The sequence below is a fragment of the Xenopus laevis genome, chromosome 9_10S, assembly GCF_017654675.1.
Source record: "Xenopus laevis strain J_2021 chromosome 9_10S, Xenopus_laevis_v10.1, whole genome shotgun sequence".
Lineage (NCBI taxonomy): Eukaryota > Metazoa > Chordata > Amphibia > Anura > Pipidae > Xenopus > Xenopus laevis.
The window spans coordinates 4,962,308-5,030,026 of record NC_054388.1 but is presented as its reverse complement, the minus strand read 5'-3'; the positions used below and the strand labels follow the sequence as shown (position 1 = coordinate 5,030,026).

General features: G+C 41.9%; 3 protein-coding genes across 3 annotated transcripts; 2 read left to right on the top strand and 1 right to left on the bottom strand.

The window, feature by feature from the left end:
• Positions 1-28,185: 28,185 nt before the first annotated feature.
• Positions 28,186-44,634, top strand: ppp1r9b.S (protein phosphatase 1 regulatory subunit 9B S homeolog). The gene is made up of 10 exons (XM_018238072.2): positions 28,186-29,628; positions 36,898-37,030; positions 37,945-38,065; positions 38,356-38,460; positions 38,699-38,834; positions 39,226-39,381; positions 39,468-39,521; positions 39,756-39,985; positions 41,875-41,971; positions 42,582-44,634. Exons 1-10 carry the CDS (start codon positions 28,468-28,470, stop codon positions 42,633-42,635), a joined length of 2,247 nt encoding a protein of 748 aa, XP_018093561.1. The 5' UTR covers positions 28,186-28,467; the 3' UTR covers positions 42,636-44,634.
• A 4,645-nt stretch (positions 44,635-49,279) lies between these two features.
• On the top strand, positions 49,280-50,341 carry XB6050834.S (provisional ortholog of insulin like growth factor binding protein acid labile subunit S homeolog). Its single transcript, XM_018238071.2, has one exon. It carries the CDS (start codon positions 49,280-49,282, stop codon positions 50,339-50,341), a length of 1,062 nt encoding a protein of 353 aa, XP_018093560.1.
• A 2,931-nt stretch (positions 50,342-53,272) lies between these two features.
• lsm12.L (LSM12 homolog L homeolog) lies at positions 53,273-62,841 on the bottom strand. Its single transcript, NM_001092255.1, is given in 5 exon segments — positions 53,273-53,890; positions 55,709-55,835; positions 58,068-58,177; positions 59,714-59,847; positions 62,632-62,841. Coding segments are annotated over 5 exon segments (585 nt in total). The 5' UTR covers positions 62,753-62,841; the 3' UTR covers positions 53,273-53,797.
• Positions 62,842-67,719: the final 4,878 nt, after the last annotated feature.

The following is a 67,719-nucleotide window of genomic DNA, read 5'->3' as shown; positions in this document are numbered from 1 at the left end:
GATTTTTGCAACGTTAGACAGATTTTACAATTCTGGCCCATTTATGATGACCAAGGAATCCATTGTAGGGAGAAGATTGCATTCTGAGCCCTGAGTTCTCCAGGTGCAGATATGTGCCACACACAAACTTATCTCCTTTGTTGGAGGTGAAAAGTAATCTCAGCTGAGCGGGCAGCAGCAAACTATAGAATCCTCACACTCTGCAGTGGGTCCCAGGAGTATATAGGGCCCAGTGGGGTCCTGGCTCAATTGTAATTTTCAAAAAAAGATCACACGGTTTAGAGAAATGAAGGTCCCTGAAAAGATTTGCAGATTTTGCTTCCAGTACTATGGAAGGGGCTGACATTAAAATGAATAGGATGGTCAAAATCCAACCAACTAATCTCTGGTCAAGAATCTGCTGAAGTCCATAGCATAAGTAGGATCCAGTTCCTTTTCCTAAAGCCATTGTTTTTAATCTTTCAGAAAGAGGCAGTGTGCAAGACCTTTATTCCTTCTGGTGGGAGCCTAAATAATCTCATCTTTGTCAAGCAAAGTGTTCTGTGAAGCTGAACCCTGATTACCATTCTCCGTCTGCTCCATAACCTCCTTCTCTCCTAGTTCCTTTTACCAGACTGGGACAAATTGCAGAATGAATTTATCAGGCTACGACATTGGGTTGAGTTCACAAGTGTAAGTTACTACCAAATAGGGCAGAATGTGCTGACAACTCTTCTTTGAAATCATTTTGTAGCCTGTAAATGTTTCGAGACGGGCTGTTATGGGTTAAGCCTGTGACCTATGAACTTACCCATACGGAGAGAACAATGTAGGCTCTGTGTGTGCAGTTTCTAGATCAGAAGAGAGTATAGAGGAGACCCATAGATTACCAGTCATAATATATACAGTGTCAATACACAAACACACATGGACATGTTATAATGGGGGCTTTGTGGCCTGGACTCCACCCCTCGTCATGACATCAGAAGAAGGTGAAAAATGCTCACATTGAGCACATCTGAGAAGCCAGTGCCAGCATGGGAGTGTGAGGAGAGAAGGAGAGACGGTTCTTTCTGTACTTGAAGAGTAACCCACAGCAATGGAACAGTAGGTGAAATTCTGCTGGATAAAGAACTCAGGGTCCGTCACGTCCCACAGCACAAATTCAAGATGGAATAAAAAGGCTGAACAGAACCACTCTACACATCTAGGAGTCCGGCCATGAACAGTCAAAGGGCCCTACGTTGAGGAACAACAACTGTATGGAGCAAAACCCCAACAGGACCATTTGATGCTGGTGAATGGAGAAAGGCACCCATGGGGAACCATATTGGAACAACTACAGCACTCAGAAAATGGACAAAGGCAACAGAGTCCTGCTCCCAGGCACCCACCCACATTACATAACAAAGGGAAAGGTACTGCAGGGCCCACTCCATTGAGGCAAGGCACCCACTCACATTACACAATAAAGGGAAAGGTACTCCCAGTACCCACTGTAGGGAAGGAAGGCACAACACATAACAGAGGAAAAGGAACCAGGTGAGATGAGTGACTTTTGTGTTTGGGGAGCCTACCCATCAGAAGCAGAAGGTTTTCCAATGGAATTTAATTCTCCCTAAATCTTCAGGTAAAGGTGCTTCATTGCAGAGTAAGGTCCTACCTTATGACAATCAAAGAGGAGTTTTTCACAATGTTCATTGCATGGAGCAAGGAAAGAGGAAGAGGGGCTCAGCCATAATGCACAGAATAGGGAAAGGTGCTCATAGCCCCTACGTCAGGTTCCAGGGGTTACTATATACAAACAGCATAGAGATACAATGCACAGGACAGCCAAAGGCTTCCATAGCATGTAGTGAATGTTGTTGGGGTTCAGCAGGGTGCAATATATATATAGGCACACACAGTACCTATTATGGGAGCTGGTCACAAGATTGTCCTGAGACAGTAAATGATGATTAACCCATTCTACTGTATACTGGATTGATGGCATTTTGGCATTGGTTGGCTGTTGTATGTTCATTTTCCAGACTGGATAAAATGATGGAGATCACACCCCTCTGCTCTGCTTTTGGCAGCTCCAATGAGCACTGCTCTTACAGACTGTATCCATCCCACAGTGCTTTGCGTCGGTGCTACATGGTTGTATTCAGCAGTTCCTATGGAATATACCACCTACAGGACTACAGACAGGGATGCAAAATTGGAGTGAGCTTCTGGTGGAATCTCTGGGGATTATATATTTTTTTTTAATTTTAGTCCCAAACTTAATGGAACTGAAGAAAACGTCATTGGTACGTCAATTGCATAGGTTGTTTTAGTAAGAGTCACTAGTATTATGTCTGTGCACTGAACAATCTCCTGGTATTGTACCAAGAGGATGGAGAGAGATCTACAAATTTCATATGAGCACTGGGCAGAACAATGTAGGGGTTAACCCAGATATCAATTATCTGCTGCCTTCATGGATGTTTCATATGTGTATGTGAGTATATGTGTGTGCCAGGGTGGTTGCAGTGTGTAACGGTGAAGCTGTCAGTGTCTCAATGGGGCAACATAGCAGTGCCAGTAGCAGTGCCCTGTATCCTTTCTTTTATCTGTGAGTGTATGAGTGTGTATGTGAGTGTGCCTGTGCATAAGTCTATCTGTGAGTGTGTAAGTCTATCTGCGAGTGTGTAATTCTACCTGTGAGTGTGTAAGTCTACATGTGAGTGTGTAAGTCTACATGTGAGTGTGTAAGTCTATCTGTGAGTGTGTAAGTCTACCTGTGAGTGTGTAAGTATACCTCTGAGTGTGTAAGTGTATTTGTGAGTGTGTAAGTCTACCTGTGCGAGTGTAAGTCTATCTGTGTGTGTGTAAGTCTATCTGTGAGTGTGTAAGTCTACCTGTGAGTGTGTATGTCTACATGTGAGTCTGAAAGTCTATCTGTGAGTGTGTAAGTCTACCTGTGAGTGTGTAACTCTACCTCTGAGTGTGTAAGTGTATGTGTGAATGTGTAAGTCTACATGTGAGTCTGTAAGTCTATCTGTGTGTGTGTAAGTCTATCTGTGAGTGTGTAAGTCTACCTGTGAGTGTGTAAGTATATCAATGGGGCAACATAGCAGTGCCAGTAGCAGTGCCCTTTATCATTTCTTTCATCTGTGAGTGTATGAGTGTGTATGTGAGTGTGCCTGTGCATAAGTCTATCTTTGAGTGTGTAAGTCTACCTGTGAGTCTGTAAGTCTAGCTACGAGTGTGTAAGTCTACCTGTGAGTGTGCAAGTCTATCTGTGAGTGTGTAAGTTTACCTGTGAGTGTGTAAGTCTACCTGTGAGTGTGCAAGTCTATCTGTGAGTGTGTAAGTTTACCTGTGAGTGTGTAAGTCTACCTGTGAGTGTGTAAGTCTACATGTGAGTCTGTAAGTCTATCTGTGAGTGTGTAAATCTACCTGTGAGTGTGTAAGTCTACCTGTGAGTGTGTAAGTCTACATGTGAGTCTGTAAGTCTATCTGTGAGTGTGTAAGTCTATCTGTGAGTGTGTAAGTCTACCTCTGAGTGTGTAAGTCTACCTGTGAGTGTTTAAGTATATATGTGAGTGTGTAAGTCTACCTATGAGTGTGTAAGTCTACATGTGTGTCTGTAAGTCTATCTGTGAGTCTGTAAGTCTGTATGTGACTGTGTAAGTCTACCTGTGAGTGTGTAATTCTACCTGTGAGTGTGTAAGTCTACAAGTGAGTATGTAAGTCTATTTGTGAGTGTGTAAGTCTTCCAGCGAGTGTATAAGTCTATCTGTAAGTGTGTAAGTCTACATGTGAGTCTGTAAGTCTATCTGTGAGTGTGTAAATCTACCTGTGAGTGTGCAAGTCTACCTGTGAGTGTGTAAGTCTACATGTGAGTCTGTAAGTCTATCTGTGAGTGTGTAAGTCTATCTTTGAGTGTGTAAGTCTACCTCTGAGTGTGTAAGTCTACCTGTGAGTGTTTAAGTATATCTGTGAGTGTGTAAGTCTACCTGTGAGTGTTTAAGTCTACCTGTGAGTGTGTAAGTCTACATGTGTGTCTGTAAGTCTATCTGTGAGTCTGTAAGTCTATATGTGAGTGTGTAAGTCTACTAGTGAGTATGTAAGTCTATTTGTGAGTGTGTAAGTCTACCTGTGAGTGTATAAGTCTACCTGTGAGTGTGTAAGTCTACCTGTGAGTGTACAGTATGAGTGTACTGTATCTGTGAGTGTGTATGTCTTTAAGAATATCAGCAAGTGTATAATTTTATCTGTGAGTGTATCAATGTATCAGTGAGTGTGTAAGTGTGTGATCTATTTGTGTAAGTGTATCTGTGAGTGTGTACATCTATCAAAATGCAAATGTCATTGCTTATAAATGTGTTGTGGGCATGTGTATATGAATATGATTAGAATAACGTAACTGTAGATGTTAGTGTATGTGTATTAGGTTTATATGTGAGTCTGCAAATCTTGTATGTAAGTGTATCATAGAGTGTATCAATGTATTAGTGAGTGTGTACGTGTATCTGTGAGTCTATTTGTGAGTGTGTCAGCATATTATTGAGAGTTTATATCTGTGAGTGTATCAGTGTGTCAATCTATTTGTGAGTGTGTCAGTGTATTAGTGATCAAGTAAGTGTATCTGGAGTGTGTGTTTATCTAAGTGTGAACATGTGCATATTTCCCAGTATCCATGTGTTAGTGAGAGAATGCTTTGTATGCAGTTCAGAGGCTGAGTGTGACATGTTAGCTGTATACAAGGGACACTTATTCTTGGTTTGAAAATGAATCGGTTTATATTTAACTGCATCAGAGTAACTAATATGGCAGCTCCCATAACACAGAAATGAATCCGGCTATACAAGCTGGAGTGACTGCTCCATATCCAGACGCTTTCATGTCTAATCTAAACCTGCTTATAAAGAAAAGAGTCGCTTTCCCTTTAAAATGTTTATTTGCACACTGGATCTGCTGTTGCCTTTGGCTGAGGAAAGATGAAGGGAATAGGGGGCTTCTGACCCCGCGCTCTGTATTCAGGATTTGAGTTTACAGCCTCACTATGTCGCCTTCTGATTTCTCTCGCAGCAAATAAAATGGGCTTTTTGTGTATAAAACAGAGAGTGTCTTGTGTCTCAGGGAGAGTGCGGGCCCTTTAAATAAACAGGAAACAAGAGAGAAGAACAGAATTGAGACAAAGGGGGACACTGAGACTGATTGAATGAGAATCATTGGCATAACCAGTCTGTGGCTCAGCGGATACTACAAATCCCAGAATCCTCAGCTGGGCCAATGTTAGACATGTGAGACCCCAATCTCAGGGATGTTAAGAATGTGACCCTCCTCCGTTAAATGATTAGAATATACAACCCCTATATTGTGATCATCATATAGGGGTATATTTATCAAAGAGTGAAGTTAATAGTGAAGTTCCGCCACTAGAGTGAAATTCCGCCACTCTCCATTCATTTCTATGGGATTTTTATAGGCGTATTTATCAAAGGGTGAACTTTCACTTCACCCATTGATAAATATGCCTTTCAAAATCCCATAGAAAGGAATTGAGAGCTGCGGAATTTCACTCTAGTGGCGGAACTTCACTCTTTGATAAATTTACCCCATAGACTTTGTGTTATTGATAAGCATTTACCCTATGGGCCCTGTGATCCAGAAGGACCCCCAAAACCCTTCTCTGTCCTTTTCAGGGTGTTAGAAGTGTCATTGTATATGTTTGTAAAACAGTTCCTGAGATTTTGGATTTTAGTTATGTTTCTGTGGGGCTGCTGGGTGGTTCAAAGTGCTAAGCAAGGTGTTACCCCTTTAAGACGGTATTGGATCCCTGAAATTCACCTTGAAAGACCCAGTAACACCAGAACCATCACAATTGTCTCCGCCATGTTATTGTGCTTCTTCTGCTTCTTTTTAAAATGTATATTTTGCATTTGATTGACATTTTACCTGTTGTCTGTACCTCAATATATTTATTAATGGGCATATTATAACTCAAAGCATAAATTATAATGCTCGATTTATACGTCGATCCTGCATTCTGCTGTCTACAGTGAAAAGTGCAGTAAAAATTGGTATTATGTATGTATTTCTATTATATCATCCTTATTTGTATCAAAAATGGCTGCATTCTTTAGCAATCACTTGCTGGCTAGGTATGCTGGGAGTTGTAGTTCTTCAAGAGCATGGCCTTCGTGTCTAGTTTTTAATATAACTTAATCTTAACTACTTAATTATAATAAAGTCATTTTTAAGCCTTTGCCCAAGCTGGAGGGGGGTTTACAGGGGCAAGGGGAAAGGTGAGGGAGCTATGAGAGCGGGATTAGGGGAGAGAGAGGGGAAAAGAGAAAAATATTATAAGGATTAAAAGGAATAGAGGGAAATATGAGATGCGGAGGGGAAATTAAAGAGACATTTACAGGCAAGAGACAGCAATAACATAAGAACTAGAGGGCAAATTTACTAACTGGCAAAAATTCGCCATGGCTTCGAAGCCATCGCAACACTTCGCCAGGCGAAAATTTACTAACTAACAATGCTAATTTACTGGAATGCGCTCAGGCTAATTTGCATACGGCGGGAAATTTAAAGTGGAATGGACGTCTTTATGTTACATGCTGCATCTAATACATTACATTTACACTGATAACTTCACTTGCCAAGGGAACCCTAATAAAGTCGTTATACAAAAGCCCAGTGTAAAATAATGTTCCCGTATGTATGGGGGAAACCGGTTACACAAAAAAAAAATTCTAAACACTTTTGCAGCCTGTCACCCTGAATAAAAGGAAAAGTCGCCAGCGTTTTTTGGATTTAGAAGTTTTTCCACTTGATGCGAGTAACTGGAGACTGAGAAGGATCTATGCGCTCCAATGCATTTCACCTGGTCTGAGCTGGAGAAGGCAAGTCTGGCAAAAGAGCTAACGTTCAGTAACGTTCATTGCTTGAGAACATTGTACTGTCTCAACACTATTTCCTTGTCTCTGTTCCTTCTTGGGTCCCATTATCCTTTTCTTATGTCCACCATAAACCCATGTATCCCCAATAGTCTGCACTGAGAACAGTGTGAATAACAGAATCTTTTGCAGCCAAAATATTAATGGGAGGGGGGAACTGTACAACTGAATCTAAAGGAAACACTTACAAGCAACAATACTATACAAGGCAGGGATCTCTGTCTGGGCCACGTGTCCCCTGGTTGATGTCTCTTGGCTTCCTTGAAGCTTTCGATTACCTGGAAGAGAAAAAAGAAGTCGCGTCTGAAAGAAGAAGGTAAGTGACATGGAGGTTCCCCTTTAATCCACCAATACCAAAGCAAAGAATGGAGATTCCCTTATTGCACTGTTTGACTCCTCAGTGGAAGAATGACCCCCTCCTCCCGTGACTCTCTGCCCCATTTAATACAAGTCAAGACCTTATTTGCCCTTGATGCTGCTGACTGGCATTACTTGCTACAGACAAGTTTATTATCTACAAGGACTCCAAGCTCCGTCTCCATAATGGATTTGCCTAGTGCAGTCCCATTAAGGGTATAAGTGGATATTGTTACATCCCAGGTGCAGGACTTTACATTTATCAACATTGAATCTCATTTGCCACTTAGCTACCCAGATTGCCAGTTAGTCAAGATCCTGTTGCAAGTGCCACATCCTGGATGGAATTAATTGGGCTGATACTTTTGTGTCATCTGCAAACACTGATACATTACTTACAATCCCCTCCCCTAAGTCATTAATGAACAAGTTAAATAAAAGTGGACCTAATACCGAGCCCTGGGGGACCCCACTAAGAACCAAATCACCAATGACGATCAAATTACAGAAAGATCCATTATTCCGGAAAACCCCAGGTCCGGCGCATTCTGGATAACTGGTCCCATACCCGTATTAACATTGTAAAAAAATGGCTAATATCTTGAAAACTGGGGATAAATAATATAAAGAGCATAAGGGCTCAGAGAAATGATTCATTAATTTGTTTTAAGGGTTACAGTTTCTTGTGCCAGTCCCACCTAGACCAGCGGTTCTCCGAGACTTCCCCTCCTGAGGACCCCAAAGTAGTGGATATCTGATGGCCAGAGGTAGGCTAAGACTTGAGGTGAATTCTACCTATTGTAGGATGTAGGGGCGATCCTGGACCCTCCGCCGCCTGAGGCAGCAGCAGTTGCTGCTGCCCCCCTCCCCCAGAAATTCGCTCTTAAAGTACCAGGAGCAGCATTTTTGCCGCCCCTGGTACCTAGTGGGGCGCTGCCGTCTGAGGTGACAGCCTCAACTTGCCTCATTGGCGAAGCACCCCTGGTAGGATGATGCTTCCAATCCAACTCCCAGGTCAACCTCTCCTCTCCTGCCCAACTGCCTGTCCATTTGGCCTGGATCTGCCGCCATCATATCACCAACCCACCCCCATTATCACCATGACTCTCATGGTCTTGCCCTCCTCCCCTATTGATTAGTTATGGACCAATAAATTCGCCAGGTAAATATTCTCGTAGAATGTCCACCTTTCGCTGAATACGTTTGCAAAACTGTTGCGAAAATTCCCCAGTGTCAAAAAAATTTGGACATGCGTTGGAATAGTCACTCGCATCAAAACCATCGAGATTCACCATTATTCGGATGTTCACTGACTTAAATGCCAGTGTCAAAATTGACGCAAGCGGCAAAGTTGACGCCAATTGACACGGGCGTCAATTTATGCATTTCGCTAATTTTTTGCAGCTTAACGGGAAATTTGCAGATTTTTCAGCGAAGCAAAATGGGACAAATTTGCCCATCACTGCTACTGATACAACTAGAATTGTGTCAAGAAAGGAGTCAACCCTAATGGAACCCTAAATCTAAAACAGGGCCACCTCTTATTGATATGGTCCTCCACTTGCCCAAGGGTTCAACTCAACCCATGCAATGTATATGCAGCCACCAACAGGTGATACACGGTACTGCAAGTAATTCCTTTTCCGCTGTAACAACATAAATATGAGAAACAGTAGAGTCTTGTTTTCAATCAGACACGTTCTCCAACCTGTGTATATTCATAACAAGGGAATTGTCCCCTTTGCTATGTTAAAGTACTTTATTATATGTTTAAGAGAATGTTAGGTCATATTTTCTGGGTGCCTTGTCTACTCCATTCCCATAACTGGCCTCCCTCCTGCATGTTGTTTATTTAACTGAATTACAGTGTTCCACCATGAGGTTTATAGCCCTGTAATTTAGTCCTTTTGATGGTTCACTAATGATCACTCACACGACCTGCAGCTTCCATGTCCTTTCCTTATACACTGGTGGTTGAATGACTACAAACAAAAGTCTTTTTAGACTCCCCTCTCTCTCTCTTTTTCTCTAGTTCTTGGGTTTCTACCAGCGCTGCATCTATAGAGGAAGGAGACCCTGAAACTGCTTGGGGGCCCAAAAGTTATAAGGATCACAGTGGGACTTTTTCATGAAGTTTATTGATATGGGCCCCAAAATGAATTTGCTGCGGGACCCAGCAATTTTTAGTTGCACCCCTCTTGAGGGTATGAACCTCATTCCAACTGTGTAGTGAAAGTGCCAGTATGTATTTATTCCCCTTGCAAATTTTTATATACTGTACCCCGTTTGTGTTAATATAAAAATATAATATTAAATAATAATATAATAATCTGTAAATGTATTTCCACTTCCAATATTTGTATTTCAATATTCAACACACATTTTAAGCAAAACTACCATTACAAATAGATCTCTAGTCTATATTCTGGACTGTAGTACAACATGGGCTTCAGGTTCCCTCTAGTGGATAAATAAAGACCAGCAATAGGCTGACCTTACACCAGTCGATCTGAAAGTCTCTCATGCGACTGTTGCATAGGATGAGCGGCCTCTGTCCTTCCCTGCAATGTTGTCTGATCTGGGGGCTCTGGGAATGCAGCAAGCACTGTGGAAACGGGACATCCGAGCCCCCCTTAATGTACACCCTATAGGGTCACCAAGAGAAACAGGGAGAGAACTCTGAGTATGGAAGGAAAAGCTGGTGTAGGATTTTAGGGCTGGGTGGGTTGAGATATATAGGAGAATATATAGGAGAATATATAGGAGAATATATAGGAGAATAGATAGGAGAATAGATAGGAAAATATATAGGAGTGTATAGGAGAATATATAAGAGAATATATAGGAGAATATAGGAGAATATATGAGAATATATAGTAGAATATATGAGAATATATAGGAGACTATATAGGAGAATATAGGAGAATATATAGGAGAATATATGAGAATATATAGGAGAATATAGGAGAATATATGAGAATATATAGGAGAATATATAAGAGAATATATAGGAGAATATAGGAGAATATATGAGAATATATAGGAGAATATATAGTAGAATATATGAGAATATATAGGAGACTATATAGGAGAATATAGGAGAATATATAGGAGAATATATGAGAATATATAGGAGAATATAGAAGAATATATAGGAGAATTTAGGAGAATACTGTATATTGGAGAATATATAGGAATTTGGGAATGATTGTTAATACTGATTCTGATGTTCTGAGCCTGTTCTGCCCAATCTATTATTCAAGCTGCTGTCTGGTTGTTAGAGTAAGTGAAACACTATTGGGGTTATGGGATAAGGTGCAAGCATTTCGTACCGGTCTATTAGATTGCAGCAAGGTAGCATTTACTGGTCCCCTGCTTAAAGGATAAGTAAACCTTTCAAATAAGTGAATGTAAAATTGATGAGGGGTCTTTTCTAAGTACTTTTGTAATTTACATTCATTATTTATTTTCTTTTGATTCCAAGATATTAAGGGATACATGTACTGTTAATATGAATGAAGTTTGTTCCAACAGCGCCACCTGCTGGTCAGTTTCCCACCAGTCTGACCAGCAAGTAGTCAAGGAAGTTGTCAGGAGAAAGAAAGAGGCTGATGTTCTTCTGCTTAGGAATAAAATTAGAAACCTTTCTCACATCTTTCCTAAGTAGAAGAACATCAGAACAGCCTCTTCCTGTAAGCTCTACGGGGTAGGGTCCTCTAGCCTTTTGTTTCCTTAACACTGAGCACTTAATCTGTATTGTAATTATATTTTATATTTATGTGAATTGTATTCTAATAATGCACTTATTGTTACTTTTTATTCCAATGACCCCTTGTTTGTTACTACTAATTTATTGTTTTGCTGTACAGTGCTTTGCCTTTAAGGAGCGCTTTACAAATAAAAATATACATACAAATATACATACATACATATATACATACAGTGTCTCCCAATATATTATGGCACAGTGTCTCCCAGCGTATTTTGGCACAGTCTCCCAGTATATTAGGACATAGTGACCCCATGTTATGGATTAATGAGCCCCACCAGCGTATTACGGCACTGTTACCCCAGATATACTATGGCACTGTATACTACACCATACTGTAGGCCTGGGTCTCACTGTTCTGGAGAAATTCTGGGCACTGTACAGTTGATACATGAGAATTAGTGAAGGAAAAGCCAAATGCTGCTGTGGCCGATAGCTAGAGGGTAGAATATGTTCTAATTGAATTGTTAGAAGCTCAGCGGGGGACAATTGAGTCAGCGCTTAGGTATCTGCTGCGGTTAACTAATGGGGGGGATACAACAAACATTAAAAGGAGCATGACTGTGTATTATTTGCAACATTTCCCATGATTTCCACTTTAGCAGATTAGAACGTATAATCTTAATAGAGTCAGCTCCTCACAGATCATATCTGGAGGGAGAGAGAGACATTGCCGTTCAGTTCTGAACCTTTCTTGATGCAAAGGGCAAAATGTCCAAATTGTTTTGTGTCTACAATCTACGTCATTCCTTTACCCGTGTCCCGGATAATTCTGTCTTTCCCTCTCCTGTCTCTTTCTATAGGAGTTTATGATAATGGTGCTGCAATGAACCGACCCAGCAAATAGGAGAGGAAGCATTTTGCTGCCGTCCTTTCATTGACACCAGTCTTGGCCGACTAATCAGCAAAGATAAAAAGAACACAATAATCTAGTTTCTATAACTAAAACCAAACCCTTATTAATTGGAAAGTAATACTTGATTGATACTTGAGAGATTGATCACATATTGTTATGGAGCACTCGCCCTTCTTTGTGCCCAGGCAGTGGAAGTGGCACTCGGCCCCCTTTATCCAGCGCTGATGTGATGTTAATGACAGTCAGTCTCTTGGAACCCCACTCGTCCTGCAGCGGAGCCTTCACATCAAACTGAGCTTTGGAGAATAAGAGCGCTTCCACGTCCCAATCCAGGATCAGGAGTTCTGCCTGATATCTGGGCTGGAAATCTTCATAGTGGAGAGATTCTTTTCAATATACATTCATTATTGGTTGTCCCCAGCCCTGGTCCAATTAAGTCCTGTTGACCCTCCAGGAGTAATTTACCTGTTCCAAGGTGAATAATAAAGATGATCCTCTCCTTCACAGTCTCAAATGTGTATCTATTGTAGGCTGTCACCTGAGAAAACAAAATGGTGCTCCAGTTGATGCCAGTCAAAGAGACACATGGCTGTCTCATTACCTCTATAACCTGTCTGCCAGGCTCCATTGGGCATCCATAGAGATAAGCCGCGTGCCAGGGAGTTGGCTGAGTGTAACACAACCATCCTGGCAGGTCCGGGAACCCTTCTAAATTTGCCCCAAAGGTGATAGGATCAATGCGATTAACATCTGGCTAAAGAGACAAGTAGATAGAGAGACTGGAGCTAGACTGGGGAGTTGAAGTTATGAGCAATATATTTAGAATACACTGCAGAGTATCAGGCATGGGGTCCCTGAATCAGTCATAGGAAACAAAGGTCACTTGCTTATTTCCACTGGTAATAAAATATTATTACTATTATTATTATTATAATTATTGTCATTAACATGTATTTGGAAAGTGCCAACAATTTCCACAGAGCCTTACAGTAGAAGTGTGTAGGAGAGATCTACATCTCTCTGGCAGTTGGAGGGTCACTTGTAAATGTCTTTTGAGTCAGCTCTTTTTTTCAGCTTTTATAAATGTTGGTGGACGTATCATCAGTGGTCCATCCTCCACCAGTTTGGAGGGTCACAACAAAAGAGCCCTAGTGCCCCTTCGTATTTCATCTTTCATTGAATGTGGATGTCCTCTACTTTGTCCCTCAACTGGCAATATCTTTCATGTTTACTACAATGTAGGTCAGCAAAGATGGGCCACGATCTTTATCTGTGCTTCCAGGATAGCTGCTTAAACCTGTATAAGAAGCACTTCGAGAAATGGCTTATGGTATCATAAAAAGGCACAAAGGAAACGATAACTACTGATGACAGAGGGTCAAACGCTGATGACAGTTGAGGGAGGTCAGAATATCTCCAGGCAATTCCAAAACCAGGGTCTTACATACCATTCTTACAATCTGCCCCAGCCATTTCCAGTTATACCCTGGAATGTCTTGGTATTGCCTAGATTGAGACTGCCCTGCCTATTGCCTAAACATACAGTTGTGAGAATGAGGGTTAAAGGGAACATTGAAAAAAAATGTTGCATCCAGAGGTAAAAAGAGGACACCAACAGGCACTTTCACAAATGCTGACAAGAAGACTGAACATCTTAAAATGGAAATAATTGTGATCATCTGCATCAATTTTCAACCTAACAGGGCCAACATCTGCTCATAGAATACCTGTAGCTACTCCCCAAGTGATTCCTTTTTCCTGGCACCCAAGGCTCCTTCCATATTTTTTAATGGATGCACAACAAACACCCTAATTTGAGAATTCAGATTTGAGATTTCAGAAAGTAAAGGGTTGGCCAATGCCAACTGCATACCAACTTACTTACATCAGGAAAGCCAAAAGCTGGTTAGAATGGAAAGTTGGCCGTCCCTGATTTACGTTACTTAATATAACCAAAAATGGGATTTGGGACTAGAAATAAACTCAGTCGTCCTTAATTGTCTACAGACGCTTCTTAAAACCCTGTGGACTTTGTGGGCTCCTTTGACACATATTGAGAAGGTCTTAGTGCATAGAGATCAAAGCATCCCACCTTCAAATTAATTACAAAAAAAACTTCATCCAACCTATTCCTAGTGAATTAAAGGGATACTGTCATGGGAAAACATGTTTTTTTCAATACACATCAGTTAATAGTTCTGCTCCAGCAGAATTCTGCACTGAAATCCATTTTTCAAAAGAGCAAATGGATTTTTTTTTATATTTAATTATGAAATCTGACATGGGGCTAGACATATTATCAGTTTCAAGCTGCCCCCAGTCACGTGACCTGTGCTCTGATAAACTTCAATCACTCTTTACTGCTGTACTGCAAGTTAAAGTGACATCACCCCTCATTCCCCCAGCAGCCTAACAACAGAACAATGGGAAGGTAACCAAGATAACAGCTGCCTGGTAGATCTAAGAACAACACTCAATAGTAAAATCCAGGTCCCACTGAGACACATTCAGTTACATTGAGTAGGAGAAACAACAGCCTGCCAGAAAGCAGTTTCATCCTAAAGTGCTGGCTTTTTCTGAAAGCACATGACCAGGCAAAATAATCTGAGATGCTTCTACACGCCAATATTACAACACTTGTTGGATTAGGAATTCAATTTTACATGGTAGAGTGAATTATTTGCAGTGTAAAAAATAAATATTACACCATAAAAATCATGACAGAATCCCTTTAAATACACACACGTCCCGGCTACAATAAAGTCTTCCAACTCCATCGACTGTAAACAGGATAAATCTCCCCTTGGGTAGGATTGAATACATCACTAGTATGGTCTAATTGATTTATATCTCCAGGCTTTCAAGGGTAGGAAAACATTGCAATATGCCCATCTCTGTGAATTTCACAGTCAGTTTGTTCTTTTTTTTATCAGTAAGGGGCCTAAAAGTGTCCTTAAAAACATCACTGCCGTTAGTAAAGTAGCCTTTTGTATAAAGAGCGGCTTTAGATACAGCCCTTTCAGCCCAGGACCCCCTAAGGAGCTAAGTTAAACGGTTGAGATCACTTCTCCTCTCGGGAAAAGATATCTGTGGCTGAAAATCATGGGATGCCTTTCCCGGTTTCCTTGAGGATGAATTCTTTGTCATATCAAGCTGAAAATATTTCAACAAAGCGCTGGGTATTTTGAGGTTGGAGCAGCGTCTATAAACTTGTGTGTTTTACTTGAATCTGAGCATAGAAGATGCTGCCACCATTGTTTTCCTTGATAAAAGGTCTCTTGTGTTTCTGGGTAACAATAAATGTTTAAAGGTTCAACTTTTTGGCCAATAACGAAGTTGAGATTTTGGCCGTCCGGAATCAGTGTTTCCGTAATCATATCGTATGTGAATCCGATAGGATCTTTAAAATGATACTGTCATGATTTTTATGGTGTCGTTTTTATTTCTAAAAAACACTGTTTCCACTGCAGATAATTCACTCTACCATATAAAGTTTTATTCCTAATGCTATGACCACCAGAGGGCGCTGGTTCCTTAAAGTCTTTGGATGATGTTTCCTTGCTGGATTAATCATGGCTGCTCCCTGCAACATAAGGAGACCATAATCTGCAGATATATAATGCTCCTTGTGCAGATTATACAATGACAATATTTTTAAATTAACATTAAACTAAATCTTATCCCTTCCTGCAACGAAGATACAGTTTCCCTTTAAGCGTTTCCATTCATTTGTCCGTGATTGTATTTTCAATTTCAAGACCAAAAATAGCTTTGAAATCCATTAAAAAAACAATATATATATATACATGAGCCAATCTGTTGTTATCAGCTGTGAACTTCAGTTTCCGTGTGAATGGAACGAGGCTACAGCAAACGTCACATCAGGAAAGAGAATGAAGGAAAAGGCCTGCTATTAATAAATCCGTGACAATTACACACTGGAGCACTTGTACAGAAATCTAGACACAGCGGGTTACAATTATTTATAAACGGGAGGTGTATATATATATATACATATATATATATATATATATATATATATATATATATATATATATATATATATATATATATATATATGTATGTATATATATATATATATATATATATATATATATATATACAATATCAAAACAGGGGGGTTGTGGGAGCACTCTAAAGGCTTTAAAGTATATATAAGTATAATAAATGCTATTGCATATGTACCCAAAACAGGGGTTATTTTGTTACAAAGTTATGATCATAAAATTGATAAGCCACCATACCACGTCAAGGTAAACCCCGAATTATTTTTTATGTGCATTTTAGCATTACCTGTAATCAATGTCCATTGAACGCTGTTTTTTCACTGAGGGCTAAATCCTCCCCAGCCAGCAATCAGGCTTTTAAAGGACAGATATTCCCAAAACAAACGCCCAATTTTAAAAGCATAGGATCACCACTAGTTTAAAGGGGGAGGTATGGGGTGCTACAACCACTGAAGCTATGCCACAGCTCCTGGCTAAATATAAAATATCAAAACAGGGGGGTTGTGGGAGCACTCTAAAGGCTTTAAAGTATATATAAAAGTATAATAAATGCTATTGCATATGTACCCAAAACAGGGGTTATTTTGTTACAAAGTTATGATCATAAAATTGATAAGCCACCATACCACGTCAAGGTAAATATCTCTCCTTTAAAAGCCTGATTGCTGGCTGGGGAGGATTTAGCCCTTAGTGAAAAAACAGTGTTCAACGGACATTGATTACAGGTAATGCTAAAATGCACATAAAATATAAAACAAGTTAGGGACCGCCATTCGGGGTTTACCTTGACGTGGTATGGTGGCTTATCAATTTTATGATCATAACTTTGTAATAAAATAACCCCTGTTTTGGGTACATATGCAATAGCATTTATTATACTTATATATATACTTTAAAGCCTTTAGAGTGCTCCCACAACCCCCCTGTTTTGATATTATATATATATATATATATAGCACTGTCACAGTGAGAAGGAAATAGATAAACGGGGTGGAAATGTCTCTTAATAAGGATCCACGGACATGGGGAGATTTAACAGAGGTGACAGAGTCTATTCATAATCAATGGCTCACTAAGCATTACAGATATTCCCAGCCGGTGATTCCATAAGAGGCCGTTGGACTCCCAGCTGCCTGTGATAGTCAGCAAGTGCTGCTGCGAGTGCTGCTGGGAGTTGTAATTTCTAAACCAGAAAGTGCACAGCAGTAGTGTAACTAGATGTTACTGGGCCTCACAGCAAATTAATTTTAGGGTCCTCAACATATCCAGAGCTTGTCCTGTTTTACCAGTTGAGATTGCTCAATAATTGGGGGCCTCCTATAACTCCAGGCCCCCCTGCAGCCGCAGGGTCTGCTCCCTCTGTAGTTACGCCCCCTCATTAAAAGTCGTTTTGTCCTGACGCGTTTCGTATCAATAGACACGTAATCATAGGCAAACATTCTGCAGAATAAATACAGTGTTATAACTTGCACTGTTGTGGCTAATCTATTGGCAATAAAATGCCTCCATAGCTTTCCTTCTCCTTTAATGAGAAATTTCAGTATCCATTAATAAAACAGGACAATCGCTGGATATGTTGAGGGCTCTAAAAATAATTTATTTTGTGGGACCCAGTTACAGATCTAGTTAGATCACTGGGAGAGAGACAGCAACAAACACACTGAGACTGAGGAACAGGGAGAGACTGCAGTGTAACAGATAAACAGAATGTGTGGGAGAAAGGAAGAGGGGGCTGCTAGAGAAAGAAAGAGTAAAGGAGAGGGATATAAAGAGAAGGGAATGGAAGAGAAAACCTGGGAAAGAAGTGGGAAGGGATAGTGACCAGTGTCGGACTGGCCCATCAGGATACCAGGAAAACTCCCGGTGGGCCCAGGTGTCAGTGGCCCCTCATGCTGCTAAATATTTGACCTATTTCATGGTCATTCCCTATTTCTATGAGAACAAAGAGGCTAAATAGATGGAATAATAGATTATAGGAGACTAATATAAACAGACTAGGAGAATAGAGATTGAATGAGGAGAAGAGGAATAATAGTGTCCCTGGTCTAAGGTTTTTGGGTGGGCCCCTAGTCTAAGGTTTTGGGTGGGCCCCAGGTCTAAAGTTTTTGGATGGGCCCCTGGTCTAAGGTTTTGGGTGGGCCCCTGGTCTAAAGTTTTTGGGTGGACCCCTGGTCTATGGTTTTGGGTGGGCCCCTGGTCTATAGTTTTTGGGTGGGCCCCTGGTCTAAGGTTCTGGGTGGGCCCCTAGTCTAAGGTTTTGGGTGGGCCCCTAGTCTATGGTTTTGGGTGGGCCCCTGGTCTAAAGTTTTTGGGTGGGCCCCTGGTCTAAAGTTTTTGTGTGGGCCCCTGGTCTAAGGTTTTGTGTGGGCCCCTGGTCTAAGGTTTTTGGTGGGCCCCTGGTGTTCCAGTCCAACACTGATAGTGGCAGCGGGATATGTAGGGGGAGAGTGCTGGTGAGAGAACAGTTGTATTCATGCAGAATACAAACAGGGTATAGGTAGGACCTGCCCGTAAGAAGAGTCACCCTCTGAGGTGCCATATCTCGTGTGCTTGATGGAGCGGGTGGGACAGGACAGACTGACAGGGGCAGCTGAGAGGGACGGACTGGAACACAGGGGACACTGGGACAGACACACAAAACACTCTCTGAGCAGCTCAATATAGACCTTTGTGCCAAAGCTTATTCACAGGCTCCAACCTGTAGATCAGGCGCCGTGTTTAATATATACTTAATATATTACAGACTTTCTGTGGGAGCATTAGGCCACATCCAGGCGGAGATCTGTCCAGAAGACTCAAAGACTTACATTGTATTCAAAGTCCAAATCAGAGGAATAGGGAAATGTACCGGGGGTTCCCAAATCAGTGAGGGCCATTTCCGAATCAGCACAGAGAGTTATCAGGTAATGTAGCACTTGCCTTGATATTGGGACATATACAGAATAAATATATATATATATACAGTATATACTGAAATGAGACTGCAATGGGCCAAAACGGACTCACACAACCTGTGCTGCTGCACAATGGATCCGTTGCTACAGGTAGTTTCTTTGATTTTGCTCAAATAGGAATTTGCTGAGTATTAGACAAATCCAACACTGATGGTATTGACTGGGGACTGGGCTTATTCAGTTAACACAAAACCCCAATCACGTGCTGATTTGAGTACTGGCACATCTGTGTTCCTAATCCAGCTTGCCATCTGTGCAGCATTGCCCTTCATTCTCTTTTATATTGAAAGTGAAATGCTTCATATGATATCACTTAGCTTGTGAATAACAATCATTGGCACAGTAACCTTGGTTCTTAGAATGATTATATTGGATCACTCGGGCCGCTCCAGGTGGGATCTCTGGGTCCCCTCATCTCTCAATTAGCACTGATATGTACTGTAGCACCAAGAGGAAGAAATTAAACCATCCAGTGACTTCTAATATCCTTATCATTTACAGTAGGGGGTACATTATCCCTTATAATACATGAGTGATACTCAGAGTTCCCTGTATAACTCAGCCTGCAGCCTTATGCCTTTATATGGTCACAGAACAACCCCTCAGTGACTTCTAATATCCTTATCATTTACAGTAGGGGGTACATTATCCCTTATAATACATGAGTGATACTCAGTGTTCCCTGTATAACTCAGCCTGCAGCCTTGTGCCTTTATATGGTCACAGAACAACCCCTCAGTGACTTCTAATATCCTTATCATTTACAGTAGGGGGTACATTATCCCTTATAATACATGAGTGATACTCAGAGTTCCCTGTATAACTCAGCCTGCAGCCTTGTGCCTTTATATGGTCACAGAACAACCCCTCAGTGACTTCTAATATCCTTATCATTTACAGTAGGGGGTACATTATCCATTATAATACATGAATGATACTCAGAGTTCCCTCAGTGACTTCTAATATCCTTATAATTAGAGTCTCAGTCCATAGACATTTGGGGTGACGTAAGCAAGAGCAGCGTGTTGGTGACTATTCCATAGGAGAACAATTTACAGTTGAGGCCACTATAGGTGAAGAACTTTAGGAAGCGCCAGGAAGGTGTAAATGGTGGAGTCTGAAGAAAGGAAAGAAGGAAGAAGTGGAGCAGATGGAGGGGCAGTGATTCCATGGCCGGAATAGATAGAGACTGCGGGGACATGATTAGTTCAGCAATAGAGAGCAGTGACTGAGATGTTATTGGGTCCTACAGAAAAATCCTTTGGGAGGCCAGTACTGGGGACGGTGATCTGTTTCTCGCATACAGTAGGGGCCCTCGATGGGCCCTCAATTTCCCTACTGTCCTTGGACCAGAGTGTGGATACCCTTGACATGAATACTAAACATATCCAAATATGAATTCAGTGAGTAACAATATTTATAATAACCAAGGATATTTTCTAGGAAAGGGGCCCCTCTGAAAACAATCCTTCCCTAAAACAAGTCCCCTAATGCCGCCACTCGCAAACTTTTCCCACAATTCCCTGTTAAACGTTTTGCTTCTGTCCAAATCCACTGGCCGCCCCTTTTATACACTGTCCCTGTACATTCCCGTCAACACAAACCACTTCTTGTGCCTTCTCCCCCCGACCTCCCTCCTCATCCTCCCTGTGCTCTGATTATCATCACCCCCCGGGGCGGAGGCTACACAGAAATCACTTGACACTGACAATGTCCCCAGGCAAAGTGACATTAGCCTGCGTGTGACCTGGGAGAGACGGACAGGGTGGGGGACACCATTGCAGTTATAGGAGAGGGGGGGGGGAGAAGTTCATCAGAAAAATGTGTCCGACTGTAGAGCCTGGCAGAGCCCAGCCACACACGTGCCCCCGTGACTACCCACTGGATTTCACTGATCTCATTTACTCGTATATATAATAAATATCTGTACAGTGTAATATTGACTTGGGAAAATGTATAAGGGCTTTGCCACCAACAGAAAGTGCCCTAAAACTGACCCTGGAGCATTTTAGGGGCTGACATATATGACAATATCATATACTATATGTCACTGCTTACAAACATGGGGTATATTATATGATATTGGCTGGTGGCAAGCCCGGACTGGAAATCTGTGGATTGTATATTCTACTGTACATGTCCTTGTATATCCTACTGTATATTTCCTTGTATATCCTACTATACTGTACATTTCCTTGTATATCCTACTGTACATTTCCTTGTATATCCTACTGTACATTTCCTTGTATATCCTACTGTACATTTCCTTGTATATCCTACTGTATATTTCCTTGTATATCCTACTATACTGTACATTTCCTTGTATATCCTACTGTACATTTCCTTGTATATCCTACTGTACATTTCCTTGTATATCCTACAGTATATTTCCTTGTATATCCTACTGTACATATCCTTGTATATCCTACTGTACATTTCCTTGGAAATCCTACTGTATATTTTCCTTGTATATCCTACTGTACATTTCCTTGTATATCCTACTGTATATTTCCTTGTATATCCTACTGTATATTTCCTTGTATATCCTACTGTACATTTCCTTGGAAATCCTACTGTACATTTCCTTGTATATCCTACTGTACATTTCCTTGTATATCCTACTGTATATTTCCTTGTATATCCTACTGTACATTTCCTTGTATATCCTACTGTATATTTCCTTGTATATCCTACTGTACATTTCCTTGTATATCCTACTGTACATTTCCTTGTATATCCTACTGTACATTTCCTTGTATATCCTACTGTATATTTCCTTGTATATCCTACTATACTGTACATTTCCTTGTATATCCTACTGTACATTTCCTTGTATATCCTACTGTACATTTCCTTGTATATCCTACAGTATATTTCCTTGTATATCCTACTGTACATGTCCTTGTATATCCTACTGTACATGTCCTTGTATATCCTACTGTACATATCCTTGTATATCCTACTGTATATTTCCTTGTATATCCTACTGTACATGTCCTTGTATATCCTACTGTACATTTCCTTGGAAATCCTACTGTATATTTTCCTTGTATATCCTACTGTACATGTCCTTGTATTTACCACTGTACATTTACTTGTGTATCCAACTGTACGTTTCCTACTGTATCAACTAATAGTAGCATTCGGTATTCTGCATAGTGAGCCTTATTTACATGAATATTTATTACTATTTACCCCTATAAGGGTTGCCCTAAGAAACTGATTGCCCCACAGTTTTGATATAAATAATAGTTGAATGCTTGTTTTTTTTAATCCTTTACATAGGGCTTTACAGATATTATACAACATTGGCGTCAGTCCCTGCCCCAGTGGAGCTTACAATCTAAGGTCCCTATCACATTCACACACCCCAGAGGCAATTTTATCAGGAGCCAATGAACTTGCCTGTGTGTTTTGGGAGTAGGGGAGAAAATCAGTAGAAACTGGAGGAAACACAGGCAAGAACAGGCTCCAGGTCTCTCAGGCACAGGGAAACCCTTTTTTAATTCAGCAAGAGAAGATCCATCAAAGACGGCACTTGGTTTCTGAACTCATAAATGATTAGTATACGGTTCTATTAAATTTTTATTACCCACAGGCCAGCAGTGAATGTAATGCCTGTTGCCATTTATAAGGGAACCAGGGAATTCCATACTAATACAGAAGCTGTAGGTTTGCCGTCCTTTCATAAAGGAAACTGTCAGTTGACATACTACATGTATATATTCTCCAATACAATTTTGCACAGCATAGCTAATATAACAGGGATTTTCTATGGTAAGAGCAGTAGTTGTTGAATTGTCTCCCTGAAGCCTGTGTATTGGCAGAAACATTTCAAGAAAGGACCTTTTAAGTAAACGTAAAAAATATAAGGCTACCAATACAGTGAACTGATGATCCAGACCAGTAAGAGTTAACGGCTCTTCTAGGAAAGACCTCCAGGCATATCGTGGGAACGGTGGTCTTTCAGCAGATGCCATTGATGAGATGCTACAAACCAGAGTGACCATCATTATCACTGATACAATGACAACAGAAAGAGCAGCTGCACATGTCAGCACTTCAATAATTTAAACTTAGATGATAGAATTTTGCATAAGAGTATAATGTGAATGCTGCTTTATCTATATATATATATATATATATATATATATATATATATATATATATATATATATCTAACGGTTCCTATATGTTTAGTGTTTTTCTTTTTATCTATTATCTATCAATATTGTCTATCAATACATTCATCATCTAGTTTTTGTCTTTGTTTGTTGCTGTATAATCACCTGGCTATCTAATGTCTTTTTTTCCTTTTTTTCCTTCCTTCCTTCCTTCCTTCCTTCCTTCCTTCCTTCCTTCCTTCCTTCCTTCCTTCCTTCCACCCTTCCTTCCTTCCTTCCTTCCTTCCTTCCATTCTTAATTCCATCCATCCGTCTATCCTTCCTTCCTTCCATTCCATTCCATCCATCCATCCATCCATCCATCCATCCTTCCTTCCTTCCTTCCATTCCTTCCTTCCATCCTTCCATCCTTCCTTCCTTCCTTCCTTCCTTCCTTCCTTCTTTCCTTCCTTCCACCCTTCCTTCCTTCCTTCCTTCCATTCTTAATTCCATCCATCGGTCTATCCTTCCTTCCTTCCATTCCATTCCATTCCATCCATCCATCCATCCTTCCTTCCTTCCATTCCTTCCTTCCATCCTTCCTTCCTTCCTTCCTTCCTTCCTTCCTTCCATCCTTCCTTCCTTCCTTCCTTCCATCCATCCATCCTTCCTTCCTTTCTTCCTTCCTTCCTTCCTTCCTTCCTTCCTTCCTTCCTTCCTTCCTTCCTTCCTTCCACCCTTCCTTCCTTCCTTCCTTCCTTCCTTCCTTCAATTCTTAATTCCATCCATCCGTCTATCCTTCCTTCCTTCCATTCCATTCCATCCATCCATCCATCCATCCTTCCTTCCATCCTTCCATCCTTCCTTCCTTCCTTCCTTCCTTCCTTCCTTCCTTCTTTCCTTCCTTCCACCCTTCCTTCCTTCCTTCCTTCCATTCTTAATTCCATCCATCGGTCTATCCTTCCTTCCTTCCATTCCATTCCATTCCATTCCATCCATCCATCCATCCTTCCTTCCTTCCATTCCTTCCTTCCTTCCTTCCTTCCTTCCTTCCTTCCTTCCTTCCTTCCTTCCTTCCTTCCATCCTTCCTTCCTTCCTTCCATCCATCCTTCCTTCCTTCCTTTCTTCCTTCCTTCCTTCCTTCCATCCTTCCTTCCTTCCTTCCTTCCTTCCTTCCTTCCATCCTTCCTTCCTTCCTTCCTTCCTTCCTTCCATCTATCCGTCTATCCTTCCTTCCTTCCATTCCTTAGTTCCATCCTTCCTTACTTCCTTCCATCCTTCCTTACTTCCTTCCATCCTTCCTTCCTTCCTTCCTTCCTTCCATCCTTCCTTTTTTCTTTCTTTCTATCTTTAGTTCACATGAGTGCAGTACAATGCAGCTCATACAGAAATATTAAGGAGAAAGGCAATTGCTAGGCCTGTCTATGGCAAGTGGAATGTATAGAGGATGCCATTACTAAATGCCCACGTGGCACGCAGACACGAGTGTGTGACTGCATATAGAGATGTAGCTCGTGTTAGCACATTGACAGCTCTACAAACCTGTTACCATGCAACCCTCCTCTCTCCTCCCTCACTGCTCTCCTCTCCCGACTCCCCCCCCTCATACCGTCTGTCACAAGCCCCTCACCCACCCTCACCAATATAGAAGCTCTCTGCTCGCTGAGCATTCTGGGTTTGGTAGTTTTTTACTACATTACTGGGATTTTTTATTAAGGGCTTCCACCATTCTTCTAACCATACTGTCCAATATTTCCCATGCAGCGGTCCTGGGAGCTGACATAGCACCTGTTTGTGGGCTGCATTATATCACGATGGTGATGATGTCATACAGAGCAGTGTATGGAGGCCATCAGCCGGCAGGGGGCTGTAAATATAACCTTTGAAGTATGCTAATTGTTATGTATTCAGTGATTATTTGTATGTGAAACTACATATGTGAACAGATTTGTTCTATGGCACATGGAATGGATTTTCTATTGTGGTAAACGAGCAGCGCTGCTGCTATTGAGACGACTATAGCCTAAAATCACTTTGGTTTTTCCTATTTAATACACTGCATTCACCCTAATCTTAGATCTATATGGGACTGAAGTTATGCCATGAGCCATCCAGACAAAAATAAAAGCTAGTGAGCTCCACTGTGCAGGGGCGTAAGTACAGAGGAAGCAGACCCTGCGGCTGCAGGGGGACCCAGGAGGTATAGGGGGCCCACAAGGCCCTAATTATTCAGCAATTTTAATATATATTGGCAAAACAGGACATACTCTGTATATGTTGGGGCCCTAAAACTAATTTGCTGTGGGGCCCAGTGTATACTTTTATATATATATTGTACTTTTATGTACTGTACAGCGCTGAGGCTCCTTAACAGTGTTATACAAGTTATACGTGCATACATACACTCCCTTTTGGGTCTGTAGTTCAAAACTGCCCACAGATTCTGGATTATTGGGGAGGTATGACATCGAGAGGTGCCAACAATTGATTTGGGATCACTTTGAGCATGTAACTGGCAAAATGCCTGACATCTGTCTTGCTACCATAGGCATTAAGCTTTAAACTGGCCCTAGAAACTGCCCCTGTTACACAATGTGCATCCGCATGCAGTCTCATCTAATAATCTATTAATAATTATTTATAAGTTGAAAAATCTGACCAAGTGCATTAACCCATACTAACCAAACGGAGATTGGCTTCTGTTATTTTATCTGCTTTAGACTGATCCCAGTTAATTGTTGATTGATTGCTTCTGTGTTACTGCATTTGGACATATTGGTTCATTGTGAATAAAACGACTTGTAGCCTCTGACTGATGACATGTAGAGTTCCACCTTAATGCAACTGTCAAGCACTTACTGGCGGTTGGATGGTCATCCATGCTGCCGCTCCCATATTCCCATATTAGATTTGTTGTTTCTGGTGCTACTAACCTGTAAAGCTAAGATAGATAGATAGATAGATAGATAGATAGATAGATAGATAGATAGATGATAGATAGATAGATAGATAGATAGATAGATAGATAGATAGATAGATAGATAGATAGATAGATAGATAGATGATAGATAGATAGATAGATAGATAGATAGATAGATAGATAGATAGATAGATAGATAGATAGATAGTGATAGATAGATAGATAGATAGATAGATAGATAGATAGATAGATAGATAGATAGATAGATAGATAGATAGATAGATAGATAGTGATTGATAGATAGATAGATAGATAGATAGATAGATAGATAGATAGATAGATGATAGATAGATAGATAGATAGATAGATAGATAGATAGATAGATAGATAGATAGATAGATAGATGATAGATAGATAGATAGATAGATAGATAGATAGTGATAGATAGATAGATAGATAGATAGATAGATAGATAGATAGATAGATAGATAGATAGATAGATAGATAGATGATAGATAGATAGATAGATGATAGATAGATAGATAGATAGATAGATAGATAGATAAATAGATAGATAGATAGATAGATAGATAGATAGATAGATAGATAGATAATAGATAGATGATAGATAGATAGATAGATAGATAGATAGATAGAAGATAATAGATAGATGGATAGATGGATAGATAGATAGATAGATAGATAGATAGATAGATAGTGATTGATAGATAGATGATAGTGAGAGAGACAGAGAGAGAGAGAGAGAGAGAGAGAGAGAGAGAGAGAGAGAGGGGGGCCTTGGTTGGGCTCAACACAGAACCAAATGCAGAACCAAAGCAGTTAGAAGCAATAGAACTACCCTGCTGTGGTCCTATCTTCCATGACCGGATCTGGACTGTGTTGAGGCCCTGTGCTCACAAACATTTCAAGAGAAAACTCACTGCGCATGCTGGCTTACATCAGTCAATGACTACTTACTTCCCAGTTATCCTGAAAGCTTTCATATCGCATTCATAATAAATATTCTTCAGTGCTCCATCTTGGTTTCAGGTTGACCATGTTGGATTAAGTGATTTCTTGGGAGCTAAATTTCTGCTCGATTATCCCAGGGGTGTCCAAAAGGTAGATCGGAATCTACCAGTAGACCTTTAGCTGGTGATCAGTAGATCTCAAGCAGGGTTGGACTGGACATGGAGGGGCCCCTGGGTTACTATACTCTGGGCCCCCCTGTGCGCATGCTTAAACGTCTTGGCACACGCTAGTGCGCATGCGTAAACAACTGGGTGCATGCCGCACATGCAAACGTGCAAACGCTGGTGCGCATGCGCAAATGCCGACGTGCATGCGCTACCGGTGCATCAAATTAATTTTTATTGGAGATTGGGGAGGGGGGCTGGGCTCACCGAGTTTTTTCCCATCAACCCGCCGGCCCAGTCCGATGCTGATCTCAAGACACTGTCAACAAAAAAGTTTGTCTATATCACCTCCTATTTCATGCTTTTCCTTCACATATTCATTATGCTAAGGTTACATAAGAAATAGTTGTCTGTTAAATATATAAATTTTCTCATAAATCAATATTCAAGTAATATTTTCCATGGAACAGAAGACTAACAATGCTTTTACGGATGTAGATCATAATGGAACATCGTCATTAAAAGTAGACCTCGCATTAGTAAAGTAAGGACACTCCTGCCTTATCCTATTAATAAAAAGATTCTCATCTGGCCGGTTTCCTAGGCCTCCTGGCGATCCTGTTAGCATACAAATGTAAATGAGAAAGTTGCCTGCTGGATCCATAGTGGAGCATGGAATAAACAGCAAGAGCAAGAATTGCCATGCTTCTAAATTGCCGCACACCCTGGGGGGGTATTGATTTGCACAGGCATCTGCTGACGAATGGGAGGCTGAAGTTGTCGAAATGCAAAAACCCCTTATTTCCCAAATTTCAGCCATCTCCTTCCAATCTGTGTGCATGCTAATATGTGGAACAAGTGTAGTAATATTACACAGATATTAAAATATATATATATATATATATATATAATATACACACAAACAAATATATGTGCATTCTGGAAATGAATACAAATCCTGCTTTGATCTAGTATTTCATTATCACAGAACGATTCTGGTTTTTCCTTTAAAATCCCTTTCTCAGTGTGTGTGTGTGCGATTTATTCAGATCTGCCAACCCTTCTCTCTTTAGGACCCTGCGGGAGACCCTCCACATCACAGAAGGCAGGAAAAAAGGGAGAGAGCAGTGAGAGGGGGAGTGATAGAAAGGGAGGGGGGTCAGTGAGAGAAAGGAGGAAGGAGGATGTTGCTTTTCGTGATGCTAGCTTAGGCCAGGATGCATCAGCTACAGTGATATGGTGGGTGACTTTGCTCCATCGCTCCGCTACATTGTTCCGTTGTTCCATTAAAGAGAACAGAAGATGTTCCTGGCAGAGACAGCGGCTTGATGTGAGAGGAGCAAAGAAAGAGGAGTAGCGGTATTGGTGGTGGAGGAGGAGGAGGAGGAAAGAAGAGGACTATGAGATCTGGGTATCCACATCCTATATGTTCAAAATGATGAAGACGGAGGGTAAGAACCCAGGTGGTGGGCCCAGGAGTTCATCCCCTCATCGGAATGCTTATGAAGTTGGGGTGCAGACATTGTGCTCTGGCCAAGATGGGTTCTCAGAGTCAGAATCTGAGGAGAACCGCAAATTGCGATGCAAATACGGGTCCAATGTTCACCGAATCAAGAACATGTTTCTACAAATGGGGACAACCCCAGGGGGGGCAGAGGTGGACAGTGCAAAGGCCAAGGAAAAGCCATCAAAACTGACATTGCCGCGGGCCGGCAGCCTAAACGAGAATGTCAACCACAGCGCCCTTTTGAAGCTGGGTACCAGTGTTTCAGAGAGGGTGAGCCACTTTGATACCCCTGCGGACAGGCCACCTTCCAAACTGCAGGAGGCCCGCCGGGTCTTCGAGAGAAACCTCCAAGAGAAGGAGACCACCAATCGTATCTTCCTGCGCAAAGAGAGAGGAGGGTTCCAGGATCGAAAACTGGACGTAGTAGTAAGGTTTGGAGGGAGCACAGAGTCGCTTGATAGGCTGGACACGGACGCCGTGTCGCCAACAGTAAGCCAGTTAAGTGCTGTCTTTGAGAACGCAGACCTCCGCAACAACCTTCACAAAATTCCTACCAAGGGTCCAACCAGCCGGCGTACCAGACTCTTCCAGCCTGAGGTAACCAAGGACGTTGACACTGACAAGAAAACCACCGTAAAGGCGGCTGATGGGCCCCAAAGGCCTGGCACGGTTCAGGAAATCTGTAAAATCAAGCCGGTGGAGGTGGAAGAAAGTGGGGAGTCAGAAACAGATGCATTAAATGAAACTGTGGCAGCAAAAGAGGAGAAACCGATCAAAACTGGAACTGAAAATGGGGGTTCAGAGGTCAAGGGGGTGACAGCGCGGGAGGGTGACTTGGAGGAAGATGCTGAAGCAGAAACCGTTGAAGAAGACTATAAAAGGGAAGACTGGTCTGAGGTTGAAGTCATAGAGCTCAGCGCTTACAGTGGACTTGGGGAGGACTCTGGGGGCAGTGGCTTGGAGGAAGATGAGGATGGGTTTTATGAGGCCGTAACAAGCTGCCAGGAGATTGAGGGTCTGTCTGAAGAAGAGGAGCCAGTGCAAACGAGGAAAATACGCTTTAGTACAGCCCCTATTAAGGTAAGTCCGACCCATATAGGCCCAGGTGCCATTTTCTTGTTTAGATAGGACTACAGTGGACGCCTACTATTCTAGCCGATCCTTCTTTCCTTAGTCTGATATTTGTTGAGCCCAGCCATGAAAGGTAGGCTACTAAAAAAAATCCCAGAATCCTTTAAGCGTGGCCTGGCGCTACCTCACGGGGTGGGACGAGACACGAATGCAGAGAGGGATAATCCTCCATTTGCAGATATTGTTTATCTTTATCACATTGTTGCCATGTTGGTAAGTGTAAATGCCTCCCCCACCCACTGCTGCTCAGACACACTCAGCTGACAGAACGAAGGAAGTGTGTGACAATGTGACACTTCCTGCTGCTGCTGCTGTGGGGACAGTGACAGAGTGTGTGTGGGGGAAGGGAATCCCCCTTCACTTCCTGTTATGAGAGATCTATACTGATCCCTCTGTCATGATCACCCCACTGCACTGTCACAGCTGAGCCATATATATATATATATATACACACACACACACACATATATACGTCAGAGATTCTATAACATTAAATCCATGTGGAATTTGCAGGTGTATCCTGCCCAGTGGAGCGTACCATTAGATGTGCCTCAGAGGGGACCATTTCTGTCATGAACAATGCAAAGCAATGCCCGGCGGTTACATTCTGTATTCTGTAATCCCCGTAATCTATACAAGGCTACAGTGCAGCGAGCAGGAATCACACCACGTCAGTAATACAATAGAAGAAATGCTACAGGGGGGCCCCTCTGACAACTGTCTTTGAACGGTGGGGTGCAAATAGGGCCCTTTATGTAGCGAGGCCCTGTTGGGAGTAGGAAGAGTGGGGGACAGACGAGCAGGATAATGACAGAAATAAAAGATGGCGACACAATGTCAGTGTGGCCCTTCAGTTCGGAAAGTCTTAGTGTATATATTAACGGGATACTGTCATGGGAAAACATGTCACAATGCATTGGTTAAAGGAAAACTACACCCCTCTAACAGGGTTAGACTGGGGGGCCCGGGGCCCACCGGGACTCCTGCCCAGAGCCCCCCTCCGGATCCTCTACTGCAACGCTGCGCATGCGCAAAAGGATCCACGCACATGCACAAAGATCGAGAGAGGGGGTCTGGGCCAGCAGGGGCCCACCGGGTTTTTTCCTGTTGTCCCGCTGGGCCAATCCAACCCTGCCCTCAAACAATGTAGGTCTCTATAAAAATATACTGCATAAACAGCTCCTGTGTAAAACCCTGCAGCATGTAAAAAAACATTTTCATAATAATATACTTTTTTAGTAGTATGTGCCACTGGGTAATCATCAATAGAAAACTGCCATTTAATAAAAAATAAAGGCGGCCCTTGGGATCGTAGGATTCACGGTGCACTCGCACATACCAAAGAAACCGTGCATGTTAGGTCACATGAGCCAATGAACAGACAGAGTTCTGACTTTTGCTTCCACACTTCCTGTGACAGTGAAGAGTTTTAGTATTTCTGGTCAGGTGGTCTCTTCCTGTTACAGTTAGAGCTGCAGGATTGTCTGGTCAGGTGATCTCTTCCTGTTACAGTTAGAGCTACAGTATTTCTGGTCAGGTGATCTCTTCCTGTTACAGTTAGAGCTGCAGTATTGTCTGGTCAGGTGATCTCTTCCTGTTACAGTTAGAGCTGCAGTATTTCTGGTCAGGTGATCTCTTCCTGTTACAGTTAGAGCTGCAGTATTTCTGGTCAGGTGATCTCTTCCTGTTACAGTTAGAGCTGCAGGATTGTCTGGTCAGGTGATCTCTTCCTGTTACAGTTAGAGCTGCAGGATTGTCTGGTCAGGTGATCTCTTCCTGTTACAGTTAGAGCTGCAGTATTTCTGCTCAGGTGATCTCTTCCTGTTACAGTTAGAGCTGCAGTATTTCTGGTCAGGTGATCTCTTCCTGTTACAGTTAGAGACGCAGTATTTCTGGTCAGGTGATCTCTTCCTGTTACAGTTAGAGCTGCAGTATTTCTGGTCAGGTGATCTCTGAGGCAGCACAAAGACCATCACGAAATGGTGGTTCAAGGCAAGAGATGTAAAAGGGCAATATTTACTTAAATATATACACCAGTTTGGTAAGATTTTTTAATATGTCACTTAATATGATGTAAACTATCTGTTGCTCAAGTATTTATTTTGGGGGTATAGTTTTACTTTAATAGTGCTGTCCAGCAGAATTCTGCACTGAAATCCGTTTATCAAAAGAGCAAACAGATTTTTTTTATATTTCATTTTGAAATCTGACATGGGGCTGGACATATTGTCAGTTTCCCAGCTGCCCCCAGTCATGTGACTTGTGCTCTGATAAACTTCAATCACTTTTTACTGCTGGGCTGCAAGTTGGAGTGATATCACCCCCTCATCCCTCCCTCCAGCAGCCGAACAACAGAACAATGGGAAGGTAACCAGATAACAGCTCCCTAACACAAGATAACAGCTGTCTGGTAGATCTAAAATCAGCACCCAATAGTAAAAATCCAGGTCCCACTGAGACACATTCAGTTACATTGAGTAGGAGAAACAACAGCCTGCCAGAAAGCAGTTCCATCCTAAAGTGCTGGCTCTTTCTGAAATCACATGACCAGGCAAAATTACCTGAGATGCACCTACACACCAATATTACAACTAAAAAAATACACTTTTTGTGTTAGGAATAAAATTTTATATGGTAGAGCGAATTATTTGCAGTGTGAACAGTGTAATTTAGAAATAAAAACGACACCATGACAGAATCCCTTTAATAATAGGGTGCCACAAAGTTTAGGTACACCACATGGGCGATTTTGTGTGGTCTGTACAGGGGTGCTGATCTCTAAAGCTCTGAATACATTGATATCTATTCTGTAGTGCCTGTGATATTCAGAAGGTCTGCAGCGAGGACTGTATTGCGCAGACATTATCTAACCCCAGAGTCATCAATGAAATATCGATCCAGTCTTGGCTTTGCAAAGCCATAAAACTGGCATCAAGCAGCGGGAGGACTGGGTCGGTATGAGTGTCTGTACCTAAGAGAGAGAGGCCAACAAGCACCTTTCATTTTGCTGTTGGGCCCTTTACATAAGAGTTACCACCGTTAAATGGGAAACACATGGACTTCACATCCTGGATGATGAATTAGCAGTTTATTTAGATGAATGCAGCAGACTGCTTCAGTCTCAGTGCAGCCATGCAGGACGCATTGATAAACCAGCTGCTGTCAAGGGAAGGTTTTTGGGGGATGCTGGGAATTGTAGTTCCATAACAGGCCAGTTTTTTTCCAACTCATTCAGCAGAACGGCAAAACGTGTCAAATTTACCAATCCAATAGCCTTCTCATCTTTCCCTGGGGACATGCTGGAACGGAGCACCGTTAGCGGCTCCCAAGGGAAGGCTTAAGAACCAGAGCATTAGCGGTTTCTCTCAAGGACGTTAAACAAAGAAGTCCAATCTGCGGACCAATAGATGTAGAATTTGGCAAAGATTTGAGCCAGGGCAAATTCTTTCTATGACATGCATTAAAAGTGCTCTCCCTCCCATTGTAAACCATGTCCGCAGACTGTGCCGTTGATATCAATAAAACATATACAGACCCAGGCTACAGTAGGGTCCCAATGTGATCTAAATATGTCCACTTTCCATTATTCACCTATGAAAAATTCAATATTTCTATGTATTGGACCTGCTTTCTGGGTAACCACATGGTGGCACTATACTAAGCCACCCTTGCAACTGAGTAGCCCATGGGGATCTTGTCACTAGCATGTGACACCGACGCTGACGTTGAACATAAAAACCTCTCTTTTCTTCACCCATGTGACCATGGTGAAATCATCTCTGTGATAAATGCAATACATTTACTGAATTTGATTGACAGGTCAGCCGGCCAGTGGTATGACAGATGTTTCATGATTCTACTGGTTATCATGATACTGGAGAGATATAGATATATAGAGATAGGCATAGTGATTCCATTCCCACATAGCTTAGGCCAGGGGTCCCCAACCTTTTATACCCATGAGCCACATTCAAATGTAAAAAGAGCTACACAGACACAAAAAGTTCATGGGGTGCCAAATAAGAGATGTGATTGGCTATTTGATAGGCCCTATATTGACTGGAATCCTACAGCTGTTTTTTATGCAACCAAAACTTGCCTTCAAGTCAGAAATTCAAAAATAAAAAATTGCTTTGAGGCCACTAGGAGCAACATCCAAGGGGTTTGGTGGTTAGCCAGTGGTTGGGGATCATTGGCTTAGGCTAATAATAATAATAATAATTGTGTTATAGAAAAGTGTAACTTTGCAGAAGAGCTGCTGTATGAAAAGAAAAAGTTGAGGCCCTTGAGATGAGCCCCACGTTCCTCTGTTGTTCTAGCTTCTTGTCTCAGTTGAGTATCCATTGTCCAGATGTTGTTATCGTGGGCTGAGCTTGAGAGTTCCACAGTGTCGGACGGAATGCCAGGGGCCCACCAGAAAACCTTGGATCGTAGTCTCGTGTTCTCACTCAGCCTCTATTCTTTTCATATTATCATCTATCCTTCCCTCTTGTCCTTGTCAGTCTGGCCCTGCTAAGCTGAGCAGACTCTGTGTTGCACTGAAGCTTTATGGAACTAGCCTGCTAGAGCACCAGGTGATCTACTGGTGGGCGTAGGCACTACTGGGCACAACTAAGGAAAAAATCTGTCCTTTTTTATATTCATCATAGGTAAGGCCCATAACATTTAGCATTTTTGTAAGGGTAGGTCTGGATCTTAGGTTTTCTGGTAGACAGAAGGCCCTATCGATCACTACACTATCTAAGAAAAAATCCACTGGAGAAAATTCTGTATAAAATTAAAATGATTCCACTGCACATTCATGTTGACAACACTGTATATTTCAGAGATGTCAAATCAACATGGGGTTGGTTGACGTCTCTGCTGCTGCCAAGTAGATATAGTTGAATTTCCTACATTTCTAACATTTTCTTTGCCCTGATTCACAGCTCACAGTATATTTTAAGGAGAAAAGCAATCACACCCACAACCTTGCTCTCACCACCAGCCGCCCCTCCAGCTCTGCACACCCCACACTCTTTCTTTTTTCCTCTTTGCTGAAGAAGATGCCTTCCTCTTTTTAAGTACATTTCTTTGCTGCTTGATCAAGTGACACTACAATTTCTACAATCTACTATGTTTAAATAACCGTGCCGAAGGGCAAAGCTACATTTTAAACCTTCTCGATTTCTTTGCTGCCTTGGATCCTGTAGACCACTACCATGTTCAGTATAGCACCCCTCAGTTATCCTCCTGCTGTCAAGGCCAGAAATCGTTTGTCCCATCTGGGTGACTGGGTCACAGATACCAGAAGGTATACTGAAGGGCTAGAAGGCCTTCAACCAAAAGAACAATGTACTTCTACAGTATTTTTGCGGGTGAAAGCTGCTCTTCAACCCTCGGGCTCTCTAGAAGGGGTCCCACTAGGCTAAGACTTTGTTCTTCTTACTGTACTCAGCTCACAGTCAGTAACATCTAATAATTCACAAATGTAACAACACCATTATATTATATCCACTACACATAGACATTTTGAGTGACCTTTTTACCCAACACTATTGTTCATTAGCCATGGGAAATTACTTTTTATTATTATTTTAAAAATATTGCTAGAGAAATTCCCCTCCTTAATCCAGATACCTGCCAAATCCAATCTACGATTCTGCAACCTCCCCATTCCCCCACGTGTTTACTCACCTAATTGTATATATGTGATCATCACATTTCCAGTCAATTCACAATGCTTTTGCCGCAATATTCTGCTTAACCTGTTGACTCCACTCAGCAGATTGATGGAAAATTAAGCTCCTTTTGGTTATCTGATACAATTAAATTCACATGGTAATGTCTTTGTGTTGCCTTCACTCAAGTAGCACATTACCACTAATACATCACCTTACAACAGTAGACTTCTTCTTTGCCTGGTGAGGCCTCCAAATCCCACAGTTAGTTTCAGATTGAATCTCTGACCACCTTTGGTCAGAGTGGACACAGTGGAACTTACTGGTTGCTGGTTTGGGTGAAATGAATGACCTGTGAGTGGATCAGGTGTGTAGCCTAATATATTCTCGGGATAATTCTAGGGCACTTTTCCCAAACCCCACTAAGAGGTTCAACATTTGGCCAAGGTCTCTTTTACCCCAATACTTGGTTATGAATAAATTAAGTTATTGTTTTAATGTTCTTATTAGATCTATTCGATTTTTTAAAGGCGCTCTTTAAAATGGTTCAGAATCCCTATATAATAGATAAGTGGTTTCTAGGCATTTTCAGCTCAAGGTCTCCAGGGAGGTTCAGCCTTCGGTCAGGCCCTTAGCTTATCACACAAATAAAGAGAACCATTGGTGTTTTGGCCATCCAACCAGATTTCATGAACATCTAGGACGTCAGATATGCATATAACCTATATCTCACCCTTACTGACCTTCAAGCTGGTCCTTCAGACAATAAACCTGAGGTCACCAAGGGAAATCATCATTCCTTGGGGTAACAAAGCACCTAAAAATACCTTCCCCTCTGTATGCATTCTACCTGGTCTTCCATTTGGGTGGGACACTTTTAGAAATGTATTCCTTGGTGGGCTGCCCTGTGTCATATTATTTTTAAAAATTGCCATGCATATAAAAGGTAAGGTCTATCCTCCATAAGCTGGAGAACTGGGTACGTGGGTGGATTTCTATATGCATAAATGAACATTTGTACGTCTTTTTCTGGATACATTACTAGGCATGTTTCCAGAGGAAAAATGCTCATTTAATTTGCTAGATTTGATCATTTTTATTTTGTTTCTATAAAGTCTTTTCATTTTTCCACAACATCAACTGAACAATGACTATACATTTTCCCGTTGACCATTTGTTACGTTATTCTGAATAGGAATCATTTGTTTTCATAGGTTCCTTCACTTTTGGCCAATCCCGCTAGTATAAGATCTCCTGAAGCCACTTGTGTACATGTATTTGAGTCATGCCGGATAAGTAATTAGCATCTCATTAAAATTGATTTAATTGTTTCCTATTAGGCAAACCCCATTGCTGAATGCTCTCATACCAACAATGGAACTTATTTTACCCTGTTGTCAATAGGCAACTATACGTACTTCACTCATATGGATTGTCCCTAATAGACAGGAGAAGGCCATGAAGAAATATTAACATGGTCACAGTTTTCAATCTCTAATGTATAATGGAAGATGGAACTATCTTTGGACAATCTTTTTTCTGTTGCGTTCTTTTTAAGGTGTATAGCACGTATTCCAATGAGGATTATGACCGGCGTAACGAGGATGTGGACCCCATGGCGGCCTCGGCTGAGTATGAGCTGGAGAAGCGGGTGGAGAGGCTGGAACTGTTCCCCGTGGAGTTAGAGAAAGGTAAAGCAAAAGATTAATGGGAAAGAATCATGCATCTACATTTAGATTTCCACCAGCTCAATTCTAAGGCGTTTCTTGGTTGTCAACTGGACCCTAAATGTCTCAGTACACTTCCCTACTGTTCAAATCTCTTTTTGCCCTGATATAAAGCACAGGGTAGAAGATAACCTAGGCAAAAGGACCATTCTCCGTTGGTTGGCCTTAAACAGTCGCTATTAAAAAGCATTGTGAGCATTCCCCTGCCAGCCTGTTTGCTGTTCTTGCAGAGTCTGATGTTGCTGTTAGGAAAAGGAAAAGCTGATCTGATGATGGGAAGTAGATAAATTCTAATATCCGCTTATTCAAGCACAAGTCAGTTCCCCAGGTTTGTTGCTTGGCTGGTTTCTGCTGCTTTGCTTCCAGAACCAGAATTGCAGAGAACAGCAACAGTCAGACACTGCTTTCTATCCCAATTATATTTATATGGGGTGTTTTTTGATGATAGTTCCCCTTTAAGGCACACAACTGACACACAGAGTCTGCTTCATATCTAACAAAGTATTTAAATACATATCTGACCCTCATTATATAAACATTACGTTCTCTGGGCCTGTTTAGCTTCATACCCCACTCATTCCCTACAGACTCCCAGCATATGAAGTCCCTCTTCTCTTCTTCTTACTCTTAATACGGCACCAACACATGCACAAAGTACTTCTCGGCACCAGTAGAGCTCACAATCTAAGGTCCCTGTAACACTTACATGACAGACAAAGTTTAACTCCATCAGGAGCCAATTAACCTGCCTGTATGTACTCAATGCACATGTTAAAATTAATTTATTCCCTTATAGTTATTGTGCATAAACTCTTCTGTTTATATACCCGGTCCACAAGTACAATCCATTGATACCCAATCATTGTGTATCTCTGTAGACTCTGAGGGTCTTGGAATAAGTATCATCGGGATGGGAGCCGGAGCTGACATGGGACTGGAGAAGTTGGGGATATTTGTCAAGACGGTGACAGAAGGTGGAGCAGCCCACAGAGATGGCAGGTACAGTGTTCAATTGTGTTACTATTAATATCTGAAAACTACACTTCTGCTTGTTAATTTGGAGGACTTAATCACTCAGAGGGGTGTTAGAACTCAACACTGCTGCTGAGCTCTAACACCCAATATCATAGAATGGATTTTGACTTCTCATGCTTCTTCTCTAGAGCAATTGGCTGCCAAGGGATAACTGAAAGCTGAATATATCTCACTATTCCACCACTAGGCAATTTCCATACCAATAACATCCACGCATAATTGACTTCTAGTTTCTCTTTACTTTTATCCTCCAGGATCCAAGTGAATGATCTTTTAGTCGAAGTCGATGGGACCAGTTTAGTTGGTGTCACTCAATCATTTGCTGCTTCTGTCTTGAGGAACACAAAGGGACGTGTAAGGTGAGGTTTGGCGTAATTCCATATAGTATCTAATAACCACTGGTTACTACACAATGGAATAGGCTGGTCCCACCATGAGTTCATAGTTTGCTATCTTGGCTCTTATTACAAATAATAACAACCCTGTCTAAGAAAATAAAGAACAGGATTGTTTGCAGCAATAGCCATTCAGTCATGTTCACAACTGAATGAAAGATATCAGCCATGTATTTATTAACAGTGCGAAAAATTGTATTAGGTTTCTAATTGGTCGGGAAAAGCCTGGAGAACAAAGTGAGGTGGCCCAGCTGATTCAACAGACTTTGGATCAAGAAAGGTGGCAGAGGGAGAATATGGAACAGCGATATAATCAGTGCAATGAGGATGATGAAGAGGTGAGTATGGTAAACTAGAAGGCAGTGAAAAGTGAGTAGGAGTTATAGACCCATGGGCGAACTTCTTACATTGAAATGTAAATAGGACAACTGAGATACTAAATAGAACTCCATCCAGCTTAATGGAAGCAACAAGTAGCAGGGAAATGTTTGGGTTGGAAGTAATGATATACAATCATCCTAAGAGATGCCTGAATATCACTGGTACAATAACGGTGGGATTATTACAAAAATGCAGTAACCAGAGGCAAAGGTATAGTGGTACTAAATAGGAAACTCTTGAAGACAGAAGTGGAAGTTGGTGGAAGGTTCTTCTTTGAAGCAAGTTATTTGCTGCTTTTAATATGAAGGTCGAGTTGAGTTAGAAAAGATTGTGTTCTTAATATTTCAGACTGGGGAGTATGCAACTGATGAAGAAGATGAAGAGATGAGCCCTATGTTCCCAGGCGGGGAATTGGCTATTGAAGTGTTTGAACTTCCAGAAGGTGAGGATGCACTGTCCCCAGTGGAGATGGATCCTGAGAAGCTGGTGCACAAATTTAAAGAGGTAACTGTCTCTGGCATCCAAAAGAAGGCCATTAACTAGGTGGAATTCCAGACTAGATATCAAGTAATTTGTGTTCCCTTCCACAGTTGCAGATCAAACATGCAGTGACTGAGGCTGAAATTAAACAACTAAAAAGAAAGGTGAGAGAACAATATCTCCATGGACAAAATTGTGTCATTTCTACCAGCATCTTCCATGTTGCAACTACTTTCTACCCACTTTTTCAACCAGCATTCCCAAACAAACATATAGTTCCCAAGATCTGACTTGTTCCTGGTCCATTTTCAAGATCTATGACTGCCCTGCCAACTGAAACTCCTTATTGTTTGTATGTCCTATCATGTACAGCTATCTAATAGACTTTCTCCTTGCAGCTGGCAGGTCTTGAGCAGGAACGTTCTCGTTGGAGGGTGGAAAAGGCTCAGTTGCAGCAAAGTGTTCAGGAGAACAGGGAACGTGTGGAGAAACTGCAGGGGTATTGGATGGAGGCTCAGAATTTGTGCCAAGCGGTGGATGAACACTTAAAGGAGACACAAGCCCAGCACCAGGGACTGGAGCGCAAGTATGGCAAAGCAAAAAGACTCATCAAGGACTATCAGCAAAAGTAAGGAGTCCATAAACCCAGAAGAAACCTTCCAATGTACTTGTTTTTTTTAGTATCATTTTCATTTCTCATTTTCCCTTATACCTTAACCTTTATTTCATATTTTAATACTTGGTGGTTAATCTATTAGAAAGTGGTGTCCTGAGACAGCCTGCAGCTGGTCTTTACTTCCCTCTCACCATGCTAAAATTTAAAATGCAATTTGGTCATGAGAGGTCATCAACTAGACACAGATAAGGTTCCTACAGACTTTAACAGAACAGCATCATGTACTGTAGGCAATGCCATTAGATGGCTAATATAATAAGGATACTACGGTTTTTGGTTGAAACCAAAAATGAGTTTCTCCTGTTAGGCTGGATCTCCATGGTGCTTCATAATGCAGTTATATTTCCTGTTAAAAGGCATTACTATTACATTGAGAAGCTTCCAGTAGGACCATGCAATTATATTTGAGATGAAAATGTGTAATTAATATCTGGGAAGAACCAAACTTAGCATGGCAGCCCACCAGACATAGCTCCTTATATGTTAGGGCCCCTAAACAGTGGCATAGACTGAGTATGTTATAGATGAGGACAAGAATGAAGGGCGTCAAGAATGGCTAAGGGTCTTCTCATATGGAAGACTGGGTGAATATCAGGCACCTTTAAGAAAAGCAGATGGCTTCTGTTCGTACTGTGGGATCAGGTCTAACATGGGGGGCCCAAGAGTTTCTGTAACAAATACCCAGCCTGCTACTGATGAGTCAGCCAGGAAATCCAGAATATCCCCACTCACTAAAATAACCCGGCTTCTGCTATCTGTTTAAAAAAAGAAAGATGGGTGGATAGGAGCGGCAGGGAAGGAGAGCAAAATGTACAATGTTGGCTCAATGCAAATGACAACAGAGTGGGTGTTTCCTGCAGGAATGGCAAGGACCTCAGTCACATATATTATCCACAGTACCGCCATTTCCGATCCTCGTTATTCAAATGCTTCTTTCTTAATTATCAATAACTGGAATAGGAAGATGGACTTTCTAGGACAAGGACTAAAATACCAAGTGAATTCAACGATCCGACACATGGAAAATGATGAGGCCGGTTTGAATAGCCCCTTATCTGGGTAATGGCCTGAAACTGGGACAAATGAGTTTGCAGGTGTAAGAAAAGGGAAAGTAAAGGCAGAAGAAATGAAGCCTTCTATGGCTCAACCTAACATAACATCCTTTAGACAGGTCCTCACCATCATTCTATTTTTGATACCTTTCCATCTTTCTCAACCATCGCGTTAAAGTCTATACACTCCATACAATTAGGTCTCTAAACTATGACTCCAAATCCCAACCAAATTGTCTCTCTAATATATCCATCTCTATCCTTTATCACTTAGTTCTCAAAGCATATGTACATTCTTGTCTTTGTCTCCCAAAATTATCACCATTGTCTGGCCACTACAAGCTCCCAATACATTGTCAACCAGCTTCTCCTTGTAGTCACCACCTTTCCACGTCAGGTGTGTGCCTTCCATTATTTATTTGATTTGTTTTATGTAGCCAATCTTTATTCCTCATGCTAACAATTGTTTTCTATCTCAACCATCTGCATAAATCCTCTCTGCCTACTCTCTACTACTGTATAATTACCACCACCCTCTCACTCAGGTTCCTTTACTAGATTGTTTCTACTTTTTATTGTTCTTCTTATTGACAGTCCTTCCCAGCAACCACTCCAGCTCTTTTCTATCTACCCACATACTAACATGAAAGCATCGCATAAACCAATTATTTGCCACTCCTTCTAGCTCATTGTCTTCCCACTGCACCTGCCAAGTGTATCGGCTCTGCATCTCACATTTATTATCTAATCCATTCTATCTATAAACGTTGTCACCTTTTTTGCCCACAGGGAGCTGGACTTCGTGAAGAAAGAAGAGATGCAGAAACAAACACTGGAGGAGGTTGAGACTGTGCATGCTTCCGAGATCCAGAGGCTACAAGAGAAGGTGATTCTTTGGCTTCATTTATCTATATCCTCTTGTTTAGAATTATCTGTCCTTCAGTATCTGTACATCTTGCCTCTTTTTCACTCTATTTAGTATCTCATTGTAGAACAACACAATCCCTAAAGCTTTCCATACACTGCCAGCTTGCCCAAGTTAGCTCCCATGGAATAGGATGGCCAGAAATTGCCTGGTTTCACCAATCATATTGGACATACTGATTTTAGATCATTTGGAGACCCATACAGAGATTGCTTTCCTTAACATTTTAAGTAGAGTAACCTAAAGGATTTCCAGTAGGTCATATTTTAGCACATTTACAAAACAACTTGAAGATATGCAGGGATCAGTTCACTCCAGGAACACCAAGGACTTCAGGAAGGTTTCAACTCTTGACTGAAATACTTATATGCCTTTCATAATATCTAATACAAGTAATTCAAAAATAAACAACTGGACTTGCTTATTGAAGACGTTTCACTTCTCTTCCGAGCAGCTTCTTCTTCTTGTTTATTTTTGAATTACTTGTATTAGATATACCATGACCTGGATGAATGAAAATCTGCATAGTCATATTGCCTTTCATAATGTGTCTTCTTTTCTATCCCATTAGGTTTCTGAATTAGAGAAGAAGCTTATGACTCTCCAGTCAAACACCACCGCCTAGATTCTGTATTATAAGGGTAGGGGCACAATTGTTGGTGGTGCTTGTTCCACCTGCAGGATCTCAACTTTCCTCTTCTCCTTGCCCGTCGAGAGAACTAAGGACAATCTCTGCCTTCCATTGCTCATTTACTTTCCCTGTTATTAAAGTGTGGAACGAGGCAGCTTTCTATTGGGACCTGGACTCCTGGTTCTTCATGATCTTCTTACTGGACAAACAAGGAGTCCCAGTGGGCTGCGCAGTTCATTTGACAGCGCCACTTTGGCCTGCCTCTTCTTGTGGCCATAGGAATGTTTTACACAGTTGTTTTGTGGTCCTTGTCAATTGACAGCTTTGTGGCCTATATCTTATGGTGGCCTTGCAATGACTTTGGGACCCTTGTATTGCTTGGATATTTAAGGCCCCCATAGAGGCCTAAGCAATGAACTGTGGCCCTTTACCTGGGACTTTGCGTGTCTCTGTGCTGTGTCTGTGCTGGTGGCCTGTGCCTCTTACTTGCCTTGGTATCAAATGCAAGGTTTGTTTGGCACTTACCATCCTCTTCCTCTCTCTATCTCTATACTGTAGCGCCTCCCTTTCCTACCCTTGCACTCACAGAGTGAGTGAGCCGAGCATTGCCAGAATGACAGGTAGTGTGTAAGGCTGGGCGCGTGTAACTTAAAAACGTGTGTCTGACATGTGTGTAGAAATGTAGTTAGCTGTGGCTGTGCTGTATTGTGTGTTAAAATGAATATAGGATATGCCAACACACATGCAGACCTATAGGTACACATCTAATACATATGAATACACACTCACACATACCGGACAGACCACCGCAAGGGTAAGTCCCTTAAAAGATACACAAGTTATGTTGTGTGTGTGTCATCAAATATATACACATGGACACACAACCCCATTTCGGGGGAACTCAGATACGTCGATGACAGCTGTATATAACTCTGTAGAAATGTGAGCCAGTATCTACCTATGACTTTGCCACCTGCATGAAAAGTATGCCAACCACAATGCAGGTGCGGGTATTCTGAATTGAATGCGTCCCGCAAATGGTATTGCTGGCATCCATCTTTACTGCTGGATAGATAAAGGGAAACCTACACCAAATATGAAAAAAAAGACCGTTCAGACCGATTTCCCTCTTGCCACCTATAAAGGTGTTTTTTTTTTCAATATAACCTTGGAACTGGGTCATAAAATCTAGAAGAATTCCTTGATTTGATCAGTTTTATGAACACTGCTTTGTTCTCCTTTGAATTCAAGTTTTGGATGATGTATACATTGTCTAAAGCAATTTGCATATGATGGGTTTTTTTTCTTTAATTCATTGGGAATCTAAACTTTTGGTATCCGGCTGCCCCAGATATCCTAGCACCTCTCATGACCCTCCCGTTGTGTTAAAATTCCACTGTAAGAATGCAGAGGAGGTTCGCTGTTTGGGGGTGACATGACATCCTATGGAGCGAATCCAAGGAAATAAATGGAATTTTTCATACTTTCTAGGTTTTCACATGTAAAGAGAGAAACCATATTTCTAGACTAGCTTGGTATTCCTTAGTTCTAGGCACCCTTCTCTAGGACAATATGAGAATAGGGGGTGCCCTGAAAACCAGATTTTAGGACTCCAGTTCCAACGTTTATGTGACAAGATCCCATTTTCATTTCATCCCATTTTCATTATTTTTTTGCCATTTAAAGAAAATGGGGGGTGGGGTTGTGGAAAATCAGATAGGCGAGCCACTAGAATATTTTGGGCCAAGAATGGATGGGGTTGTGAGGGTGCGCTGCTAGTGATGTGAATGGTCGATAGGGAGGGGGCTGAATGACATTGTGCCAAATTATTATCTGTCTATTTATTGGTCTGTTACAGAAAAAAAAACAATATTGAAAGGCTGTATAAATGTGAAGTTTTATGAGTCCATTATTGGGAACAAGGATCAAAGTGTTGGGGGGTTATGGGTCATGACAAAAATAGAAATTTGGCATTAAACCAACTCTAATTGTTCTACTTTGGCCCTTATTTATATAGCGGATATTAACACGGGTTATTCATATATTAATAATGATACATTGGGGGGGCAATGATAAGTAGGAGAAATTATATGGGGCAATAGCAGATTACGGGGGGGGCTATTGGAACGAACTTTAGAAGTTATGGAAACAAATTATATAAATAAATAGGATTTATGTTGGGTAATAAGGACATTAGGAGGAGGAACTGCAAGGGAAAATCAAGCAATGGGTTATAGGGAGGGGGATATGGAGCAGTAGGAGGAGTTATAGGGAGGGGTATATGGAGCAATGGGAGGAGTTATAGGGAGGGGTATATGGAGCAATGGGAGGAGTCATAGGGAGGGGTATATGGAGCAATAGGAGGAGTTATAGGGAGGGGTATATGGAGCAATAGGAGAAGTTATAGGGAGGGGTATATGGAGCAGTAGGAGGAGTTATAGGGAGCGGTATATGGAGCAATAGGAGGAGTTATAGGGAGGGTTATATGGAGCAGTAGGAGGAGTTATAGGGAGGGGTATATGGAGCAATAGGAGGAGTTATAGGGAGGGGTATATGGAGCAATAGGAGGAGTTATAGGGAGGGGTATATGGAGCAATAGGAGTTATATGGAGCAATGGGAGGAGTTATAGGGAGGGGTATATGGAGCAATGGGAGGAGTTATAGGGAGGGGCATTTGGAGCAATAGGAAGAGTTATAGGGAGGGGTTATATGGAGCAATGGGAGGAGTTATAGGGAGGGGTATATGGAGCAATAGGAGGAGTTATAGGGAGGGTTATATGGAGCAATAGGAGGAGTTATAGGGAGGGTATATGGAGCAATAGGAGGAGTTATAGGGAGGGGTATATGGAGCAATGGGAGGAGTTATAGGGAGGGTTATATTGAGCAATAGGAGGAGTTATAGGGAGGGTTATATGGAGCAATAGGAGGAGTTATAGGGAGGGGTATATGGAGGAATAGGAGGAGTTATAGGGAGGGTTATATGGAGCAATAGGAGGAGTTATAGGGAGGGGTATATGGAGGAGTTATAGGGAGGAGTATATGGAGCAATAGGAGGAGTTATAGGGAGGGTTATATGGAGCAATAGGAGGAGTTATAGGGAGGGGTATATGGAGCAATAGGAGGAGTTGCAGGGAGGGTTATATGGAGCAATTTGAGGAGTTCTAGGGAGGGTATATGGAGCAATAGGAGGAGTTCTAGGGAGGAGTATATGGAGCAATAGGAGGAGTTATAGGGAGGGTTATATGAAGCAATAGGAAGAGTTATAGGGAGGGGTATATGGAGCAATAGGAGGAGTTATAGGGAGGGTTATATGGAGCAATAGGAGGAGTTATAGGGAGGGTAATATTGAGCAATAGGAAGAGTTATAGGGAGGGGTATATGGAGCAATAGGAGGAGTTATAGGGAGGGGTATATGGAGCAATAGGAGGAGTTATAGGGAGGAGTATATGGAGCAATAGGAGGAGTTATAGGGAGGGTTATATGGAGCAATAGGAGGAGTTATAGGGAGGGTTATATTGAGCAATAGGAAGAGTTATAGGGAGGGGTATATGGAGCAATAGGAGGAGTTATAGGGAGGGGTATATGGAGCAATAGGAGGAGTTATAAGGAGGGGTATATGGAGCAATAGGAGGAGTTATAGGGAGGGTTATATGGAGCATTAGGAGGAGTTATAGGGAGGGGTATATGGAGCAATAGGAGGAGTTATAGGGAGGGTTATATGGAGCAATAGGAGGAGTTATAGGGAGGGGTATATGGAGCAATAGGAGGAGTTATAGGGAGGGGTATATGGAGCAATAGGAGGAGTTATAGGGAGGGGTATATGGGGCAATAGGAGGAGTTATAGGGAGGGGTATATGGAGCAATAGGAGGAGTTATAGGGAGGGTTATATGGAGCAATAGGAGGAGTTTAAGAGAGGGTTATATGGAGCAATATGAGGAGTTATAGAGAGGGACATAAGGAGCAATAGGAGGAGTTATAGGGAGGATTATATGGAGCAATAGGAGGAGTTATAGGGAGGGGTATATGGAGCAATAGGAGGAGTTATAGGGAGGGGCATAAGGAGCAATAGGAGGAGTTATAGGGAGGATTATATGGAGCAATAGGAGGAGTTATAGGGAGGGGTATATGGAGCAATAGGAGGAGTTATAGGGAAGGGTATATGGAGCAATAGGAGGAGTTATAGGGAGGGTTATATGGAGCAATAGGAGGAGTTATAGGGAGGGGTATAAGGAGCAATAGGAGGAGTTATATGGAGCAATGTGAGGAGTTAAAGGGAGGGTTATATGGAGCAATAGGAGGAGTTATAGGGAGGGGTATATGGAGCAATAGGAGGAGTTCCAGGGAGGGTTATATGGAGCAATGTGAGGAGTTAAAGGGAGGGTTATATGGAGCAATGGGAGGAGTTACAGGATTCAATAAGAGCAAAACTCTGCATCATTTATATTGAATAGAATATTATAATTCAAATTATCATTCAAAAGATTTTATTTCATTAACTAAAAACTCAGTAATGTTTAATTAGGATACTAATGAAAGGAAAAACAACACTTTTCACAAACCAAATATGAAAATACATACATCCTATAGAATTCACCCGAGGGGGATCTCCATTCGTTTGTATAGAATGGTTTAGGTTTATAGTTTTGAAAGGGTGGGCTCTGTTTTCATCCTCCATTGCCCTGAATGGTCGTTGCCTGGACAAGACAAATGAGGTGCAAACATGGGCCCCGTTTAAATATTTGCAGCATTAATGGGAGATACGTTCCATAACTAATGATACTGAATGGACACCATAGTGTAGGAGGCAGCTTTCCAGCAATAAGTAGAATTTATTTTGATCCAGGCTATGGAAATAAGCCGGGGTTGGCGTTTCTAACTCCCTGTACAGGTGGGAGTGTTTAATAATAGAGTGAGTGCATGAATATTTTATTGCCTGGCCGCTATTATAGTGCTGAGTGACAAGCTGGAGTCCCCTGCACTACATCACAAACACAGAGAGATGCGCCAGGCTTCCCGCACACAACAACAAAACACTGGATTATGAAGGTAAGAATCACGTCAGTAGCTCATGAGTAACATGTTGCTCCCCAACCCCTTGGTTGTTGCTCCCAGTGGCCTCAAAGCAGGAGCTTATTTTTCAATTCCAGGTTTGAAGGCAAGTTTTGGTTGTATAAAAACCAGGTGAACTGCTAAACAGAGTCTCCTGTAGTCAGTCCACATAGGGGCTACTAAATGGCCAATCACGGCACCTATCTTGTCCCACCCAGGAACATTTTTTATGCTTGTGATGCTCCCCAACTCTTTTGTGAACCTGACTAAAAAAGGTTGGAGACCCCTGATTTATGGTGTTTCCTGTTTTCTTGCTTTTGAGCAGGTGAAACGGTTATCTGCTACTCATTCATAACTCCTTGGTACTGGGTCAAATCAGGCTGATCCAACACTGGGAAGAGGATTGCTCATCAATGGTCTGATATGGTCCAAGACATTTCCAAGCTTGTCCTTTTGATATCTGACTGTCTATGGACAAATTTCAATGGACTGGCTGTTGTTTTGGTCTGGAATGGCCAAGCTGGCAGTTAATGAAGGGCACTACGAATCCTTTGCGACAGATTCGGCCGAATACCGAACCTGCATATGCAAATTAGGGGTGGGAAGGAAAAAACATATTTTACTTCCTTGTTTTGTGACAAAAAGTCCTGCGACTTCCCTCCCCACCCTTAATTTGCATATGCAAATTAGGATTTGGATCAGCCGGACAGAAGGATTCGGCCGAATCCTGGATTCGGTGGATCCCTAATATATATATATATATATATATATATATATATATATATATATAGACAATAGATGCACAGTGTATACTGTAGATAACAGACAGCACAAACATCACTGGCTGAAGTTGGAGATTGTTTTTGTTGGGTTGTGCTCTATCCAAAGACTTGGGCACAGTACTGACACTTTTCTACTGGCCTCCACATGGGCACATGGTATATGGCTGCTGAGTATTTAAGTCCAGTGAACCCCCCCCCCCCCCCAGACCTTCCAATAACCTAAATGATTTATAACACACAAGAAGATCCATCCAGAGGCAACCACAAGCCATGATGGATATTCTTTCATATGGATCAATTTGGTCTAGTTTGGGGAAGGTTTTCAGCATTTATTTCCTCTAGGAAACTGAACATTGAAGCAAACACCTTCAAGGTGGCATTCGAAGGCTTCTAGCTGATGAGATTCTATCCCACAAACCAGTAGAAGGAACCCTATAAATACTAACCTGCTTCAGGCAATGAGATAATTGCAAAGCTACTGCAGGTCAGCATTATGCCAAGGGCAAGTTGCTAAATCCAGTCACTGTCCGCAGACTTTAGTAGCCTTCAGAAAGATACATGGCTAGAGTCATGTGATGATCTGGAAAATGGTAAAATATATACTCATTTGTACTCATGGTCAGCCATGATTCCAATGCCATGTTCTAACTATTATAAGATGTTAAAATATGTTGATTTCTTTTGTTTATTTATTACAGTTTCATCAAGGTATTTGAGGTGATGGAGATCTGCAGAAGAAAAACACAAAGTCAAAGCTCAAGCTGGTGAAATATGGGAAGATAAGAGACAACACCACCTCCCTCAAAATGCTAGGATTGTTGCCTCTCCTGTTGGTCATTCCACCTTCCTATTCCAGCTCAGCTCAAAACTGCCCTAAATTCTGCCTTTGCTATGAGTCTTCCAACCTAGTGGAATGCAGGAATCAGCAGCTCCTCAGTGTTCCACACCATCTGGCACACAGCACATGGATGCTGGATCTACGACATAACAACCTCAGTAGACTGGATCCTGCCTCCTTTCAAGCTTTGTGGTCACTTCGCATCCTCCTCCTTTCAGACAACAGGATTACGGTGGTGTCTCCTAGGTCTTTCCACTCTCTTGGTTTCCTTGAGCGCCTGGATCTCTCCTATAACCACCTTTCGAGTCTGCCCTTTGACTTCTCCAGGGGCTTAGGCTCCTTGAGAGAGCTGAAGGTACCTTCCAACCGACTGACAGTCCTGAGCTATGAGAGCCTTCGACATTTAGAAAGTCTGGAGAAGTTGGACTTGAGTAGAAACTTCTTGGCTTCTGTGGAGCAGAGGGCTTTCCGTGGACTCTCCAGGCTTCGTCACCTCCATCTTCAGTCTAACCTTTTTTATACTATAAGAGGTGGTTACTTTTTCATGCTACAGAATCTTGAGCGCTTAGATTTGTCAGACAACAACATTAGCAGCATAGCAGTAGAATCCTTCACTTCTCTGCACTCACTTAGACTCCTCACTCTCTCAGATAACCAGCTCAGTCACCTTAAATTTAAAACCTTCATTAATTTACAGACCCCAAGCACTCACATCCAGGTATCTGGCAATCCTTGGGTGTGTGACTGTGATCTACAGAGAGTATTTGGCAAGATCAACAGCGTAAGACACCTGCACATAGATGACTACGAAAACCTAACTTGTGCTGGTCCTCCACAGCTTTTGGGAGCAGCTCTAGACTCAGTGGACAACCAACTATGCGTGGCTGAGACGGCCACAGTCTTAGTGATTACCATCACCGTCCTGGTAACTGTGATTGCTGCTATTGTCATGGCAGAGAGGAATCGGAAGAAGAACCAGGACAAGAACTGGAATGAAGTAGATGGACCCTTTGAAACCCAGGACAAGTGATGGTCGCAGCAAGCTGGGACAATTTACCCGAGCAGGCTACAACTAGTGCATTATGTCTCCAAATGTGAACTGAAACCTGGAATTTTATTTGCTGGGAACCATAAAATATTTGCCTACCAATAAAAATACCTTGTCCATCGTTGGACCTAACCTGATTATAGGGGTAAAGAGGGGGTTGAAATTGGTTGTGTTTGCTAACATACTTTTATTTGTCTGAATGACCTGGTCTGATCACCAGCAGAAACTGGACATGGAAAATGCAGCAGAAATCTAGGAAACGCAAACATAACGGCTTATTTCATTGTTAAGGGCTTTGGGGGTTTAAAATACAAAGAGCGCTCAATTTAAAGCCAACATAATGCCATCATAAGTGTATATGCTGTTGTTAAGGCAAAATATATGTTTTATTAGAGGTCTTCGATTTGTTTTTATATAGGGATGCACCAAATCCACTATTTTGGATTCGGCCAAAACCACGAAGCGTGAAGACCACACCGAATCAGAATACTAATTTGAACATGCAAATTAGGGGTGGGAAGGGGATAACATTTTTTACTTCCTTGTTTTGTGACTAAAGGTCACATGATTTCCCTACCCATCCCGTTCGGCCAAATCCTGCTGAAAAAGGCTGAATCATGGCCGAATCCCGGATTTGGTGCATCCCTAGTTCTATATTAGTAATTTTAATTCTTAGGCCTTCTCCTATCCCTGGCCCTCAATGATAGTCTTCTCCTATTCTTCATCCATTCAACCAGTCCAGCCCTTGCCTTCTTAAGAAGATTTAATTGTAAAGAAAAATTTTGGGGGGAGGGTAGGCCTAAACATCAGAACTGACTAAGAAAATTTTGCCCCGTACATGACATTAACCTTATTGCAGGGTACAGCTTGGGTCTATGTTACCTCTCTGCAATGTTTCCTTGGAAACCAAGGGGCAGTTTGGCCAAATACCCTTCCTTACGCTGGCAAGACCTAAAACATTTTAGTTATACATCATGCTTATCATACGAGGCTTTCTACCCACATACGTTTGACTGATAATAACGGTCGGCTACTTTCCCAGTCCTAGCGTCAGTAACCGCACTATGAAAAAGAAGGTGTCGCCCCAGTTTTTTGTAATGTGTTTAGAGATATTTATGTTGTATTTGTGTGACCTTTTTGCGATTGAATCGCATGAAATATTATTTTGGATGCGGTGTTCTTGCCTTGCTTAAAAAAAAAAAAAAAAGTGTATTTATCTCAGGTCTGCAGCTCTATTTTAAAGGGGAGTAGTTAGAATTAATTTCTAGTTATATGGAGGCATCACATAAGAGAGTTAATTTGAAAAACCCTTTCCATTTTTGAATATGGTGCAGAGGCATTTCTGCCTGAGAAAGTCTCTACTGGCATTTTATATATAAATATATAGGAACCCGTTATCCTGGAGCTTTCTACTGCTTTGGGCTCCCAATGGGGCAGTTTGGGATCCCCTCCCTTTGTGCAAACACTGGTGATGTCCAAAAACATACAGGAGACTGTTCAAAAAACCCATTACAGCTTATACTGCCCTATACAACCAAGAATTACAACATATTTCAAATTGTGATGCAGCTTTGGGGGTGATAGGAAGGTTAAGTATTTTTTCAGGAGTTGATCGAATAAAAAGAAGATATTCATTTACTTTCTGCTAGGGATGCACTGAATCCAGGATTTGCCTTTTTTTATTTTTAGCAGGATTCGGCCGAAACGAATCTGCAAATGCAAATTAGGGGCAGGCAGAAAAATCTCGTGACTTTTTGTCACAAAACAAGGAAGTAAAAAATGTTTTCCCCTTCCTACCACTAATTTGCATATACAAACTAGGATTTGTCTGAATCTTTCGCTGAATCCAAAATAGTGGATTCAGTGCATCCATAGTCGCCACCAATGTTTTTTTTGAATGTATAGGGGCAAACGTGATGTCATACGGGGCCCCACAATTTCCGATGTCGGTCCTGCCCCAGTACTAGTATCCTTTCGCTTTGGAATTTTTACTCTCATTGCTTTTAGGGATGCAACGAATCCAGGATTCAGTTTGGGATTCAGACAGGGTTCTGCCTTTTCCAGCAGGATTCAGCCAAATCCTTCTGCCTGGCATGACTTTTTGTCACAAAACAAGGAAGTAAAAATATGTTTCCTCTTCCAAGACCTAATTTGCACGTGCAGATTAGGATTTGCACGTGCAGATTAGGATTTGCACGTGCAGATTAGGATTTGCACGTGCAGATTAGGATTTGCACGTGCAGATTAGGATTTGCACGTGCAGATTAGGATTTGCACGTGCAGATTAGGATTTGCACGTGCAGATTAGGATTTGCACGTGCAGATTAGGATTTGCACGTGCAGATTAGGATTTGCACGTGCAGATTAGGATTTGCACGTGCAGATTAGGATTTGCACGTGCAGATTAGGATTTGCACGTGCAGATTAGGATTTGCACGTGCAGATAAGGATTTGCACATGCAAATTAGGATTTGCACATGCAAATTAGGATTTGGTTCAGTATTTGGCCGAATCTTTCGCAAAGGATTCAGCCAAATCCAAAATAGTGGATTCGGTGCCTCCCAACTTCCTGCAGGACAAATCAGGACTGTTGCATTTTTACTGCAGCCAGGGCTAAATACATGTCTTACAGTATAGCTAGCACAGGACTATCCTGCATTTTTGTTCAGAAGAAGGTAAAGTCCCACCTTGCTTTTGGTTCGCTTCCCTATGAAAGCAATGGTTATTGCACTGGTAGCCCCTGGGCCGGCAACAATAAAACTAGACACGCTACATCTCACTGTTAGAGTAACCAAAAGTAACAGGGTCTCCCTTTCATAAGCTGGAAGTGGAGGAGTGCACATAACCCAAGGACCATTTTCTACAATGATGTCAAAACAGAACAAAGAGAGCGTTACTTTCTTTTTTTTTTTATTTTTCGTTTTTTGCTTTTGTATTTTCTGTTCCTTCTTTGTACAAGCAGCTTTAAAAGCGCTGCACAGCCTGAGAGGGACATGCCTCGCATTGCCTTTCCCCTCTGGCCGAGTATGGGTTGCACGTTCCTCCAGCAGCAGATGAAAAAAAAAATTTTTTTTACACAAATAAAGGGAAGGGGAAAATCTGCTGTGGAAGAAATGCAACGTGTGGGGGGAAAAAAACTCTGAATTAGAGCCATAATGGCTAAGGAAAAACATTTCTGGGTGACTGAATGAAGCCCTTGGGGTCTTCCATAGCACATTGTATGTCCTCAACCCCTTTCTGAAGCCAAGACTGAGAAGAATGGCTGTTAAAAAGTAAAGGGTTGAGTGACTAGTCCAGAAATAAAAGCTACCCGGATCCCACCCAAATCCCCGCTCACCCACCCCCTGTAGCTCTCCTCTGGACAAGCACACTGCTGGTGGAGAGAAGAGCAGGCAGCATGGGGACATGGGGAAGGTGAGGACAACATCATTCAAAGGCTCAGGAAGACGTACTGGTCTCTTTCTGTGACTGTGCGACTGGATTTCTCTGCACCCCCTTTTGATTTTCCACATCTCTAAAGTGTTTCTCAACCTGGAAGGATAAATGGAAAAATGTCATTACTAAAGATTTTCATCCTTTCCTCCGGCCAACAGATCTCACAATGAGAGAGATATACTACTATAGTTTATATAAACAAGCTGCTGTGTAGCCATGGGGGCAGCCATTCAAGCACAGGATACACAGTAGATAACAGATAAGTACTACTATAGTTTATATAAACAAGCTGCTGTGTAGCCATGGGGGCAGCCATTCAAGCACAGGATACACAGTAGATAACAGATAAGTACTACTATAGTTTATATAAACAAGCTGTTGTGTAGCCATGGGGGCAGCCATTCAAGCACAGGATACACAGTAGATAACAGATAAGTACTACTATAGTTTATATAAACAAGCTGCTGTGTAGCCATGGGGGCAGCCATTCAAGCACAGGATACACAGTAGAGAACAGATAAGTACTACTATAGTTTATATAAACAAGCTGCTGTGTAGCCATGGGGGCAGCCATTCAAGCACAGGATACACAGTAGATAACAGATAAGTACTACTATAGTTTATATAAACAAGCTGCTGTGTAGCCATGGGGGCAGCCATTCAAGCACAGGATACACAGTAGATAACAGATAAGTACTACTATAGTTTATATAAACAAGCTGCTGTGTAGCCATGGGGGCAGCCATTCAAGCACAGGATACACAGTAGATAACAGATTATATAAACTATAGTAGTACTTATCTGTTATCTACTGTGTATCCTGTGCTTGAATGGCAGCCCCCATGGCTACACAGCAGCTTATTTATATAAACTATAGTAGTACTTATCTGTTATCTACTGTGTATCCTGTGCTTGAATGGCTGCCCCCATGGCTACACAGCAGCTTATTTATATAAACTATAGTAGTACTTATCTGTTATCTACTGTGTATCCTGTGCTTGAATGGCTGCCCCCATGGCTACACAGCAGCTTGTTTATATAAACTATAGTAGTACTTATCTGTTATCTACACTGTATCCTGTGCTTGAATGGCTGCCCCCATGGCTACACAGCAGCTTGTTTATATAAATAGTAGAGTTTCTGAAGCAAACACATCAGTTTTACCAGTGCAGGGCAACACTACATTATATTTTTATAACTTTAAAACTTTCATTTTTTGATGTGGATTGCTTTAAGAAGAAAAGTGCATATTGTGGTTTAAAGGAGGAAAGAAGATGGGATGGGGGCAATAGAGAAGCTTTATCATCAAAAGCTCTGCAATAAAATTCTCTACTAGTCTGTCAAGGTCTCACCTTTTCTTTGGCCTTCTCTAGGCTTACAGAGGGAGGGGCTCTCACAAACTACTTAATTGTTCATTAGTCACATTCCAGGGGCAGAGAAACGACCTTCACAGCCCGAAAGGGCAACATAAAGACATTTCTTACTAGTTACCTCAAGCTCTATTTAAGAGCTCATTTTGTGTTGAGGGATACATAGAATCCAGGGTTCAGCAGAAGCCCAGCAGAAAAACGGAACATTATGGCCAAAGGAACATAAAGGAGTGATTTGCAGGTCTCCGCACATGATGCATTATGGGAGAATTACAACTCTCATTTTGGGTATTTAGGCAGTGCTGTGTGTATGGCGTGAGACAAGTACATTTCTTCTGATTGCACTTCAGACACCCCCAGTTGTTCACAGCCTAATGCTCCCAATATACCACCTCAAGCCAAAAATAAAGCACCAAGAGTAAAGAATAGCAATGCAGGGAGGTACAATTTATGTGATAAAAAAACAAACAAAACACATGCAAAACTCCAACTGAGGATAAACAAACAAAATCCCCTGTATCACTAGAATGGTCTCTATACTCACTATTTTGCAGACGTGGGTCAGGGCACGGCCCTCCTTTCCTTTACAATTTTCCACCTGGTAGGGGGGAGAAATGACCACTTCGTCCATAACTACTATATTCTTCTCCTGCCATTTACAGTCTTTTATTCTGATAGGAGAGGTTGGAAAAAATAAAAGTTAATACAAAAAACACCCGATTTCCCAACAAAAGCAAAAGCCAAGTTTCTTGTTGTGCACTAAACAGTCCATATTATATATCCGTGTGTAATGAAAGACTTAGGCACACACTTATGTAGTCACATACTGTACCTGGGTGCAAGTATGTGGGAGGGCGAGATGGAGAGAGAGAGGGCAAGTGCGCAAGACGGAGAGGGAAAGTGCGCAAGACGGAGAGAGGGAGGGCGAGACGGAGAGAGAGAGGGCGAGCGCACGAGACAGAGAGAGAGAGGGCGAGCGCACGAGACAGAGAGAGAGAGGGCGAGCGCACGAGACAGAGAGAGGGCGAGCGCACGAGACAGAGAGAGGGCGAGCGCACGAGACAGAGAGAGAGAGGGCGAGCGCACGAGACAGAGAGAGCGGGCGAACGAGACAGAGAGAGAGAGACACAGAGACAGAGAGAGAGAGAGAGAGCGGGCAAGCGAATGAGACAGAGAGAGAACGGGCAAGAGGATGAGACAGAGAGCGAGAGGATGAGACAGTGCGAGCACACGAGACATAGAGAGTGAGTGAGCGAACGAGACAGACAATGCGAGCGAACGAGAGAGAGAAGACGAGCGAACGAGACAAAGAGAGGGCGAGTGCACGAGACGGTGAGAGAGCAGGCGAGCGCACGAGACAGAGAGAGAGAGCGGGCGAGCGCACGAGACAGAGAGAGAGAGCAGGCGAGCGCACGAGACAGAGAGAGAGCGGGCGAGCACACAAGACAGAGAGAGAGAGCGGGCGAGCACACAAGACAGAGAGCGGGCGAGCGAATGAGAGAGAGAGAGAGGGCAAGCGAATGAGACAGAGAGAGAGAGGGCGAGCGAATGAGACAGAGAGAGAGCGGGCGAGAGGACGAGACAGAGAGCAAGAGGATGAGACAGAGAGCGAGCACACGAGACAGAGAGTGAGTGAGCGAACGAGACAGAGACAATGCAAACGAACGAGAGAGAGAAGACGAGCGAACGAGACAAAGAGAGAAGGCGAGTAAACGAGACAGAGAGAGAGAAGCCCAGAGAACGAGACAGAGAGAGAGAGAGAGAAGGCGGGCAAACGAGAGAGAGAAGCCGAGAGAACGAGACAAGAGAGAGAGAGAGAGAGAAGGCGAGCAAACGAGAGAGAGAAGGCGAGCAAACGAGACAGAGGGCGAGCAAACGAGACAGAGAGCGAGCAAACGAGACAGAGAGCGAGCAAACGAGACAGAGAGCGAGCAAACGAGACAGAGAGCGAGCAAACGAGACACACAGAGAGAGAGAGAGAGAGAGAGAGACGGAAAGAGAAGGAGCGAGACAGAAATCGAGACCGTGAAAGAGGGCGAGAGAAAGAAATCGAGACGGAGAGAGAGCAAAGAATGCAGAGAATGAACACCCACACATACATGACATTTTCTGCTTAAAATATTTCCGAAGACCCCTAAGCTTCACTTATTAACAGAAGCCTGGAGTGCCCAGAGAATGTGCAGTGTCACAGACTCAAACCTCTGTGGAGCACTTTGTAAGGCAGGATCTTTACTGCCGCTCTGGTACAGGAAGTCCGTATAATAATAAAGCAGTTCTAGCCATATTCATTTTTAGGCTTTAGTTCTCCTTTAATAACCCCCCATGCAATACTACAACTGGTACTTGACAAGTAAGAGCAGATGCAAAGTTTCACATTTAGAGGCAGAGTAGAATTTACATCCTTTAACCTGATTTAAAAAATAATATAATGCTTGGAATGTGTATAGAAGCCTTGGACAAATATGGGTCATGCCAAGTAAAGCGGATAGGGCTCCCTGGTGATTGTCAGACAACGGGAAGCAACAAATAAACAGAGAAAAATAAGGGGAAAATGGGCAACAGGGTCAGCCTAAAACTAGTTTCAACCTTTAAGTCCTCTCCTATTCCAGTCTCTTATTCAAATCAGTGCATGGTTGCTAGGGTAGTTTGGACCCTAGCAACTAGATGTCTGAAACGGCAAGCAGTTGAATAAAAAGCTAAATAACTCAAAAACCCCAAATAATAAAAATGAAAACCAATTGCAAATTGTCTCAGAATAGCCCTCTCTACATCATACAACAACTTAATTCAAAGGTGAACAACCCCATTAACAGACTCCCTTTCTACAGCATGTAAATTTGACTCTGCGAGTGCAACGCTGCTTCTACTCCCGGGACCTGCAAGAGATGGTGCTGAAGACTCACGTCTTATGTATGGTCTGAAAAAGCTGTTGTCCATCCAGTGACACCCCAGCACTGATCGCGTAGGCCTGGCTCAACTTCTCTTCCTTCTCTAAACGAGCTCTGCTGGCAAGCTGATCACATAAAGGCAAGAGATTAGCACAAGTTTTACTTAATAAAGCAGTGTGTCCGAGGCTGAATTAAAGGGGAACTATCGCAAAATTAAAAATATAATACAAGCTTCCTTATAGTGAAGTGTGAAACTTTAATACAATCAATTAAAAATTCTGCAAATAATCAAGTTTATCTTCATTATCCCTCTCTCAGCATCTGTTTCTCTTCATTCTGTCTTCATACAGGAGTTGGGTGTCAGATATTCATTGACAGATCCAATATTTCTTATAGGGGGGGGCTTCCTTTCCTAGCAGATGAATTAGAACTCACTCAAATAACTGATTCCAGTACAAACACAATCTAACAAAATAACTGCCTTTTGCCCAAATCCTGCATGTAGAGAGACATGATGTCTGGTGAGTTTAATAGAGTGAGCTCTAATACATCTTCTAGGCAAAAGGAACCCCCCTATAAGATATATTGGATCTAACTGTCAGTGAATATCTGACACCCAACTGCTGCATGAAGAGAGAATGAAGAGAAACAGATGCTGAGAGAGGGATAGTGAATATAAACTTGATTATTTCAGAAACGGTACAGAAAGATTCTTATTTCAGTATGATGAGATATATATATATCAGTCCACGGGTAGTTAGCAGCGCACACTGGAATTTTAAAAGACTTAATTTATTTATTAAAATTATTTATTTTATTAAATTTTAAAAGAGCATTGTACACGCACCGACGTTTCGGTCCAGGCCTTGGACCGTTTTCAAGATGCAGCATGTGATTAAAATAAAAACTTTATACTCTATGAATCTAAACTGGAAATGAAGTCACTGAAAAGTCACTAGCAAGAAGAACTGGAAGGTTGTCACAGTGACAGTAATCATTTGGATATAACAATATAGCAACTCATAAACATATTTGTTAAACCTGATACATTATTACAGTTTATAGCTAAACAGAATATACATTGTATAACAACCTCCCTTCTTAGTAATACACTGTAACAAACATGATACAATTAACCAGTTTTTTCTCTTTATCTCTGTTATAATTTATAACAAACAAGGGAAAGTTGTGCTCACCACTATTTTTTAAAAACCATTAGGCGGGGGTGCAATGAGGCTGTGACCACAAAATACATATAGACGAATATATGTACAAACAATCCCTGTTTTGTTTAAAGGGTAAGGCATTTTTTAGTAGCAGTAGCACAAAATGTCTCTGTCTTAAATATATTTATAATGGGTTGAGTGCAAAGGACTCTTGTATTCTTGATAGATTATCTCGATAGATAGATAGATAGATAGATAGATAGATAGATAGATAGATAGATAGATAGATAGATAGATAGATAGATAGATAGATAGATAGATAGATAGATAGATAGATAGATAGATATAATATAAAAATTTGCGATAGTTCCCCTTTCAAGCAACTATCTGCAAGAAGTTTGTATGTACTCCCCGGGTTTGCATGGTTTTCCTCCAGGCACTCCTGCGCCCCCCTAGGTGTAGAGAACACATAACCAACAGCAAACAGATTCCTACCTTGGTGATATTGAGAGAAGCTAAGGGAGGCGGGGTTTGTGTGCGTTCGTTGATCACCTCTACGTCAGATACGTAGTCCAAATTCAGGAGAAGGATATCAGCGTGGTTGGCCTTCCCACTGGAGGAGGGGCACTCTGCAGACAAGAAGGTTAAGGAGAAGAGCAGGACACTGAAGAACATTGATCATTCAATAAAAATATGAAGACACCCAGTCAATGGATCTGCTCAAATGGAAAAGACTTTCCTTCCGTTCTCAATGTATTTGGTTCATCACACAGAGTTGGGAGTCGCCAAACTTCCTAAATCACAATACATCACTCTGAAGAACCATTGCTGTCAAACATGTGATCCTTTATTAAAGTGCACTTCATGTTTCGGATCAAACGGATCCTTCCTCAGGTGCCAGTGTTCACGAAAACGGTGAACACTGGCACCTGAGGAAGGATCCGTTTGATCCGAGACATGTAGTGCACTTTAATAAAGGATCACATGTTTGACAGCAATGGTTCTTCAAAGTGATCTGCTCATGGTGTATATTAGCATGTCAACAATAAACTAAACACATTTACATACAAAAACTACCCCCCGTTGCCCTAATCAACCAACTTTAATCAATCAAGTTGTTCCATGTTCAAAGACACCATTTATCGGGAGACTGAGCGAAAATGAACAAACTTCTAACTGGCCCATTTGTCTCCTAAATAGCTCAGCGTTCATATTCACAGCCACAGTCGGCTTTCCTCAGGTTAAACACTTATTTTTTGGGAATCCAAATCCAAAGGCACTTCTGTATTGTCATCCATGTGACCTTGACCTTAGCGTGTCCTGTGCAAGAGTCTTAAGATACAGAAAGGCAAGTGGATTATTTTCCCTAATAATGGTCAATATCCAAGGATTAAACTACATATCTTGGTAGAATCATGCTAGAAGCCATCCTAAATATTATTATAGCATTGAATAAATTCAATTGTTAATCTGCTTTAGTGCACATTGCACGGATTGTTTAATTGATGTCAATACATTCTGCTCATATTTTCCCTCCCTCGTATCAGCCACATACCTGTCTCCCTTAGGGTAAGGCCACACGAGGAGATTCGGAGAGATTTTGGCGCCTGGCGACTAATCGCCTCGTCTTTTGAGCGACTATCTCCCTGAACTGCCTCAGCGTTTTTCCCCATAGGCTACAATGAAAAGTCGCCTGCGCTAATGCACACGCAGCGATGCGTTTTCAATAGTTGCCCAAAGTTGCCTCAGTGAGGCAATCTCAGGCGACTAAAGAAAACGCATCGCCGTGTGTGCATTAGCGCAGGCGACTTTTCATTGTAGCCTATGGGGAAAAACGCTGAGGCAGTTCGGGGAGATAGTCGCTCAAAAGACGATGCGATTAGTTGCTAGGCGACAAAATCTCCCTGAATCTCCTCGTGTGGACTAGCCCTTACACCAGCCTGGAACACAATCATGCTCCAATAAGTGCCAACTGGGAACCCTCTATTATAAGAACGTAATGCAATGGACCAGAAATACACACACATTCCCAGCACGCGAGTGCCCCCTCATCACCACCCCCCACACACAATAAACAGGGGTCCCCAACCTTTTTATTTTACCCCTGAGCCACATACAAATGTTAAAAAAAAAAAAAAGAGTTAGGGAGCTACACAAACATAAGAAAAGTCCCTGGGGTGCCAAATAAGGACTGTGATTGGCTATTGGTAGCCCCTATGTGGACTTGCAGCTACAAGAGTATATTTGGCAGGACACCTGGTTTTTATATGACTAAAACTTGCCTCCAAGCCTGGAATTCAATAATAATCACCTGCTTTGAGGCCACATGTTGTTTGGGGGGATTGCTGTACATTACACACCAGGGGTCTTTTCTACCCGTGAATCACATTTAAATGTAAATTAAGTGGGAGAGCAACATAATCATACAAGAAGTTCCTAGGGGTGTAAAATAAGGGCTGTGATTGGCTACTGGTGGCCCTATGAGGACTGGCAGCTACAGGAGTCTGTGTTTGACAGTACAGGTGTTTTTTATACAACTAAAACTTGCCTCCAAGCCTGGAATTCAATAATAATCACCTGCTTTGAGGCCACTGGGAGCAACATCGAAGGGGTCGGAGAGGAACATGTTGTTTGGGGATCATTGCTGTACATCAGTGATCCCCAACCAGTAGCTTGTGAGTAACATGTCACCAACCCCTTGGATGTTGTTTCCAGTGGCATCAAATCAGGGGCTTATTTTTTTTAATTCCAGGCTTGGAGGCAAGTTTTAGTTGTATAAAAACCAGGTGTCCTGCCAAACAGAGTCTCAATGTAGGTGCCAGTCCATAAAGGGGCTACCAAATAGCCAATCACAGCCCTTATTTGGCACCCAAGGGACTGTTTCATGCTTGTGTTGCTCCCCAACTCTTTTTTACATTTAAATGTGTCTCACTAGTAAAAAAAAAGGTTGGGGATCATTGCTGTACATTATACACCAGGGGTCCCCCCCCATGCAAATCCACTGACACAAAGCTCCACCCACAAACACTTGCCCCTCCCCCGCTGGAGCAGCGCCTCCCACTCACCTACAGACACTTCTCCAGGCAAAGCCACGTGAGCCCCTCAGCCCCACGTGACCGCTCCCACTTCACCCCAACCTCCTCCCACACAATCTCCTTGTGCCCAGTACCCCCCCACACACACCAGCCTCCCCTCTGCCATAAAGCAAGTCCGTAGCCTCCCTCCCAACTCTAAACCGACCCCTTCTCCTCCTTTCTCCCCTGAGGCGCCGCCATGAGGATTCCCCACAGGAGTCTCCCCTCATAACCTTCCTCTCCCTCCTCACTCCATTTTCTCAGCAGCCCCTCCCTTCCCCCACTCCGTCCCATCCCCCACCGAGCAGCTCCATTACTTTTTATCGCTCTAAAGGATACTGAGCGCCAGCATTTTGCTCGGGTAGTCGAAGGCAACCACCTCGCCCTGCAGTCTCGTCTCTTGGCAGGTCCGGCATGAGACATAGGCGCCAATGGCGAAGTATTCCCCCGGACCCGCCATCTTCCAGCCGGCCTGCGTGACGTGCAACAGCAACACGACCTCAGCACGTATTCGCTAGCGTCAAACTCTGGCCTGCTGGGAAATTACCTAGGAGACGCGGCGTAAGCACGCCTACAAGGAGCACGCTATTTCCGCGCGTCTCCATGTTAATGACATTGCCACGCCCACTGAGCAGTCGTTATGTCTCCTCCATCTTGAATGGGGAATTGTTTATAAAGGTTAAACGAAAATTCTGAAAACACACTTGATACTCAGTCAAATCTATATCAATATAACTGCAATGTGCTTGTTTATATTCTCTGCTACTTCTTACTGGGGATTAAAAAAAAATACATTTAGTTTCAGTTGCTGAAAGTTGGGACCTGCTTTCCCTTAGAAGTGAAAGTGCCACTTAGTGGGCCTGGCCCAGAGTTCTCTTTCCTAAAGTTTTACTTCTTCTGTGAGAGAAGTGAATCAGCCAAGTGTCCAGAAATGAGACTTTCTAAGTGCCATTTAGTGAGCCTGACCCAGAGTTCTCTCCCTTCCTATATTTTTACTTCTTCTGTGAGAGAGGTCAAGCAGCCCTACGTTATGAGGAAAATAATGACCCATATAGGAAATATTCTCAAATGGAGGCCACTCTAATATAACATACATACAATATTACTAACTTATGGGTGCAAAGAAAGCCCAAAGAAAGCCCCCATACAAGGCCAAACAGAGAATTACGTTAGCTAAAAGGGCCTGCACTCCAAATAAGTAGATAGACCAAGTGGTATTTGAATAGTCATATATTTATATATTTAAAAAGAAATACATGCATAAGACAGGGCCAAAACTAGGGTTGCCACCTTTACTTAAAAATAATACCGGCCAGTCGGGGGCGGGCACCAAAAGGGGGCGGTCCGGGTCAGGGAAAAGGCGTGGAGCTACATGGTGTGCCGCAAAAGGGGCGGGGCAACATCATAGAGACGTCCACGGTGCTGGAAAAAGGTAAGTTCTTTGCGAATTGGGGACAGGCCAGGGGCTTTTTTTAAAGGGTATTACAAATTACCGGCAATTGTAAAATACCGGCCGGGTAGCAACTCTAGCCAAAACATGCCAGAAAATATCACAGAAATTCAAATGTACATACCACTCAAAATATGGTCAAACAGCAATATGATAAAGAAAGCGGATACACCTGCCCTGAGAGGAGAATCACCCCGACATTTCGGCTTTTAGCCTTTCTCAAGGGGAATTCTGGGAGGACTATTCAAATACCACTTGGTCTATCTACTTTTTTGGAGTGCTGGCCCTTTTTTTTGTGAAAATAATGACTCGTTCCTGGCTTTTTGAGACCTTATCCATGCTATAATTCAATGCGAATAGGAATTCAATGTTTTTTTTGCCCCACCAAGACGGTAATTGGACTAGATGATAAATCATCAGCTGAGGCCAGGCCCAGAATACCAAATATACCAGCAATATGTGTCTCTACATTTGTACTCCCCTTCATTCCATCGCCAGTTTCCCCCTGGTCTGCCCCAAATCAGGCCCTAAGTTCACTTCTGAAAAGGAAGCTCTCCCTGATCTGCCTCAGCCTCCAACCCCAACCTTCATTGACTCTTTGTCCTGCCTCCCCATATCGTAGCAGGCCGTTAATCGTCTACCACAAAGCTTGCAACACTGGTTGTGTCAGGTGTGGTATGACATTGCTTCATAGAATAGCTAAGGTGGTTGGAGGGAGGGCCTCATCAACAAACCAATTCTTCTTCCAGGTATCCCATATCTTAGAGGATGCACAGCACAGAAAGTCATATACTGTGCATACTCCAAGTCTCAAAAACTGTCTAAGGTGTGAAGAATGACTGTGACTCTAGGGGAAGAAACCACAGGGGTAAAAGGTAAGTGTTTAGAATCACTTGGTGGTGTGTAAACAAATTGGGACGTCTACATTGGCTCCTCCTTATCCTTTAAAATGTAATTTATTGCATACCTGCAAGTTAAAAACATTTCTTCTGTAATCATGACTATTGCTACCAAAAAAATCTTAGTTGCAGATGCTGAACTGATAGGTGTAATCTAGGCAGATATTGAATTATCTATTAATGCAATATTTTGGACCTGGAGTTTTCTGGACAAGTGGTCTTTCAATAATGTGTAGCTCTAAGCCTAAAAAAAGCAATAGGATTATCTTACCATCAGTAGGATTTATAGTAGGAGCTTTTGGAGAGGATATAAAGAACCTATACTATGCTAAATACAGCAGAGGGCAACACTGATTATGTAAATGGAATCTCAGTTACTTGCCATAACACCAGAAATAATGCTAGATAAAAAACAAGTATACTCTTCTGATTTAGCCAGCATCAAGTTGCTTTGCCCATTATCATTGATGTTTATAGGTCCAACATGTTATACTAAACGTCACAACAACATTAAATAATATATAATGAGTGATAAAGAGACCTTACAAGCTTGAGAAATAAATGATAGAAATATATTTTGGAGGGAAGAGTATGTTGGCTTGAAGACTCCAAACAGAGTCACATAGATGTCATTGAAGAGTTGGGAGTTGAGGGAAAGATGTTATGAGAGGGAAAGAAAGACGAAGGTCAGAAACCGAGTGCATGTGCATAGTGAGGTATGTCTTTATGAGATCAGAGATGCAGAGAGGACCACATTGATGAGTGCATTCAATATCCTTGGTAATTAGTTTTAGGAGAACATATTAAGTGAAGAAAGCCAAGTGATAAGTAGCACAGAAGTTCTGGGCAGAGAGTATGATTAAATGTGTTGAAAGCTACAGAGAGATCTAAAGAAAAGAGGGGACCTATAGAGAACCACAGGGACAACATGTTAGTAAAATCTTCTTCAGAAATCAGACGGTAGAGAACCAGATGAGAGTTGATAGGATGGTTGGAGATGAGTTTTTCAAGAATTACCAAGTGGAACAAAGCCAGAGTATAAGAGGATAGTTAGAAGGAGAGAATGAGTCAAGTCTTTCTGAGAATATGAGCACGTAGAGCTTATTTGATGAGGATAGAAGTTCTCATTTGAAAGGGACAGGAGGAAAAGAGGAACAACTCAAGTGTTTTGGAAAAAGAGTTGGAGAAACTGTGAAGGTTTGAGATCCAACTGAGAGGTTGAAGGGTTTTATGCTTAAAGCACTTTGTATCTTGACAGCGCTACATAAATAAATGATGATGAAATGATGATGATGCTGCAATGTTGTTGTTAAGCTGTCACGGCTAAAGACCATATTAGAGGGGCAATATCCCTTATGGAAGGGATCTTGAAATGTACAAGCTTCTCTAATATGGGGGTATATTTATCAAAGAGTGAAGTTAATAGTGAAGTTCCGCCGCTAGAGTGAAATTCCACCACTCTCCTTTCATTTCTATGGGATTTTTATAGGCGTATTTATCAAAAGGTGAACTTTCACTTTCACCCATTGATAAATACGCCTTTCAAAATCCCATAGAAATTAATTGAGAGCTGCGGAATTTCACTCTAGTGGCGGAACTTCACTCTTTGATAAATTTACCCCATGGTCTTTAGCCTGTAACCATTTAAGATCCTATATTAATGTTCAACATTTGTTCTGAGCCCCCTTAAATTATAACAGGGCTACAGATATATAGAATGATTGTTTTAGTTGCCATTTAAACATTGCTCCAAGAATTTCCAAGCCTTAATCCAAAATCCCACCCTTCTTCTAGGAGACCAAATAGGCATATCACCCTATACACTGGGTCCCACAATAACTTCTTTGGGTTCACCTAAGTTGGACTCCCAGCACTGAAATAACTAATATGTACTGTATTGATTATTGTAAAATGAGCAAGTAGAACCTCACATCCTACCTCTCCAAGAGACACCACATGTAAAATAATAATAATTTTTTCTAAAGGACTTCCCAGTGGGCCTAGGGCAAATGTCCTGTTGTACCTGGTTGCAAGAAAAACCAAAATGAAGGGTGATTATGTCTACGTAAACAGGTTGAGCTTCCTGTAGCGCGAGGAAATGCTGAAAATATACTATATTGAGAAAGTATATTCTATTCTTTCTCTAAAAGTAAGAGTTATTTAGCTTAGACAGGAGATATGAGACGGACAGCCAGGGAAAGTGTTTTTCTGTAGCAGGAAAGAATGAGTTTGAAGTGTAGGAAGTCAGGGTTAGACCATAACTTCCTCTACTGGTGTTCAGCTGTCCCGTTGCTTCTTTGGAAGGAAAACACGCTGGAGCTGTGTGGCTGGGTCGGAGGTTTTAGTAAAGAAGATAGAGATTGGTGAGGAGAGAAACAAGTGTTCTACCCATGGGAAGAGATAAAACGAAGGACTCAAACGCATGAGCACCTCAAGGGCCCTGCTAAATGATAAGACCTTGATTAATGTTGGGTACTTTAAGCAATACTTGGGGAGGGAGGAATAATTCAAGCTTTTATAGTTACTTACATTTCTATGTTCCTAAACACGGTGTTCCCAATTTTAGGACTGCAGTGTAATAACAAATAACGGTTATAGCCTAATCTACATGTGCAATCTTTAGGCATTGAGGGTTCATGGCCTTTAGTTTTATTTTGGTGCCCAGGCATGAGAGAAAGTATGAGATTGAGCATGAGAATAATTTAAAAAAATAATACATGAATTTTAAGGTCGCTGATGTAGAAGATAAATCTGACTTCCCAGTGCCCTTGAACAGCCTGGGGTTATCCTTTCCCTACACAAGTAAATGTCTTTGCATTACAGCTGAAATTACAAGGAGTCTATGTTTCCCCACTGTAAGTTTGAATAGAACCGTGAGATTATCTTTGTGAATATACTATATTGTATATTGTTTTGTGCATGTACATTGTATGTTATTTAACACCTTTTGGTCACCCTCAATATAGACAACTGGTGTCAGTACCAGATTGATATATAATAATAATGTTGTTTCCCAAACTTCTGAGCAGTTGGTGCGTTTTAGAAACCATTCACACAGTCAAAACCAGTTAGTATCCC

What these genes read in the sequence shown, in the direction of transcription:
- ppp1r9b.S (XM_018238072.2), top strand. Translation starts at nt 28,468, where the DNA reads ATGTTCAAAATGATGAAGACGGAGGGTAAGAACCCAGGTGGTGGGCCC. An exon ending in CCCCGTGGAGTTAGAGAAAG is followed by an intron (nt 37,031 to 37,944) that starts GTAAAGCAAAAG and finishes GTATCTCTGTAG; the next exon opens with ACTCTGAGGGTCTTGGAATA. An exon ending in TTAAACAACTAAAAAGAAAG is followed by an intron (nt 39,522 to 39,755) that starts GTGAGAGAACAA and finishes TTCTCCTTGCAG; the next exon opens with CTGGCAGGTCTTGAGCAGGA.
- XB6050834.S (XM_018238071.2), top strand. Translation starts at nt 49,280, where the DNA reads ATGCTAGGATTGTTGCCTCTCCTGTTGGTCATTCCACCTTCCTATTCC.